This window comes from Nicotiana tabacum, chromosome 16, assembly GCF_000715075.1.
Source record: "Nicotiana tabacum cultivar K326 chromosome 16, ASM71507v2, whole genome shotgun sequence".
Taxonomy (NCBI): Eukaryota; Viridiplantae; Streptophyta; class Magnoliopsida; order Solanales; family Solanaceae; genus Nicotiana; species Nicotiana tabacum.
This window is the reverse complement of record NC_134095.1, coordinates 12,910,918-12,983,006: the sequence shown is the minus strand read 5'-3', so window position 1 is coordinate 12,983,006 and position 72,089 is coordinate 12,910,918. Positions and strand designations below refer to the sequence as shown.

General features: G+C 37.5%; 2 protein-coding genes across 4 annotated transcripts; both read left to right on the top strand.

Annotated features, from left to right (window-relative positions):
* The first annotated feature begins 14,027 nt into the window (after positions 1 to 14,027).
* On the top strand, positions 14,028 to 20,861 carry LOC107768864 (putative E3 ubiquitin-protein ligase RHG1A). Of its 3 annotated transcripts, none has more exons than XM_016588031.2 (7): positions 14,028 to 14,197; positions 14,675 to 14,718; positions 16,048 to 17,901; positions 18,626 to 18,676; positions 19,996 to 20,094; positions 20,174 to 20,317; positions 20,428 to 20,861. In XM_016588031.2, the coding sequence occupies exons 3-7, from the start codon at positions 16,132 to 16,134 to the stop codon at positions 20,557 to 20,559; spliced, it is 2,196 nt and encodes a 731-aa protein (XP_016443517.2). In that variant the 5' UTR covers positions 14,028 to 14,197; positions 14,675 to 14,718; positions 16,048 to 16,131; the 3' UTR covers positions 20,560 to 20,861. The 3 variants fall into 3 exon arrangements, with proteins under 3 accessions (XP_016443517.2, XP_016443524.2, XP_016443512.2); XM_016588038.2 differs by having other exon boundaries at positions 14,186 to 14,559; XM_016588026.2 differs by lacking the exon at positions 14,028 to 14,197 and adding an exon at positions 14,334 to 14,442.
* A 10,719-nt stretch (positions 20,862 to 31,580) lies between these two features.
* On the top strand, positions 31,581 to 42,556 carry LOC107768850 (putative serine/threonine-protein kinase At1g01540). The gene is made up of 13 exons (XM_075231984.1): positions 31,581 to 32,052; positions 32,149 to 32,241; positions 32,335 to 32,400; positions 32,491 to 32,556; positions 37,220 to 37,513; positions 37,586 to 37,666; positions 39,360 to 40,039; positions 40,485 to 40,589; positions 40,737 to 40,859; positions 40,962 to 41,132; positions 41,225 to 41,354; positions 41,455 to 41,664; positions 42,078 to 42,556. Exons 1-13 carry the CDS (start codon positions 31,708 to 31,710, stop codon positions 42,243 to 42,245), a joined length of 2,532 nt encoding a protein of 843 aa, XP_075088085.1. The 5' UTR covers positions 31,581 to 31,707; the 3' UTR covers positions 42,246 to 42,556.
* The last annotated feature ends 29,533 nt before the right edge of the window (positions 42,557 to 72,089 follow it).

The following is a 72,089-nucleotide window of genomic DNA, read 5'->3' as shown; positions in this document are numbered from 1 at the left end:
CCCAGCAGACCCCTATATTCAGCACCACCACCTGCTCGGGGTGCTCTGGCATGCCCCTATTTCAGCGTCATGCTAGAGAGTTCTTATCGCCCGCCAGCTATTTAGGGTTCCTCCAGTGGGTATTCAGGTCCCAAGGGTTCTTCTGGTTCCTATTTCAGTGCTATGCCAGAGAGTTTATACCGTCCACCGGCTATCCAGGCTTCTTCCACTGGGTCTATAGGCTATCAGGGTCAGCCATCAGGGTAGCAGGTCGCCGCAACGCGTGGTTGTTTTGAGTGCGGAGACCTTGGTCATATAAGGAGATATTGCACCAGGCTTTGGGGCAAGGCAGTACAGCAGGATCAGCGGCCTATGATTTCAGCATCGGTTGCCCATCCATCTAGAGGTGGAGGGCAGACTGGTAGAGGTCGTCCTAGAGGTGGAGGCCAAACAGGGAGAGGTCGGCCAGCCACTGTTCAGTCAGGTGGAGGCCAGCCAACCGGCGCTCCAGGCAGATTCTATGCTCTTCCAGCTGGGCTAGATGCATTGGCCTCAGATGCCATCATCACAGGTATTATTTCCGTCAGCGTTAGAGATGCTTCGGTATTATTTGATCTAGGGTCTACCTATTCATATGTATCATCTCTATTTGCTCGATTCCTGGTCATTTCTCCTGAGCCTTTGGGCACTCTTGTTAATGTATCCACTCCTGTGGGCAATTCTGTGCTTGTGGATCGGATCTACCGGTCCTGTATGATCGCATTATTTGGTTTCAAGACTAGAGCGGATCTCATGTTGCTCGATATGATCGACTTTGAGATTATCCTGGGCATGGATTGGTTATCTCCATATCACGCCGTCCTATATTGCCATGCCAAGACTATTACATTAGCAATGCCAGGGTTGCCAAGATTGAAGTGGAAGGGTTCCACAGTTGATATATCTAGTCGGGTTATCTCTTTCTTGAAGGCTCGGCATATGGTCGAGAAGGGGTGTTTGGCTTATCTAACTTATGTTTGGGATGCCACTACTGAGTCTCTGAGGATTGATTCAGTTCCAGTAGTTCGGGAGTTCGTTGATGTGTTTCCTTCTGATCTTCCGGGCATGCCACCGGATCGCGATATTAATTTCTGTATTGATTTAGCTCCAGGCACCCAGCCTATATCTATCCCACCGTATTGTATGGCTCCGAAAGAGCTGAAGGAGTTGAAGGAGCAGCTTGAGGAGTTGTTAGCAAAGGGGTTTGCTAGACCTAGTGTATCACCTTGGGGTGCACTAGTGTTATTTGTGAAGAAGAATGATGGGACTATGCGGATGTGCATTGATTACCGCCAGTTGAACAAAGTCACCACCAAGAACAAGTATCTGTTGCCTCGTATCGATGATTTGTTTGACCAGTTGCAGGGTGCTATGGTGTTCTCTAAGATCGACTTGAGGTCAGGATATCATCAGCTGAAGATTTGGGACTCGGATGTTCCGAAGACTGCATTCCGGACTAGATATGGCCATTATGAGTTTTTGGTGATGTCCTTTGGCTTGACTAATGTCCCAGCAGCACTTATGGACTTGATGAACACGATGTTCAGACCTTATATTGATTCCTTTGTCATCATCTTCATTGACGACATCTTGATATACTCACGTAGCCTGGGGGAGCATGAGCAACATTTGAGAGTAGTGCTTCAGACCTTGCAAATGCAGGAGCTATATGCTAAGTTCTTCAAATATGAGTTTTGGATAGAATCAGTGGCATTCTTGGGGCATGTTGCGTCAGGAGAGGGTATTATGGTGGATCCCAAGAAGATTGAGGTAGTTCAGAGTTGGCCACGTCCTACTTCCATGACCGAGATCAGGAGTTCCCTGGGGTTAGCAGGCTATTACAGACGATTCGTGCAGGGCTTTTCATCTATTGCATCACCTCTGACTAGATTGACCCAGAAGGGTGCTCCTTTCCGTTGGTCCGATGATTGTGAGGAGAGCTTTCAGAAGCTCAAGACAACTTTGACTACGGCACCAGTTCTTGTATTGCCTTCCGGTTTAGGGACGTATATGGTATATTGCAATGCTTCACGTGTTGGATTGGGATGTGTATTAATGTAGGAGGGGCGAGTTATTGCATATGCGTCGTGTCAGTTGAAGATTCATGAGAAGAATTATCATGTGCACAATCTGGAGTTGGCCGCGATTGTTCATGCTCTTAAGATATAGAGGCATTATTTGTATGGGGTGTCATGTTAGGTTTATACTGATCATCGCAGCTTACAGTATTTGTTCAAGCAGAGGGATCTTAATTTGAGGTAGTTCAAGTGGCTTGAGTTACTGAAGGATTATGACATCACCATTCTTTATCATCCGGGTAAAGCAAATGTGGTCGCGGATGCCTTAAGCAGGAAAGCAGAGAGTATGGGTAGCTTGGCATTCATTCCAGCAGAGGAGAGGCCACTAGCTTTGGACATCCAGTCCTTGGCTAACAGACTTGTGAGGTTGGATATTTCAGAGCCTAGCCGAGTTTTTGTGTGTGTTGTTGCTTAGTCTTCATTATTGAGGTAGATCAAGGCCCAGCAGTTCGATGATCCACATTTGGCAGTTCTTAGAGAGACAGTACTACAAGGAGGTTCCAAGGAGTTTCTACTGGCGAGGATGGTATTTTGCGACTTCAGGGTCGTCTATGTGTTCCTAATTTTGATGGCCTGAGGGAGAGGATCCTAGATGAGGCACACAGTTCGCAATATTCTATTCACCCGGGTGCTACGAAGATGTATCGTGACTTGAGGCAGGATTATTGGTGGCAGAGGATGAAAAAAAGGCATAGTGGAGTATGTGGTAAGGTGTTCGAATTGCCAGTAGGTCAAGTATGAGCACCAGAGGCCGGGTGTCCTACTTCAGTAGATGCCCATACCAGAGTGGAAATGGGAGCGCATTATTATGGATTTCATGGTTGGGTTGCCCTGGACTTTGCGGAAGTTTGATGCAGTGTGGGTCATTGTTGACAGATTGACTAAGTTGGCCCACTTTATTCTAGTGGCGACTATTTATACTTCAGAGAGGTATGCTCAGATTTACATTCGGGAGATAGTCAGGTTGCACGGTATGCCTGTTTCCATCATATCAGACAGAGGCCCTCAGTTCACTTCCCATTTTTGGAGAGCTGTTCAGAGTGAATTGGGGACCCGTGTGGAGCTTAGCACAACATTCCACCCTCAGACAATGGGCAGTCGGAGCAGACAATTCAGATCTTGGAGGACATGCTTAGAGCATGTGTGATTGATTTTGGAGGACAGTGGGATCAGTTCTTACCCTTAGCAGAGTTTGCTTACAACAATAGCTATCAGTCCAGCATAGAGATGGCTTCATTCGAGGCTTTATATGGTCGACGATGTCGTTCTTTTATCGGGTGGTTTGAGCCTGGTGAGGCTAAGTTATATGGTACAGACTTGGTGCAAGGTGCCTTGGACAAGGTAAAGTTGATTCAGGAGAGGCTTCGCACAACTCAGTCCAGACAGAAGGGTTACGCGGATCAGAAGGCGCGTGATGTATCATTCATGGTTGGCGAGAAGGTCCTCTTGAAAGTCTCGCCAATGAAAGGTATTATGAGGTTCGGGAAGAAGGGCAAGTTGAGCCCAAGATTCACTGGCCCCTTTGAGGTGTTGAGGCGAGTTGGAGAGGTTGCTTACAAGCTTGTTTTACCCCCCAATTTATCGGGAGTTCATCCAATTTTCCACGTGTCCATGCTTTGGAGGTATCATGCCGACTTGTCCCATATGTTAGACTTCAGTACTATTAAGCTATATGAGAGTTTGGGTTATGAGGAGGAGCCAATTGCCATTGTTGATAGACAGGATCGCCAGTTAAGATTCAAGAGAATTTCAACGAGGAAGGTCCAGTGGAGGGGCCAACCAGTCGAGGAGACGACCTGGGAGTCCGTGGAGGACGTGCAGAGCAGATACCCACATTTATTCAGCACCTCAGGTACTTTTCTATGTCCGTTCGAGGACGAACATTTGTTTAAGAGGTGGAGAATGTAACAACTCGACTGGTCGTTTTGCTTTTTAGAACCCCATTCCCTTAAATAAAACTTCTCGCACTTGCTTAAAATAATTTATGACCTGCGGGGATGGTTGGTTCGGGATTTGGAAGAGTTTGGATTGAAATAGGCTTATTTGATTCCTTAAGATTTTTTTTAAAAGGCTAAGTATGACTTTGGTCAACATTTTTAGCAAACGAGCGTATGCCCGGAGTAGAATTCCGAGGTCCCTAGCCCGAGTAATGAATTTTTATTAGAAATTATTAAACTGAAATTCTAAGGATTTAAGGAAACTAAATAATGATTAATCACGTTGGTATCGGGCTAGTATATTGGTTTTGGAGCCTGGTACAGGTCCAATATACAATTTAAGACTTGCCCGCAAAATTTGGTGTCAATCCGAGTAGTATAAGTATGTTTCGGCACGTTAGAAGTGAATTTAAGAACTTGAAGTTTATAAGTTTGAATCAATTGGTTTTAGGGGGTAATTCTTATATTTAGCGTTGTTTTGGGCGTTCCGAGGGTTCGAGCGAGTCCGTCTCATGATTTCAGACTTGCCGGTATATTCGGGTGGGTCCCGGGAGCCCCGAGCATCAATCGGACAAGGCTCGAGTGAAGTTGGAAAATTTGGGAAGAGTTGAAGCTTCAGGTTGCTGTCATAACCGCACCTGCGGTTGGTCAGCTGCAGGTGCGAGACCGCAGAAGCGGTCCACCTCTCGCAGATGCGGCCAAGCCAGGCCAGGCCCAAAGCCGCAGAAGCGGCTGTCTTTCCGCAGAAGTGGAGCCGCAAATGCGGCTTGCATCTCGCAGATGCAACCAGCGGCCCAGTTGAGATTCTGCAGAAGTGGGGCCCTTTCTGCAGATGCGGTGGTCGCAGGTGCGGCCCAGAACCGCGGATGCGGAAATCACTGAAGCAGTGAGCTTCATTTAATATGGGCTCCAACCATTTTTGCCCTTTTTGCACTCATGTATGGGCCATTTTGGAGCTCTTGAGAGGAGATTTTCACCTAGCATCTTGAGGTAAGCTCATCCCCCTTATTTCTAAGTTTAATACTTGAGTTTTGGGTAGATTAACACTTAAAGATTTGGAAAAATCAAGGGATTAGAGCAAAACCTAGGGTTTTGATAAAACGTAGAATTTACCACAAAATTGGTTATGAAATGAAGTAGAAACCATATATTATTGATCCTTAGGTTATAAAGAACAACTTTCTTTGAAAAATTTCGGAATCCGGGCACGTGGCCCCAGGGTCGGATTTTAGGAAACTTGTGTTTAAGGTTGTGAAATTGCTTAAATAGTTAGAATACAATCTTGTGAGCTTGTATTGACTAGTTCCTACCTCATTTAACTAGTTTTGGATCGTTCGGCTCTAAATTGAGGGTTTGGGCTCGTTCTTGGTATTGGAAGTATACTTTGGAGCGAGGTAAGTCTCCTTTCTAACCTTGTAAGAGGGAATTGTCCCCATAGGTATAATAATTTGCAACTAAATGCGGGGGGCTACGTACGCACTAGGTGACGAGAGTCCGTGCGTAGCTACTATTATGTTAATTGTCCGAGTAGTTTAGGACCCGTAGCATGCCATATTTGCGAATGTCTATATATTTTCTTGCTAATGTGGTCACTTAGGATATAATAGAGAATTGAACATAAGTGAACGTATATACTTGTTGAACACTTGTATGAAATTATTTGAATATAATTGCGTCTTCATGTGTTTTCCTGATAAAAATTGATATTTGTGGATTGGGCCGATCGCCTCGGTAGAACTAGATATATCTATGGTTCGCGCCATTCGACCCTCTGGCAGTGCACAGTTTATTTTCTGTTGGATCGGACCGTCGACCTCGGCATTATGTGCGCATGATATCTATGTGAAATATTATTCATGACATGCTTTGTTAAGTGTTTGGAATGTAAATGGCTAACTGAAATATTGTTAAAGACATGACTTATTACTTCTTGTTACAAACTGTTGATTATTTGTGACCTCCATGCTTAACATAATACTTTATTATATTATTTGACCCTAGTAAGTATCAAGTCGACCTCTTGTCTCTACTTCTTCGAGATTAGACGGGATACTTACTGGGTACATATTGTTTATGTACTCATACTACACTTCTGTACTTAATTGTACAGGGTCTGAGGCAGGTACATCTGGCTATCAATCTAGTGCGCGTCCCTGATTTATAGTCCGAGACTTCCACGGTGAGTTGCTCCCTTCCTGTGCTGTTCAGTAGCTTGATGGAGTCTTTCTTCACTTTTGCTGTCTATTCTATTTCGGACAGTTGGATAGATTTATTCTTTTGTATATTCTACTAGTTAACCACTACTTGTGACACCAGGTCTTGGCACACACGTTAGTAGACTATTCTTTTGGGAATTTTATAATTATTTTTGGTACATTACTGGTCATTACTTGTTTTAACTTTAACTTAAAAATTTGTTGCACTTATTTTGATAAAAGTAAAATGAGAACTTATTTATATTTCCGCATTTGACTTGTCCGACAATGGTGTTGGGCGTCATCATGACCTATAATGGAACTGGGCCGTGACACCCCCTTTTATATGGGATAGTTAATCCTACAATTTTAGTATACAATTTATCCCAGAATTAGCTAATACTTAACGAAATAAGGAATAAATGCAATCAGACCTCTTTATAACAACATCTCTATATAACAGTCATTTACTATAAAAGCCAAAAAAATTCGGAATCAATTTTGTATATTATATTTTACCTCTATACAATAACTTTTTACCTATAACAGCAACATCCATCTTTATAGCAGTACACTATTTGTAAAATTACCCCTTTATAACATCCATATAAAATCTCTAAGATTACCAATAACAAGCCTAAAAATGATCAAATATTTTAAAATTTGAATGCATCACGTATGAAAAGAAAAATATTTTGTTACTTCCATAATTAAAGATTTTATTAAATTCTACTAAAAATATGCTTGTATATTTTAATTTCATTGCACGGAAATTAAATTTTTGCATATTTAATTATAAATTAATTAATAGTATATTAACTTTATTTAATAATGTATTTAATTAGTAAAATATGCATATCTTTTGAGATTTTAAATTTTAATAATTTTTTTAATGTTTTTTTATGTAAGATTAAAAGTGAAAACAAATATCTTTGGATAATATTGTTCTATAAAAGCTTAATCATATCAAAATATCAAATGTTATTATAGGTGTATAACGATCATTCACTAAAAGTTAAAAGATCATCAAAATGAATAATATTTTTATAAAGAAATTTAATTGTACAATCTCAAATTCTATTCCAAAATTATTATCCTTATCCTGTGTACTAAACAATTCCTGAGTATCTATTACAAGCGTGGTGCGTCATAGTTGTTGAGTTTGAATTGATCTTAAATCCCTAAATAGTTAGTGACCTAGGCCTAGCCAAGCAAATTTTGGCTACTATCGTGAATCGTGATCTATACACACACAAACAGATTTTACTTAAATTTGGATGGTAATGATTTTCACATGCAAAATCCTCTTCTTTGTCCGTTATCTTCAGAATGTTATATGATTGCCTCTTTATATATGCTATAAGTAAAATAATAATATAGTACAAATATTTCTCAAGAGGTAACTTGGCTGCACAACTTTATTTTAAAATGAATTTTTGCAAATAAATTAAAAAGCATATTCAAACGACACCATAAATAACTTTCATCATTATTACTTTGTAGTATTTTTTTTATTGTTTCCCTATTGAGATGGAGGCTCCTACCTAAGAATGGATTATAGTGAAGCTAGAGGGTTGGGACTAGGTAAAAAAAAATAAAAAGATGCCCACATCAACTAGTTTCAACTTTTAAATAGTTTCAATTAATTAGAAGAAAAAGAATCGGTACTCGGTTTTTCCTCTGCCAACCATACCTGACCTCACATAGCATGGAAAACTTCAATAATAATAATAATGACGGATTTGTAGCTTATGGGAATCATTATCTTCTTTTGTTAATTATAAGTATTCCAACCAGCCATTACGCAATGGTTGTTCAAGTAGACCATATGGGAAAAGATTGGATGCTTGTTCTCCATCATCTAAACCATCAAATCCAAATTCTCCTATTTTTTTTTCATCATAAAAAACAATGCCAGAAGCCAAATTACAACCATTTAAAAAATCGAGAAAAATATAATAATTAAATATAGGTCCACTTAATAGTAGATGCCATGTCTACGGTGCTCACAGGCAGCAATTAAAAAGTTGTTTGGACCATTTAACACTAGCAATATTACCGCTTTATTAGACATTTCCCCTCTCTTTCTTTTATTCACACTACTTTTTATCTTTTCTCCCCCCTTCCCAAATTATGATTATTGAGAATTACGTATGATGATCATTGTATTATTCGTAGGTATCAGATATATGGTTCATGTATTAAAATTTTAACATATGAGTATAATTTAACTATGTCTGTGATTTTTAATCGAATGAAGTTTCTATCCCATAAAAGCTCAGTTCATTAGAGCGAAAGATTAAAAATCTTTATATCAACAAAACCGAAGAATACAGATGAAAACTGAAATGCTGCTGAAAAAGTAGGCAAAAAATTGTGAGTACTTGACGTGATATAATTTTCTTTTATTATCATGCGTAAAAAACTATTGCATAATTGATTCTAAGGTTTATTAATGTGAAACAAGACACATCAGCCAGCTACCTTGGAAATAATGCGGAATTTATCATTGAAATCAGAAAAATACCATCTTGTAGACGTTATTTTTACCAAACTAAGAGTCCGTTTGGCCATGAATTTTTTTACTTTTTTCTGAATTTTTTTTAATTTTTTTTCTTTTCGAAATTAGTGTTTGACCATAAAATTTTTAATTTTCACTTGAAGATAAATTTTAAAATTTTTCGAAAATTTGAAAACTCCAAAAAACTGTTTTTCATAATTTTCACTCAAATCACTCACAAAAATTCAAAAACAACCCATAATTTTTTTCATGTCCAAACACAACTCTATTTTTCAAATTTCATTTCGCACATGGTGTTTATTGACCTAGAAAAAACATATGACAAGATCCCCAAGGAAGTTCTTTGGAGATGCCTGGAGGTGAAAGGTGTTCCGATTGCTTATATTAGTGTGATTAAGGAACTAAGACTCGGTATAGGACAACGGGGGGTCACTCGAAACATTTTTCGGTTGTTATGATTTTATACCAAGGATCTGCGCTCAACCCGTTTTTATTTGCCCCGGCGATAGACGCACTAATACACCATATTTAAAGGGAGGTGCCATGGTGTATGTTATTCGCTAATGATAGTTCTGATCGATAAGAAGCGAGGCGGCATTAACGAGAGGTTGGAGGTTTTAAGACAGACCCTTAAGTCTAAAGGTTTCGAGTTGAGCATGACTAAGATAGAATGCGTGGAGTGCAAGTTCGGCGGCGTATCAGGAGAAGAGGACATGGACATGAGACTTGACTCTCAAGTCATCCCCCAAAAATGAGCTTCAAGTACCTAGGGTCGATTATCCAAGGGGAATGGGGAGATTGACGAGGATGTTACGCACCGTGTAGGGGTGGGTGGTTGAAATGGAGGCTAGCATCTAGTGTTTTGTGTGACAGGAAGACGTCTCCAAAACTTAAAGGTAAGTTCTATGGAGCGGTGGTTAGACCGGCCATGATATATGGTGCAGAGTGTTGGCCAATCAAGAATTCTCATATCCAGAAGATAAAAGTTGCAGAAATGAGGATGTTGAGATGGATATGCGGGCATACTAGGCTGGATAAGATTAAGAATGAAGATATCCGGGTGAAGGTGGACGTAGCTTCCATGGAAGATAAGATGCGGGAAGCTAGGCTTAGATGGTTTGGGCACGTGATGAGGAGAAGCTTGAATGCCTCGGCGAGGATGTGTGAACGACTGACCTTGATGGGTACGAGAAAAGGTAGAGGACGACCAAATAAATATTGGGGAGAGGTGATCATGCAGGACATGGTGCGGCTTCAGATTTCCGAGGATATTGCCCTTGATAGGAAGTTGTGGAGGTCGAGCATTAAGGTTGTAGGTTATGAGGTAAGAGGCTAGCCTGATAGTGTTTTGTCTTAGGTTGCTAGTGGCTTCAGTTGTGTCCATATTACTTTTTTAGGATTGCAAGTTAGGTCTTAGAAGGCTAGTTTAATAGTGTTTTGTCTTTAGGATGCTAGTGACTCTTGTTGTATCCATATTACTCCGTTGTGTTTGAAGTACTGTGCCATTGTTATCGCTTATTGTTATTACTTTTATGTCTATTTTTTGGTTATTACGTTGTTGGTGTTATCTTTCTAGTTCCCCTTGCTATTACTGCTCTATTGTCTTTTTTCATCTTCTTAAGTCGATGGTCTATCAGAAACATCCTCTCCACTCCTACGGAGTAAGGGTAAGGTATACGTACACACTACGCTCCCCAGACCCCACTTGTGGAATTTCACAGAGTAGTAGTAGTAGTTGTTGTTGTTGTTGTTTTTGTTGTTGTTGTAGTATTTTCATTTAAAAAACAATTCTCTTTTTTTTTTGTTGAAATTTTACAATTCTTATGTCCAAACGTCCACTAAGTAATATAATTTTAAGAGTCATAAATTAATTGATACTCCCCCGTTTTAATTTAAATGACACATTTTTCTTATTAGTATGTTCCTAAAAGAATGATACATTTAATATATTTAGAAATAATTTAATTTTAAACTTTTTCATTTTACTCATTTTATCTCTAATTTAACTTTAAAGTAGAGGTGTTGAATGCTCTTAGGTTGTAAATTTGTTATTTTGTTTGGTTATGGTAAATACTTCGTAGGTTTTACCGGAACTTTAAAGTAGTGAAATTTATGTCAACGCAAACCACCCAAGTAAGTAAACAACATTTGAAAAGAGGGAAGCTAATCGATATAATTGACGGAAATTACCAAGTTTTTGATCATTAAATGGATAATAATCAGCATCAAGCACAGTTGCCAAAACTATAATACTCGTCCCCCCGGAAAAAAAAAACTCGTGAATGCCTCAGGCCAACAACTAACGAGGGCACAAGTAATTTCCATTTTCTGGGAATTCCAAGGGAAATAAATGGTAAAGTATCAGTCACCACCCAAAATTTAAAATGGGAAATAAAAATTGGTCTATAATAGATTAATAGTACATGAGATATTTTGGTATCGAAAATGTATTAGAGCCATAATGCAATTGGTAAGTACATTTCTACTTTCGCTGTAGGACCCACTCATTAAGCATATGTGTTTTTTTTCTTTATACTTTTGTACCCAGTTATACATTGAGTATAATTTTTTCAATGAACAAGTGTCAGCTACCGAAAACGCCGAATACGTGTGGCTCCGCCATTAAACATAACCGGATGAAGAATTCATTTGCCATATTTTACATAACATCAACACCATTTAAGAATTAAATTGCTTTGTGTACTTAAGAAAGTTTCAAATAATTTTGAATTCTCTGACTTATAGTAAATTTTTAATGAATTTCTAAATCTGAAAATATTATTTCAAAAAGTTAAGAAAATTTACACTAAAATTATAAGTGGGCGTTCGGATATAAGAATTGTAAAATTTCGGAAAAAAAGTGGGAAATAAAATTCAAGTAAAAATAGTATTTAAAAATTAGAGCTGCGTTTGGACATGCTTATAAAACTTTGGTTGTTTTTGAATTTTTGTGAGTGATGTGAAGTGAAATTTTCAAAAAATAATTTTTTGGAGTTTTTTAAATTTTTGAAAAAAATCTGAAATTCATCTTCAAATGAAAACAAAAAATTGCACGGCAAAACATTAATTTATTTATCTATACTATATTAAAGGCACAAATACCCTTAGTGAAATGTCATTCACCTTTTTACCCTTTAAAATATATATTTTACATTGGATAATTGTAAAATCAAAAAACTTTCCTAATATTTAGGAGTACTAAATCAAAGATATTTTTTTAAATACTAACTATTGTTAGAAAAAATAGAAATTATTAATTTGTGATAAATAATTAATTATAATAATTAATTTATTGAAGCATCTAAATTACCGTAATTTATATTCCCGTTAAATAATTGGAAAAGAACTTTAATTTTTTTGGTAAAAAAATAAACTAATATTATTGCTAAGAACATGTATATAATTTGAGGTTACAAAATATAAATTAGTTAAAAAATTCATCTTGTAGCTGATCAAATATTTTTATAATCCATCGCTAATTCTGTCACTGAATATGATTAGCGATGAATATTTATTATTTAGCCACGTAAATGGTCCTTCACTATTATTTTTTCTTTTTTGTTGTTGACATGTCTATAATAAGTACCTAGATGATCATTTTGATACAAAATTAAAATTGAAAAGGTGATACATGATAGAACAGTGATCTTTCAAGATTATCTTGGTCGTTTTCATGCTTAGCTAGACCATTCGCTACTTTTTGACTAAATAAGATCAATATTAGTCATTTTCAAGAGCTTATATTTTTTTATAATTTTATACACATCGATATTTTGTATACTCGTATCGCACGTATCCTAAAATCAATTTCTAAAAGAAAAAAGAACTATTTTCTTATGGCCAAATGGAAAGCTAGGTGTGTTAACTGCGTGTTCCGAATGAGACAGAGGAAGTGATAGCATGAACATAAACAAGTTTGAATTAAAGAGCATTATATGAGAAATTGAATATCTATAACCAATACCGAAATCCGAAATGGGCAATTCAAATTAAAGAAAATACTCCAAGTACAGCTTGACCAAATTTACGAGATATAATGAAAATTTTGAGAGAAGCCACAATGTAAAAATTAAATTCCCAATACTACTAATTTCTAACTGATGGATCTTCTTCTTTTTATTTTTTATTTATTTATGCTGAAACTAATTACGTTTCAAATTAAATATTCTTCCAAATTTATACTGCTGTCCAGATATTATTCCTCCTACACTTTCATTTCAAATAACTTTCTACTATGTAATTACAAAATAATCAATTAATCTAAAAAATTAACTATATAACAAATTTTGACTTTTTTAATGATTCAAATCTTGATTTGTAGTAGAGTAATACTTTTTAACGGTTTTAAATGTTTTAATATAGTTTTAAAATTACAACAATTAATATCTAATTTTTTTACTGAAATTATGTGTTTTACTCTCGTGTTTCAGTTCCATCCGTTCATTTTGAGATAGAGGGAATAATAACATGAAGAGAGAGGGAAATGAGTTTGACTATAAGAACATGAAATTAAAAGTCCATTATTAATTCTCAAAAATAGAATAAGAAAATTTTTAAAAATGTGAAATTTTTTCAACTACATCTTGGTCACAATTAAGAGAAATAATGATTATTCAAAATCTGAAATAAAGTCTTAGAAATCAAATTCAAATAATAGGATTTCCTACATCTATTAGAACTTTTATTTTTTTCTACAATTAATACTTAAGCTAAGTAATTATCCTCATTTATATTTTAGATATTATTTTTGTGCATTCGTTGTCTGTATTAACAGTAATGACAATTCAAAATTTGAAAATGTCATATTTGGAATCAAATTCAGATAATAAGATTTCATATAACAACATACTTTTTTCAAAATTAGCTAAAAATATTTAAATTAATTAATTTTCCTAATTATATTAATGTATAGATATTATTCCTATATAACCTGTCAGCGTACAGTAATAACGAAAATTCAAAATTTGAAAAAAATATCATATTAGAGTTCAAATTCGGATGATCGAATTTTTCAAATTTTCCTACAAAAAAACATTTGAATTAAATTATATTCCCAATTTACATTTCTCTCTAGATATTATTCCTTGAGTAAAATAAAAGACATAATAGGAAAAAAAATGGTACTAGTAATATTCCAAGTGTTAAGAGGAAAATGATTCCAACTTCCACGTGTAAACCAAAGAAAGTGAAAAATCAATGTAAAGATAAGGAAAAAAATACGTATGACCGAAAATACACAGAAAATCCGGGGGAAGACGTTAAATATATAAAAAAGAGAAGAGTACAAAGACAGGCATGTGATTAGAAAGAGGGACAGGTGCTTTGGCGTGAAGATGAAAACGAGAGAGACAGTGTGAGAAGAAGAGAGAAACTTAACTTTAATTTTCCATCCAAAGAATAGTACTAGTAGAGACTACTTTTACTCTATTTTTTCTTGCCTTGAAACAGGTGAATTTTCAAAGTTAGACATCTTATCATTTACTGTACTTAGTATTTTTTTTTTAAAGCCATTTGGTAAGCAGTATCAGACAACAACTCATTTCTTTACCTCTGTTTATTTCTTTTCTTTTCCCCTTCCATTTCATTTAATTCTCTGTTTGGAAACTGATTGATTTTTGGGGTCATAAATCTTTTTTATTAAAGGGTGTGTTTTTTGTGTTAAAGATTACTGTTCCCTTTCTTTAGTCTACCAGGTCAGGCCACCTCTCTTTTCATTTCTCTTTTTTCTCTCTCTCTCTCATTCTTGTTTTCCCATTTCATCTTTGATGTTTCCTCTCTTCTTCTTTTCTTCATTCAGTTCTTGTTAAGAGGTGATTCTTTTTGTATGTTTTTCTTGTTTTGATTGTTCTTTTATCTGGGTTTTTCTATAGAAAGGTAAAAGATTTATCAACCATTTTTTATCTAACGTTTCTTTTGGATTTTCAGGTGGTAACCTTAGATCTGTTGCTTCATCTGGTGCAGTTTTGCAGGTAAAATTCTTATACTTTTTCCTCAGTCAGCCGATCTTTTTTGTTTTGGTTGCTTTCTCTTTGGGTTTTTCTTTCTTTGTTTCAAGCTTTTGGTTTTCTCATGCTGATTCTGGGTTTATCTGCAAATACTTTTTTATTTATTTATGTTATATGTTTCAATGGACATTTTTCTCCCTTGGTTTTGCTGTATAAAAGGTTCGATTTTTTCTTGTTTGACTGTATGCATTTAATGCTTCAAAGGCTTCTCTTTTTTCCCAGGAAATTAAGCTGAAAAACAAAGTTATTACCTTTACTATATATATATATATATAATTTTTTTTTGGCTGTGTATGCTTCTACATTGAGCTGATTTAGAGGGGATGAGTTAACCACCTTCTTCTATTGAAGAATACAACTTTTTTCTGATGTTTGATAATTATTACTAGTAAAGATCTGTTTTTAATGGTTTTAGAGAGATTACTTCTTTTTTGATCAAGGATATTGGATTTTCTGAAGTTTGCAGATGTATTTAGTTTTGAGTCCGTGATTATTGGTTAGTACATATGTTTAATTTTAACTCGAAATGTTTTTGGATTAGGGGAGGCCCTACTTTTTCCTAGTGTAATGCTGGTTTCTAGTTGATGGTTGCTTCATTTTGTCCTTGCTTCAATTTAAAGGCTGCTATTTTCCAGACTTTTATATAATGGTATTTGGTATGTGAAGTAGTTGTGGTATCAAGCTCTTCAAATTTTTGTTGATGAGAATTTTCTGTGATTATGCTTTTCTTAGCCGAGGGTCTATTGGAAACAACCTCTCCACCTTCTCAAGGTAGGGGTATGGTCTGCATACACACTACATGTTGTTGTTGTTCAGAATTTTCTTGTTGCCTCAGTCTAATTGAAATCAACTACATTCATTGTATGGCAAAGTTTAGGTTTGTGTTCAACACAATTATCTATTCCTTGTTTTCTACTCTTTGTGATGTTTAAGGTGATATTGTTCATTGCATAAAGTCTTGTTTTTGGTACCCATGTATCGCTTATAAAATCTCGTTGCTATGCAACTTAGAAAGATATCTCAGGGAGGATGAGATATGTTTTAACTTGTGGCATCAACTAGATTAGGTCATATATCAATGCGGTGGTTAAGGCTTGTCTATGAGATCATCACCAAATTAATGTTTCTTTCATAAAAACGTGTTCTTTCCCACCTTATTCCTTACCTAATATATCAGAATATGCGAACAGGAATTTTGATTCTCACGTCCTACTAATGTACTGCCTTAATTTACCTGCTTTACTCAGATTAAGGAGTGGTTATGTCAAAATTATGTTTTTGAATTTGTTTCAGGTCTGCTTAGCTGTAGTTTGAGGCCCTGCTTGCACTACTACAATCTCAAATTCTTTTGGAGATTGTGAATTGAGTATAGACCTAATGCAAGGGCAACGGAGTACCATCGGTTCCCTGCCAGAAACTTTGAGTTTCAATCATGGTTCAACATCGAGTGATGGCAGTATAGATCAACAGATTTGTTGGAATAATTTGCGGAATCCTGCACAAAGTCGGCTACCAGATTATATGGTACCTTCTAATGAGACAAACATACAATTTCTTAGTCCTGTAAACCAAGAAAGACAGAATATAATTAGCTGGAATTTAGGAGAATCCAGCTCCTCCGGTACACAAAATAATGTTAGTCGGAGCGAACGTAAAACAGATCATGGATGGTCATCTGCAATTAGTGCCGGTCCTGGGCCTTCTCACCTCTCTGCTGAACAGCAATATGTGTCTACCAACATTCTTTCATTGAGTGATGTTGAAGTAAATTTGAACAACCAGATAGCTAACCACACTTTGTTTTCTCAAGGCTCTACTTCTAGCACTGTTCCTCATGATCTAAATAGAAGTTCTGGACTTGAGGGGAATGATGACGATGAAGATGAAGATGATGATGATGACTGCCAAGTGATGGAGTGCACCCCAGCATTCACATCTAATGCACCAGGAAAAGAACGGATGTCAACCGCGAATACTTCTTCCAACCCTTTTGCTGGGCCTTCTGCTACTAGTGGATTTCTGATGGATGAAATTGATGGCAGGCCAGGCTGTTCATTGGATGGTCGAAGAATGGCTTGTAAGAGAAAAGCACTTGAAGGACATCTAGGGCAATCTTCAGGAAGCGGAAGTTCAAATTATCTTCCATGCGCAGAAAACAGCTTATGGCGTTCACTACCTACTCCAAATAATATGACTATAGGTGCGAGTATCCCTCCACCAACAGAAAGTAGCAGAAACATCAATTTGTCGGAGCAGGTGAATCCAAGACTTGGGCTCACCGTGGGTGGAGCTACTACGGAAAGTCCTGTTGCATTGCCTGCTTCAAGAAGTGCAGAAAGTTTCAGAAGAAATTTCAGGCTGAGGATCAATGGCTCTCATCAGCAAGCTTCTATTCCTACTAATCTGTTTCGTACTGCGGGTAATGATGGAAATGTTAGCATGCCATCTGAACGGGATTCATCGAGGCTGCTTCGTAATGAATCCTTGGATTTGAGGTCTGTGTCTGCTGCAGATAATGGAATTCCTCGAGGCCAGCCTGTAGCGGTGCAGGTTCCGTCTCTGCGGCGAAGTGCACAGAGGTGGGATTTATCATCAAGCTCAAGAGCTGGCAGTTCATCAAGTTTTTCTGTTTTTGGGGAGAGAGATTCTGCAGCATATGAAGAACCAAGCTCAAGAAGTGTTCCCAGGAACATTTCACAGCATCCAATGTTCATACCCGCTACTGACTTGAGAAATTTGAACCAAAATCCTGCCAACTGGAGTTTGACTGGAGGAAATATTGCTGTTGCTGGAAATGTTGCATCTACTTCTCGAGGTAGTCCCAGCTCAGGAGCTCCTTCCGCTTCCCCTAGTTGGGTGCAACACAGAAATCCTTCTCAACATCCCAGGAGACTCTCAGAATATGTTCGTAGATCTTTGTTGTCTTCAGCTGGCAGTGAACCTGGAGGTCAGAATGGTAACACCCCACCACCTTTGGGTTCTGCTGCCTCACAGGAGATGGCACTTTCTGGTCGTCATGGGCATCGTCCGTCAAGTTCAAGGTCGGCCTTGATGTTGGAGAGACAACTCGATGGCGCTGTTGGAGTTCCATATTCTTGGAGGTCTTTGGCTGCTGCCAGTGAAGGAAGGAGCAGGCTTGTTTCCGAGGTATGATATTGATTTTTTATTGGTTCAGTATTATGTTATATCTCGCTTGTGAATGAGTTACTGGGTAAAAGCAATGCGGACTTCAATCATTGTCAGGTCATAGTATTTTCTTTCCCTTCAGCCCTCGTACACTGAACATTAAGGGTTTCCCTGATTCACTGAACATTAGGGGTCATAATACTATTATTATGGCAAATCTTTTGCTCGCAGCTTGTTTCTGAACCTCGAATTTTGTTTTCGTAAATTCAGAGTTACCTTAGTTCCAGCTGACACATTGGTCTTGTAGCCTTCTTGACAGTGAATAATATACCTTAGTTCTAGTGCTTCTTTTAGCAAAATCCACTGTGCACTTAGCATTTGTCAGCGTAAACTTCTTTTGACCTCTACGATTATTAATCTTCTTGTGGAAAAAGAGCAGAAAGCCTTTGTTGTGGCAAATGTGCGTTTAAAGTTAAGGGTCATTTCCTGAACAAAGTATCATTTTCAAATCTCGCTAAATTTAGGACATGCAAAAATTTCCAGAAAGGGAAAGAGCACTATAGGTGTACTTATTATTGGCTGAGGAACTAAAGGTGTATTTTATTTGTTGCTTATTTTTTATTAATGTTAGCTTGAGCTCTATATAACTTAGTAGTAAAAGCACAAGAGTGAGGAGTTTTTCATTCTAAGTAATTCTTCCTTTCATTTTCAATTACTTACAGCTATTTCGTTTACCTTTCAACAGATTCGCAATGTATTGGATCTTATGCGCAGGGGAGAGGCCTTAAGATTCGAGGTTAGAATTCTTGAAGCCATTTGAATAGATTGATTATTTTAAAGGTTCCTCGAAGCCATTTGAATAGGTTGATTAGTTCATCAGGTTCCAAATTTCTCAGTCAACTGGCTAATTTGCTTTTGCATCATTGATATGTTTTTCTAGATTTCCTTTATAACCTAGTGTGGTGAGGCATGTGCAAAGTCACGGCGTTGTTACAAATTGATAAAATTTTCTTCAGTTTTCCTATATTACCTTGGGGTATGATGGTGGCTAAGCAATGCCGGTACAAAGACAGAACATGGATTTTGGCCCCCATGGCTAAACATTCTCTAAACAGCCAAAATTCCGTATTTTTTGCTTAAGCTTTTCCACACTATTTGGCCTTTTCTTCTTGTATTCAAGGGGAAACATGGACCTGAATTGACATGATATACTAAAAGGCTCTTTATAAAAAAAATTGATAGACTAGAGGGCTAAAACTGAAATATATTGTTGGCTAACTCTCTTTTCTTGTAATACTTTTGACACTGGCTTTATGTTCGATATTGGAATAATTGTTACAGATGCCTTTGTATTCCATGTCTATACTAAGACGTATTACACTAATTCTAGGGCTGTAGTGTTTTAATTGCTGTAGGTTTCCTTTAATACGTTTATTTTATGTTATTTAGTCCTTATAGAAAACCTAAATTATAGCTCCTATTAATTAGAAAATAAAGGAAAATCAGATTTTGTCAAAGAATTGCAGAGATCTGGAGCTCTCTTTCTCAACGAGGTCCAAGGTTTCATGCTCCCTAAATGAGTTTGAATGATTAATCGAAAATAGGGCATTCGAGAATCAAGAACAAAGGGAAGGGAACGATAATTAACTTGGATTTCCCAGTCAATTGCCCTGTTGTGCGATCTGTTTCCCATAATCTCAACACATATTCAGCCTGTAGTGAAGCTTGTACACTTCTTCTTGGATCCTGCATTAGGAAGAACGAGGTGTTTAAAATGAACAAGACGCAAATCATCTTTACTGCTGTTACTGGAACTTCGATAATAATATTGTTCTCTATTTTGCTATCCAACTTCTTCCTCTTTGTGTCCTTTCTCTCATCCTTTATTCCTATTGTTTGTGGGGCGTTTATTTAGTTATTTATTTTTGTATATGGAGGGTGGGGAGCATGATTTGACTAGTGAGCCTATGTTCCTGAGGGGACATGGAGAGGATAGGATGATAACCTACAGTATCGATATGCTTTTATATTTCTTAGCTTTCTCAGTAAGAAGTTGAGTTGATAGATTAGCTTTTCAGATCACATCTTCTGAAATTAAATGTCTTTGTATTCCAGGATGTTATGATCCTCGATCAGTCGGTCTTCTTCGGAATGGCGGATATTCATGATCGCCATCGGGATATGCGGCTTGATGTTGATAACATGTCATATGAGGTAAGTAGGGGAAAATAAGGACATTTCATTTCTACGGAAAGACATACTACTTAATTGTCCACATTCATTATACTTACAGGAATTACTTGCACTGGAGGAGCGCATTGGGAACGTCTGCACTGGGCTTAGTGAAGAAACCATTTTGAATCGTCTGAAGCAACGCAAGTATGTATGCATTAAAACAGAAGAACCCGTGGATGCTGAGCCATGCTGTGTTTGTCAGGTATCAACTTAATATTCTACTACAATTTTAGTTCGTCCTATTTGGGTAGCTTTCTTCGTTTAGATTGAACCTTGGAGCGAGGAGTTTTAATGGGTTTATTAAAATTTCAGGAAGAATATAAGGATGGTGAGGATCTTGGGAAACTGGATTGCGGCCATGATTTTCATACCGGCTGCATTAAACAGTGGCTCATGCAGAAGAATTTGTGCCCGATTTGCAAAACAACAGGGCTGAAAACCTGAGGAAAGCGTTGAGCAGTTTTCTTGTGTCAAAAAGTTGGATGTATCGGTTGGGCTATCGAAGGTTGGCACACTAAGTGGGTCTCCTCCTTTGGTCCAGGATTTATTTGAGAAAGATCTGTGTATTTTTCTCAATAATTTTATTGTGATCTCCGTTTGGAGGAGTTATTTTAGAGCTAGAAACACTAGCAACGTTAGGGATTCATTAGGCAAGAGTTACATTATTTGGTTACTCCATTTGGAGATTTACATTCAACCTTTCCAATTTATTGATACCTTTAAATATACTTGGTTCATTTTCTGCCTCTTCTTATGTTATATCTCCTAAATGCATTAAATTACACCTCTGAATGGTTGGCATAAACCTCATATGGAGAGAAGTCCTATATGTGTTGCTGGTGAAAGATCTAGCTAGCTTTGGACATACATTTGATTGAATTTTGAAAAGAGTTTTTGAAATTGTTAGAAAAATAGTTTTTGAAAATTGAAGTTGTGGGATTACATTGGGTCTGTTGTTGTTGTCATAAGTTGTGATTGGACAAACATTTTATTTGAAGAAAAGTTGAAGTTGTGTTTGAGTTATTTTTTTCAAAACATGATGATATTTTTAATTTTTTTTTTGAAAAAATGATTATGGCCAAACGGAGCCTAATCTGCCTTGACAGGTCCTGGTCAATGCTATAATAGTTCATGTCTTAATTGATGTCCTTTTCAGCCTGAGCCATGAACCAAACCACCTTAAAGAAGGAAAAGAGAAAAGGTCTACTGTTATGCTTATGTTTTTAACAACATATCACATATGGCTTATAGGAACAATAATAATATCATTAGCTTATCAAACCAATTTTTGTAACTCTTTTTTGGCAATTAATTGAACTCATTTCATTTCAAAGACACGACGAACAAAGGTAAACTGTATATTTTTAGATTGGCATTACCCCGACATCTAAGAAACGAATATGTCCAACAGGACTTTAAATTAAATTACTTAAAAGGCGAGCTTGTTGGCCACAGTGCGCAACTAGCACAGTAGTTGGGCCAGTAGGAAGAAAAGTATAGAGAGACGTAACGTATTCGTTTGTTCGCATTACATAATTGATCCTAATTTAATAAGTGGTAAAATAAGTATACAATTGATATTAGTATAGATATGAAAATAAATATTAGGGTAGATGGCGAGCAGAACAAGCATTTGATTATGGCCACTTGTTGGAAAACAGATCATAACTAAAGATAAATTAATTGGTGACAAAGAAAGTTGACAAAGCCCCTTCACTTGAATTTGCCAAACCAACACTTAACTATGTCGACTGCCTAAATCCATAATTATACCTAAATAGACCACAGACTATAGAACCCTCGCACCAAGTCCTAACCAACCTCATTTGACAAGGAAAAAGAAGACGACAAAAACTCGAATATTAACAATAATATAAAATAAACAAATAGAAGAAGCAAAGACACCGACCTCGGGAATGGAACTTGGTTGTTAAATAAATTAATTTTTCAGTTGCTATTGGCATCCAAATGGATAAGGTTATCACAAGAAAGATGGACTGATTCATTCAATAGAATCATATTCAATTTTGGGTTGCTGGCTAAAATCCAAAGGGATCATCATTCTGGCAGAAAATCAACATGGATCTTTTGTAACTTTTCTCCAACCACTTCTTACCACAATCTTGATATCTAAAACAATCACTTTTATACGCACAAAGAAGAGTGGACTCACTAGTTGCTGCTTAACAAATTCTCTAATTTCAATCAGCATTTTGCAATCCACACGGAATTGAATAAGTTACATAAAAAAGATGATAGGCAACCAGTGAATCACCCCATCATTAATCAAACTTTTCGAGTTTTAATCTTGAAAATAAAGTACTTCTCGATAGAGAGTGCTTTACCCCAAGTGTTGTGATATTTTCAAAAAAGTAGATAAATGTTCATTCATGTGGCAAGATGCATACAAGTAAAGTGGACAAATGTCCATCCACGTAGCAAGATGCATGCAAGTTTTGACAATCATACTTGACAAATGATTAGAAAAGCCTTAAGTTTTTTGCCTATAAAAGGGTCTTCCTTTCCGCCAATTTAAAAACAGCAGAAACATCATTTCTTTCCTTTCCTTTCACGCCTTTCTTCATCCTTTGTTGTTCAATATTAAATATTAGTTATTTCCTTTCTTATTTACTTTTTCTACTAACTAGCTGGGTTTGTAATTTAATATTTTACTGATTCCTGTATCCTCCCTAATAGAGATAGACTTGTTTAATCCTGGAGAGACATTTCACACTGTTGAAAGAGTTTCTTAGGACAGTGCCTAGCACGACTCAAGTCCATCCGTGTATCCGCTTACAAATAATATTGAAGCAGTGTTATTATTGAATTTCTTGCTCTCAATTACTACAATCTAAGAAACTATGGCAAACAACACTGATGCTGAAAATACTACTGATACTACCAATACTGGTGCTACCTCCGATGCCCCAGTTCCAGTTGCACTATCATATGCCAGGCCATTTCCAGATGTGTCGAATATCAAAATTTTCGCCAATGAAAATTTCAAGCGTTGGCAAGAACATATTTTCTCACTGCTTGATGTCCATGGTTGCACATGCATTGCTGCATCCACAACCTAGTGCAGACGCTGACAATAAAATAGTAAAATCATGGCAACATTCCAACAAGGTATGCCGTCATACCATATTGTAAACTATTTCTAATGAACTGTTTGGCGTTATTGCAGCTATAAAGAAGCAAAAGCTATATGGTAAGCCTTAATTAAAAAATTCACTGCTGAAGATGCTACAAAACAAAAATTTGTAGTAGAAATTTTTTATCAGTGGCAGATGAGAGATGATAAAGAGATGAACGTACAAATCAACGAATTTCAAAAATTGTTGGAAGACTTGAAGGCCAAGGGGATGTCATTCCAAAAAAGTTTGTTGCTGGAGTGCTGATTGAGAAGCTGTCTGTCTCATGAAGTGACTACAAAAATAACTTAAAGCACAAACAGAAAAATTTTACCATTTAGGAAATTGTGACCCACATCCTAATTGAAGATTTCAACAAAAACGAATATGCCAAAGCTACGATGACAGCCCTTAAAGCAAATTTAGTGCAAAGCAGCAACAACAACAACAAAAGGTACGAGAATAAGTCTAAGTTACAAGCCTAAAAATCCTAACTTTAAAAGAAAAAAATGCTCCTGTTTTGTTTGTGGAAAACCATGTCATCATGCCTCATAGTGCAGGTATAGAGCAGGAAATGACAAAGGAAAAACTAATACTCCTAAGGCTAACTTAGCTGAAGGAGGTGATATTATTGCAACTGCCATTTCTCAAGTAAACATTGTAGCACACGCAAAAGAATGGGTGATAGACTATGGGGCTACTCGGCACATTTGTGCAAATCGAGAAGCATTTTCCTCTTATACTCCTGTAGAGGATGATAGAGAAGTTGTCTACCTTGGAGACTCAAGTACTACCAAAGTATTGGATAAGGGTAAAGTTCTCCTGAAACTCACATCGGAAAAAACTTTAGCCCTTGTGGATGGGTGCAGGTGCGAAGGAGCACCGCAGAAGCGGATGAGCAGAAGCGAGAAAGAGTCCGCAGGTGCGGATTGGCCATTTTTGCTCATTTCTCCATTTTTTGGCGATTTTTGGAGCTTCTTGAGAGGGGCTATTATGAGTTAAATACATTGATTATGTAGTGAGAATTTGGGGTTTGAGGAAAAAACCTAGAAAATTGATATTTTTGGATTTTGACCACGAAATTTGACATGGAATTGGGAATAAAATGTATATTGAGTTCGTAATGTTATGGGTAATCTTTATCTTCGAAAAATTATGAAATCCGGACACGTGGGCCCGATGGAGACTTTGTCAACTTTTCGAACGGAGTTGGGAATTTATCTAAATTGAATTGTTGTGAGTATTAGAGCATGCATTTATGGATTTTCTCATTTATTGACTGGTCTTGGGAGCGTTGGGTATTGATTTGAGTTGATTGAATGGCTTGGGAGCCGATTATGGAACTTCAAATCGATGTAAGTCTCCTTTCTAACCTTGTAAGGGAGAATTTCCCCATAGGTAAAATAATTGAATATGTGCTTCTATTTGTGGGGGCTATGTACGCACGAGGTGACAAGAGTCCGTGCTTAGCTGCTATTATGCTTAAGTGCGGGTAGTCTAGGACCCAACCGTATGCTTTACTTGCCATACTTGTAACTTTATTGATAATTTAAAAAGGCCTAAATCACATCGAACTTGGTAAATAAATTTCTAAAGAGCTAAACATCACTTTCTTGACTGTTAAAAGAGAAATTGTCATTTCCTTGGATGATTGTCTCCTGATGAATTCTTGATTGATTGTATGTATGTGTTTATCTTTGTGGAACGGGCCGAACGCCTCGACAGATTAAATAGATGCATCTATGATTCGTGCCATTCGACCATCTGGTAGTGCACAGTTTAAATATTTATTGGATCGGGCCGTACGATCTCGACATGATTTGTGCATACTTGTATTGCTTGCCTTGAAGTTTATAAATAATGATATTGCCTCCCTGGTCTGAGGTAAATTAATAAATAATGAAATATGAATTTGGAAATCTCTTATAATTAAAAGGATTGTTTACTTGCTTCATGATTTCCTTGAGTTTACTACCATTTTTAATAAATCCACGACTTATTATATTATTGGACTACTAGTAAGTGTCGAAATCGATCTTTCGTTACTACTTCTTCGAGATTAGACTAGATACTTACTGGGTATATGTTGTTTTCATACTCATACTACACTTGCTGTGCATTTTTGTTACACAGGCACACGTATGTCTACTGGCCCCGTTGGGCGCAGCAGCATGGTTGATACTGAGACTTAGGTGAGCTACATCTCTCACGACGACCCGCAGCCAGTAGAGTCTCCTTTAGAGTATTGTATTTTTTTCCCCGTCCAATTTGTATTCCGGACAGTTATTGTTTTACATTTTATTTCCTAAAAATTGCCCATGCACTTGTGACACCGGGTTCTGTGATGTATATGGAATTATTCCGTATTTAAAATTTGTTAGAGACATTATTATTTACTCGGTAAAGTTCATTATTTATTGTTTAATGTAAAGAAAAGAAATAATTTCAAAAATACTAAAATGAGAATTTAGTTAACTTCTTGGTGTTGGCTTGCCTGACAGTGGTGTCCGGCGCCATCACGGCCCTTAATGGATTTTGGGTCGTGACAGAAATGATTTTCAAACTTTTCTTGTCGATAATGAACCATCAAATTATTTTGAAGCTATATCTTCTTCAGATACTAATTATTGGAAAGAGACAATAAAAGTTGAAATTGATTATATTAAGAAAAATAATACATGGATTTTAACTGATTTACCTCCTGGTGCAAAGCCTATTGGATGTAAATGGATTTTCAAAAGAAATTTAATCCTGATGAATCTTTAGATAAACATAAAGCTCGATTAGTAGCAAAAGGATTTTCTCAAAAATAAAATATAGATTATTTTGATACATTTGCACCAGTGACTAGAATTTCTTCTCTTCGAGTTTTAATTGCCTTAGCTTCAATTCGTAAACTTTTTATCCACCAAATGAATGTCAAAACTGCTTTTCTAAATGGTGATTTAGAAGAAGAAATTTATATGGTTCAACCTGAAGGTTGTGTCATTCCTGAACAAGAAAATAAAATTTATAAATTAATTAAATATCTTTATGGCCTTAAACAAGCTCCTAAGCAATGGTATGAGAAATTTGAACAAGTCTTACTGAGAAACGATTTTTCCTCAATTGAGGTGGATAAATGTGTTTATACAAAAATGGTAGACAATGATTATGTGATAATATGTCTATATGTTGATGACATGCTTATATTTGGTACAAATTTAAATATTGTACAAAATACAAAATTATTTCTGTCTGCTAATTTTGATATGAAAGATCTGGGTGAAGTAAATACAATATTGGGAGTAAAAGTTATAAGGAGTGAATATGGAATAATGTTGTCACAAGAACATTATGTTGAGAGACTTCTTAAGAAATTTGCATATTTTAATGTCACATATGTGAGCACTCCTTTTGATGCTATCTCTCAGTTGAAAAAGAATAATGATGACTCAGTTGCTCAGTCTAAATATGTGCAGATTATTGGGAGTCTGATGCATTTAATAAATTTTACAAGGCCTGATATAGCCTATGCAGTGTGTAGACTGAGTAGATATACTCATAATCCCAACAGAGAGCATTGGTCTGCATTAGCTAGACTAATGAAATATTTGAGAGGAACCATGAATTATGGTATCCTATATAGTGGATTTCCTTCTACTTTAGAAGGGTACAATGATGCAAACTGGATCTCTGATTTAGATGAGACAAAATCCACTAGTGGTTATGTATTCACCTTTGGTGGTGGTACAATATCGTGGAAATCAGCTAAACATACGATCATTGCTAGATCGACTATGGAATCAGAGTTTGTAGCTCTGGAGTTAGCTGATTCTGAGGCTGAGTGGCTAAGAAACTTCTTAGCTAATATCCTTTTAATAAAGGACGTATTGCCTCCTGTGTCTATGCATTGTGATTGTCAAGCGATAATAGATGTTGCAAAGAATAAATCTTATAATTGTAAAAGTAAAGACATGATGCCATAAAACAGTTGTTGAGAGATAGAATAATTTCCATTGATTATGTGAAGTCAGAGATAAATTTGGCCGATCCTCTGACTAAACCTGTGGGAAGAAAATTAATTCTTCAAACCTCAAAAGAGATGGGGTTAATGCTGATATGATGTCAATAGAGATGGTAACCCAACCTATGTGATTGGAGATCCCATGAAGTAGGTTCATATGAGTAATAACAAGTTGATATTGACACTGAAACACTAAAAGAGAGTGCTTGACTGCAACTAGTTGAGAGGTTGAGTTATAACTCTTAATGAAATTCATATTCCTTATGAATTGTGTATTTAAAAGTAGTATATATTTGATGAATTCAACTATATGAGAGTAGAGTGGGGCCGCTCCTACGAGATTTTGGCCTAGTCTCTAGAGCTATCATGAATAACCAGGCACACACATGGCCTATTGGGCGCAAAACCGAGTTGAACAACAAAATTACTGGGGTCGAAATGTGATTGATAAAATCTCTGACTTACAATGAGAGTTATTTGTTCATAGAAATATTATATTTCACAAGTAATTATGTGAGTTAAACTTTATTGATCTATGTTTGGTTCATAGTCCAAAAGACACTAAACCTATTACATTTGGACCATACAAATCCAGCAAATCTTACTCCTTTTTTTATGAATTTTTTGAAAATATGTGGGGGAACTGTTGTGATATTTCCAAAAAAAGTGGACAAATGTCCATCCATGTGGCAAGATGCATGCAAGTCTTGACAATCATACTTGACAAATGACAAGAAACTTGACAAATGGCAAGAAAAGCTTTAAGTTTTTTGCCTATAAAAAGGGTCTTCCCTTCAGCTAATTTAAAAACAGCAGAAACATCATTTCTTTCCTTTCCTTTCATGCCTCTCTTCTTCCTCTGTTGTCCAATATTAAATATTAGTTGTTTCCTTTCTTATTTATTTTTACTACTAACTAGTTGGATTTGTAATTTAATAATTTCTGATTCTTGTATCTTCCCTAATAGAGGTAGGCTTGTTTAATCCTGGAGAGAGGTTTCACACTGCTAAAATGGTTTCTTAGGAAAGTGCCTAGCACAATCAAGTCCATCCATGTATCCGCTTACAAATAATATTGAAGCAGTGTTATTATTGAAATTCTTGCTCTCAATTACTACAAGTGTGCCATAGTGGATATACACAATGTGGATCCGAAATAGTAGAGCTACTGTGTTTTACTGCCAGTAGCAGATGTAGGATTTCTATTAAACGGGTTCAAAAAATATAGTCAAGAAATTAAAAGATAAATGCATAGCATTGATATTTAATTGTCAATTCCCTAATCTTTAACTCCCTCAGTCTTGGAGAGCCAAATGCATAGTTGTAGAGAAGATGCCACCAGTAATTCATTCTCATATGGTTTGCTGGAAGAAACCTACGAGTGGATATGTCAAATTAAATGTGGATGGCTGCAGTAAAGGCAATCCAGGCTTAGCTGGAAGAGGTGGGATTATCAGAGACCATCATGGTGAATTAGTGAAGGCATTTTCTGATTTCTATGGCATTTGCAGTAATAATTTTGCCGAGGTAAAGGCATTTTTACAAGGCATCGAGATGTGTTGCCATCATGGTTTGAAAAATATTGTTATGGAGTCAGATTCAGTTTTAATTATCAATATAATTAATAGGAAAATAAAGGCACATTGACATATCAGACATGTACTTGAACATATTTGGAAATTGACTCGAACTGGAGATTTTCAGTTTAGGCATATTTTCAGGAAAGGTAACAAGATTGCATATCAATTGGCAAACCGGCGAGAAAACACAAAAGCTCATGGTATCTTCAATCAAGCTGTTTCCCTTTCTAGAAAGGTTAGAGCTTTTTTGAAGTTTGATCAAGAGGGAATACCTAATTTCACGTTTAGAGTGAAAAGGAATATGTTTGTAGTTAATGATATCACCACTTGATACTATGATTAGACATATAGTATTTGGGACATATCTGTATTTGTTGTCATCTATTGAGAATATATAGATGTATCAAGTAGTAGAGAGGAGTCCATCAGACTTCTATCAATTTCTTACACACAAGAGCACATTAAAGTGGTGGCTACCAATCTACAATATGTAATTGAGCCTAAAGTGTATGTCCTTCTCCGTGTAATCAAAGTTTTTGAAATATACAGGTTGGAGTTGATAACTATGGATTTTAGCCTATCTTATGCTCTTTTTTGCTTAGGTTTTGGATAAAAAATATGTAAAAGTATTTTTGAAAACTGATTTAATGCGCTTGTCTGCAGGGTTTAGTCAAAATAAGGCAAGAAAGCCATAATCAACTCATGAAGAAGTTAAATTCGCACAACTTCAAAGCTTAGACTGAAGCACTGACCGTGAGGGAAAAGAGGGGCCGCATAAGGACCACCACTGAAGCGGCCACAATTATGCGGTCCGCGAAAATGAGATTCAGAGAAGATATTTTAGGTACAATAGTGACCGCTGACCGCGATGAAAAAAACGCGATTGCTGAATACCTAACGCGGCCGTGGCGGTATTTCCGCTGAGAGCGTTGATGGAAGTTCAAAGACTCTGCAAGTTGAGCTTGACTGAGGAGCGCGGTCCGCATCCAAATTATGCGACCGCCGTTGATGCTAACGCGGAGGCGGTGACTTCTACACTGTCCGCGAACCAAGTCCAAACCAAGCAAAAAATTGAAGAAACACGGTCCGTGCTTGTTTTTGCGTAGCCGTGAAAGTCCATTCGCTGAGGCATCCAGTATTTCGCTGACACCGGAACCTCCATAGGGGTATTTTTGTCCAGTAATTTTAGGTGTGTATAAATAGATCTTTTTCACATTTTTAGGTTATCTTTTGTATCAGTGAGCTCGTGAACAACCGTACTTTACCATTTAGAGTAATTTTAGAGTAGCTTTAGCTTATATTCTTTGATTTTGTTCTTGTAATCAACTTTTATGGCTTATATTTCATCTCCATCTTTGATTTCTACCTTGATTATGAGTAGCTAAACCCATTAGCTAGGGTTGAGATCCAATCCTAGTATGGGTATTTAATGGATCTTGAATTTTAGGGCTTAATTGTTTGTGGGTTAGTGATATTTAGCTTGATTCATGCTTTAATTGTAGAATTGGTGGTTGCAAACACTGATTCGTGCCTTTATGGCTTAGACTCTTCTTGAGAAAGAGAGACTAAGTCTAGAAAAATTAGGCTAACAAGGAATTGAAGTGCATTCAAGAGATTGATAGCCACAATTAAAGGATTAAAGCTAGAGATAGTAATACCTGACTTGAGCCAATATCATTTGTATTGCATGAACACCCATTTGGACTTGAGAAAGCCAAATTGGGCAAAGTCACTCAAACTACCGAGAGGTATAGAGTGAGTACTTATGTATGATGGTTATATCACGACCCCAATCATAACAAGCTTGCCCTGAATTCTTGATACCCGTTAGATACCCACCTAGGTAGAAGTCACTACTCTAGTACTTTTTATCAATTGAGAAAACTCATACAAAAATATTGTACTTAGATTATTTTCAGCAATCAATAGCATTAAACGTAGAATAAAAACAAATCCAAGCATGGTTAGAAGTGCAATTAAAAGCAGCACACATAGCTAGATTAGATAGAAACCCAACTCTCAACCAATATTAACTCCCTGTGGATATCGATCCCGACCTTTCGGGTAAAAGCTACATCGACCACTCCTCACCATTATATAGTGGTGCAGGGTTGGAGCTGATCAGGAGTCCGGCCTAACTCCACCATTGAGATGGTGGACTTTGTTTTTTTTTTAAATGTGACTTGTGAAAATTGAACCGACGCCTCTTGACCACTGAGCTATGCTTTTGGTTATGTCAAGAAGATTCAAAATATAATATATAGAGATACAAATTGAATTTTACCTTATATGTATAGTGTAATTTTCTGGCGACGGGGATGAACCTCCTTCGGCCCCTAAATTTGCCCCTGTATATTGCATGATTAAACAAAAAAAAAAATCAACTTATATTGATTGTAAAATAGTTCTTTATATTGCTAGAGGGAGGTATAGAAATGAAATTGATAATTTTGAACCATCTCCTTATAATTTCTATGATTTCATGCTCTTTTATTCTCGTCTCTCTATTACTCATCATCTTCTTAAAATCCAAATTCCAAACTAAACATAAAGAAACAAGAAATAAATAAATAAGGGACTTAAGTGATATAAATGAAACCTTTGGGTTTCAATTGTTTATTCTCATAATCGAAGGAGGTGATGTGTAATTTAATAATCTATCAGGTGATAAAATAACATTACTCATTTTTCAAAACAAAGCAAATTACGTAATTAAGGCGGGAGAACATGAACTAATCTCCCAGTCACGCTATTAAGAGGAGTGTGTGTCCTCCCCATAGTCAAACTTCGTGCAAACTGAAAAAACCCAAACCCAAAGCAACACGCATATTACACTTCTGCAAATGATCACTTTGTGATGGTGGTTACTGTCAATGGCGGATCCGTACAGAACGAGCCCTCATCCTCACGCTTCTTCTTCACCTCTCGAATCCGAAGACATGTCTTCTTTCTTCCTCAATTTTCTTCAAAATTCATCTGCTTCCACGTCAGCGGCTGCGGCTGGGTTCTATCACCGATCGGTGCCGGAAACGGCGGCTGATTCATCATCTAACCTCAATTTCTCCGATCCCGGCCGATTTTATGCGGCGGAGTTTAAAGAAGGCGTTGAGAATGTGTTTGCTTCAGCTGGCCTCGGGGATTCTGACGCCATGGATTCAGCTAATAGGAGAGAGTTTCTAGAAGATGACAAGGTCGATAACTTAGGTTTTAGTAGCGAGGTGAGTTTTTTGTTTCATTTTCCTTTTTATTATTATTTTTTTAAAAATGATTCAAGTTGAGTCCGCAATTATACTGTGCTTTTACGATCTATTTAGGAATGCGATGGACTTGACATGCCAGCTAATCAGAATCATTCACGTTCCTCCAAGAGGAGTAGATCTGCTGAAGTTCATAACTTATCCGAAAAGGTTTGCTTCTATTTTGAATTTTGAATTTGCAAATTTTCTGTTTAAATTACATGATTTGTTAATTATTATTATACATGATTAAATTTGTGACAGAGGAGGAGGAGTAGGATCAATGAGAAACTGAAAGCACTGCAGACTCTAATCCCAAATTCTAACAAAGTATTTCTTCAATACCTCAGCCTTTGAGAATTATCTGTGTATTGTTTTTTCTTTCTTTTGTCTCATGTTTGAGCTTTATTAATATCACAGACAGACAAGGCATCTATGCTTGATGAAGCCATTGAGTATCTGAAGCAACTTCAACTGCAAGTTCAGGTTTCAGTTCTGGCCTTTTCCCTTTGACTATTTCTAGCTGCTTGTAGTCTGCTAGATCTTGTGTTTATGTTTTCAAACATGTGAAACGAACATTTAGGTAGGCTTATGGTAATGATTGCTCAGCAGGAGTAGGTACTAAGGTGTGTGTTTTATGTTAAAACAAGTCACGTATTGTAATCCATTTGGTCAAGCACATAACACTGAAGAAATATGGAGTGCTTATTTTCTGAAGAGCATCTTCTTTGGAAGCTTCAATTTAACGCCATCTATCTATTTTTTTATATCTGCCTAAAACATGCTCAATTTGTTGTAATAGAAGTTTTTTTTTCTTTCTTTCTGAAGTAAACTCTTTGAATTAGATTGGAGGTTAGTGTTTTTTGTTTGATTTAGATCACATTTCTTGGTGGCTGTTGGTTCACGAAGGTCTTTGCTTGCCAGTGATATTTTTGTAGATGCATGACATCAACTTGAAAGAAGAATGTTAATATCAACACAGAAACTCCTATGTGCTTTACTGACTTATTTGAGAACAATTGGACCCTCCTTTGAACTATGTGAATTGTATCATCTAAAAATTTAAGTACGACTCAATAGCTTTATGCCCCTATAGTTGTTGTAATTTTGGATATCACCCTTGTTCTTGTACAACGGAACCATCGTACTCCACCTCTAGTCTTTGCTTGCCAGTGATATTATTGTAGATGCATGACAACAACTTGAAGGAAGAATGTTAATATTAACACAGAAACTCCTATGTGCTTTACTGACTTATTTGAGAACAATTGGACCCTCCTTTGAACTATGTGAATTGTATCATCTAAAAATTTAAGTGTGACTCAATAGCTTTATGCCCCTATAGTTGTTGTAATTTTGGATATCACTCTTGTTCTTGTACAACGGAACCATCGTACTCCATCTCCAGTCTTTGCTTGCCAGTGATATTATTGTAGATGCATGACATCAACTTGAAGGAAGAATGTTAATATCAACACAGAAACTCCTATGTGCTTTACTGACTTAATTTGAGAACAATTGGACCCTCCTTTGAACTATGTGAATTGTATCATCTAAAAATTTAAGTGCGACTCAATAGCTTTGTGCCCCTGTAGTTGTTGTAATTTTGGATATCACCCTTGTTCTTGTACAACGGAACCATCGTACTCCACCTCCATTCTTCGGGCATCTTCTTTGTCTTAAAAATAACAGTAAACAACTCAGTAAGCCACTTCAAGCCTGCTCGGCCCACTTCTAAAAATTTCACTGTAATTTTGTCTGGTCTCATCGCTCTGTCCCCGCTCATCTTACGCATCGCACTCTCCACTTCCTCTATCTTAATATGCCTACAATATCCAAAATCATGCAGACTCTTGGAGCGCTCCAACTCACCTAGCACAATGCTTCTATCCCCCTCCTCCTTCAACAATTTATGGAAGTATGTCTGTCATCTTCGTCTTATATGTGCCTTGTCCATCAATACGTTGCCGTCCTCGTCTTTAATGCACTTCACTTGGTCTAAGTCACGGGCCTTCATCTCCCTCAATTTGGTCAAGCGGTATAGCTTTTTGTCCCCGCGTTTGCCCCCCGAGTTCCTCGTACAGACATCTTAACGCCGCAGTCTTAGCTGCCGTAACTGCTAATTTCGCCTCTTCCTTTGCCTTCTTATAACACTCCTGATATTTCCTTTTCTCCTCCTCGTCTGTACTCTCCACTAGCTTCAAATAAGCCGTTTTTTTGGCTTCCACTTTACCTCGAACCTCTACATTCCATCACCAGTCCCCTTTCTGACCCCCCAGCCCCAGAATAACCCTTCGTGACCGCTAAGACCTCTATAGCAGCTTCCCTAATGGAATTTGCTGTCATGGTCCATATACTAGTCTCGTTCCCCTAATCCTGCGGGCCCTCATAGCCATCAACCTCTCCCCTAACTCCCGAGCTTTGTCCTTAGTCAAGTTACCTCACTTGATCTTAGGTTGCCTGCACACCACCCTCTTCCTCCTGCTCCTCATGATCTCCAGGTCCATTACTAGGAGCTTATGCTGGGTTGTGAAGTACTCACTAGGGATGACTTTGCAATCAGTGCATAAACCTTTATCACATTTCCTTCAAAGAAGGTAATCAATTTGAGTCTTCGCCACCAAACTTCGGAAGGTGACCAGGTGCTCCTCCTTTTTTGGAAAACTCGAGTTAACTCTCACCAAATCAAAAGCCCTAGAGAAATCCAACAGTGAGGTACCTCCGTCGTTCCTATCCCCAAAACTGAACCCACCATGCACATCATCAACTCCTAGCATTAGCCCCAATATGGCCATTGAAATTCCCTCCAATGAACACTTGTATTTATTTAAAGTAGTCTTATACATGAATCAAAAGCAAAAGGCATAAGTAATACTTTGATGAATTTTGTATTCTATCCCTTTTTGGAAGATTTTGTGTCTTAGGTGTGATTAGTCTTGTATCATTGAAAGTTTTCCATCAAAGTCACGACTCTGCTCTTGCTAGTATCATTGTCTCCTCTCTCGGCCTGGTTAGATGAAAGATACAGGGACAGTGGAGCTTTGAAAAATCAAATCAAAACAGGAAAAAGGAAAAGAAAAATAAGAAGAACATGGGACCAAGTGTTATAGAAGCTGTACAAGCTATGTTTACCGATCTCAGTTCCCAACATTTGATTCTGAACTCGTAACACACAGGGATGTTGGTGTAGTGGTTCGACTCATTGCTAGTACATTACGGAAAATTAGTGGGACAAGCTAAGAGAAAGTATATTGGTTTGGACGACCTTTCATTATGTTTCTTACTATTGGGAGTATCATGACTTAAAGTAGGTTAGAGGAAAAGGGATTGAATTGAGAAGTGAAAATGAAGAAAAACCTATCTTATATTTAAGAATTGTTTTGTATATAGTTCGACAGGTGTGTTGACGTTTCACCTCTAAGTTCACTAGTTTCTTGTTACTCCTTTAGCTAGAATGGATCCATATTTAATTGCTTTTTATTGAGGCTCATGCTATTTGTCAGTTCTCTATCTTGCAATAAGCATTGGTTTCGCTTCAACATTTTCATCCCTGGGGTAGGAAAATCTCAAGAAGAAGAAATAAATGGTGAGGCCGTGAGTAGGGGTGTGCATTCGATTTTGACCCTTATCGATTATCGATTTGTACATATGCTTATCGTTATCATTTCAATAAGGTTTCGATTTTTTCGATTCGATTTATCGATTTTTGGGGCTTATCGATTCGGTTATCGATTACACCAATAAGAAAATTTGCGGGATTCCACGGAAAGTATATCGCTATAAAACACCTAACTAATATGGACAAAAAGAAGCTAAAATAAGACGAACACCGTTTATAACATAAAAATAGTGTCAACAAACACATGCAACGAAATTAAAGTAAGGGATCAAATGTATGGCACCAACACTCCAACGGTATATAAAAAAAAATACATCATCACAACTAATTCTGTTTTCCATTAATTTGAACTTCATTCCCTTGAGTTTTAAATATGATCATTCCTTAAATGTGGTAGAGGAAATAATAGGGTTAGGAACTTAGGGTAAAGGGAAGGGTATTATAGAATAAGGGTAAAAAAATAATAATAATATTTTTTTGTCTTTTTAGTATATCTTATCGGTTTATCGATAAACCGATAACCGAAGAGGACAAAATCGAAATCGAAACTGATAACTCGATAAGAAAAATTTCAAAATCGATAAACCGATAAACCGATAACAAATAATCGATTCGATTATTGATAAACCGATTCGAATGCACACCCCTAGCCGTGAGGGCTTCAAGGTGCATCTTTCTTGTTCCATTGAGGGCTTCCATATATAGAACATTCACCAATGGAAGTAAGATATAACATAGGGTAAAGATGGAGAAGAAGATGTGGTTGGGCAGCGCAATATGCCCCATCCTTGAAATCTAGACAATTAATGAAATTATCTTGTTGTCTTATCCATATTGTGGTTTCTTTCAGTTTCCCCCGTATAATATGAATTACTAAACCTTTTGCTGAATGGATGATTTCAGTTACGAAATCTCCTGAAATATGAATGGATGCAAGTTTCCTGGTGTGCTCTTTGCTAATTTGAAGAGTTAGCTCTTCCTATTATGATTGATTTATGAAAATGGTAATCTTTTGGTATAATTATCAAATACTTTGGCGTTTTTCACCAGTTAGTAGACAGGGGTACTTGTGATGAACATGAGGTGTTTGCATATATTGTGGCTCTAGAAATTGAGAGGGGGGAAAAGATCTTTTTATTACTTTTACTTCCATATAACTTGCTTAGTAAATGAAAATAGTTCACTGATATAACTTTTATGTGGTCAACAACACACGAAGATTTAATCTAGTAAATAAAAAGTACAAGTACATAAGAAGTATAGTAGTTCTTTAAAACTCAAAAAGAATACTCCTCATTGTGCCATCAATCTCAAAGATCAAATGTTTAAACTTTCTTTCTGGGACAGCTGATATTTGATGGTGATAACAACGAAGTCACAAGTTATGACTAGTATCATCAAGTGACTTTCCGAGGTCTAACCGCCTGCTGATTACAATGAAGTCACTACTACTATATCATATCTGTCATTATATCTCTTTAAAATCTGCATAATAGAACCTTTGTTTGTCTCCTCACTTTGACTTTTCAGATGCTTACCTTGAGGAACGGATTGAGTTTATACCCGGGATATGTCCCTGGGTCTTTGCAGTCAATGCAACTTCCATCTGGTAATGAATTTGATGGGAGAAGTTTTATGCTGAGTGCAAATGGAGGAGCCACACTTCCTGGGAATCGAGAAATGCAGCAGACTGCATTTGAAATTTCCAATCAGAATCTGTCAGGCAAACCAACAATAACGTCACATAATGCAGAAAACTCACTAGCTTTAGAAACTACGATTCAGAATCATTATGGACTTCTTAACCATTTAGCATCTTCTAAGGTAAGCAGCCTGCAGTATTTCATTCAGATCCTGTAAGTCAGAAGCTAAAGCAATTTTTATTTATATATTCAGGACATATGCCGGGGCGATACACTATCAAGATTGCATTTAGATATGAGTTGCTCCGGGAACAATTCCTCTTCAGGGGTGTCTTCTTGACCAAAATCTATAAAGATCAAGTACTCGAGGAGTTGGTGTAGATGGAATTAACTGGTGATACTGTGAAACTCCAATTGTTTTTACATCTCATTAAGTTAAAATATTTGCCTAATGGTCGCTGAGATATCCTTAATTGTATGCTCAATGAGCATAAACGGAACTGTGCTTTTGCAACTGCTGAAACTTGAATTTGACAAGATAACTAGTGTTGACAAAATAACCTTTCAAGCTTTTTAGATGCTTGTAGTGTTGGACGTTTCAAGTTCTTCCACTATCATACTTGAAAATGAAAATATACTACTGTTTTAGATGCGTGCTCTTTCTTTGCAATTTCAGAATCTCAAATGCAGCATGTTTGTTATCCAAAGGTTTTTTTAGTATGCAATCCGGACAAATTTTAGTTGAATCTAAAAATATACCTTCGCAAATTACAGTACAGTGCAGATATTCTGGTTTATTATCTTTATAATGTAATTATGAATTGCCTTTGTGACAACTCAGCAAATGGAGTCGAATGAGTTATGCTTACAGTGAGGGTACCACTTTCACAGTGGAAGTTTCACTGTGACGGACATGTCATTATTAGTGTCAATGTATTACTGTTTACAGAGTACATGCAATTGTAAGGACTGAAACTAGGTGTAAACTCTTTTATAGTAAGGTCTATTTCCCTTTTTGAACTTTTCTCCTAATGGAATCCGCTACAAGAATTAATTTCCCCCCAATATAAGCAGCAGATGTAGCATCTTCTTTGTACTAGTATAGATATAGAAACAAGAGTAAAGTAAATAAAGGTCCACTAACAATAACGAATATAAAGAGAAACTCCAAATATCAGAAAAGGAGAAGCATACGGTGAACTAACTAGATCACCAACTCCACGACATTCTTCTTTAATCATTTCTTAACTCTTAATTAACAAAAAAGAAACTAAAAGTGACACAATTATTATCAAAAGGAAGAAAAAAATAAACGGAGAAAAGGGTGTGGGGATGCATTGGGTATCAAGCTCAATTAAAATGAAGCTAAAGTAAATCCACCAACAATTTTTAAGCGAAATTCTTGATGACCCTTATCTAACCAAACAAATAAAAAGTATAAAAAAAAAAATTAAATCAATACCGGAGGAAATGATCTCATATTATTCGTCATAATTCAAATAGAGAAAAATAACGCTACAAATTTACTAATCTTCTATTTGATTTTCTGTGTAAAGGGTCACCAAATTATTTGTAATGGGCTGTAAATTTGATAAAGATCATCATACCCTTCAATAAAAATCAATAAATAAATGGCACCAACTAGACTATATGGTTACGTCCATAAATATTTTCATACGTATATAAAACGTTTCTTACGAATGCCACAATAAAGTAAAATAATCAAACACGAGTGGGGCAATTTCTCCATTTCTAGAAGTCCCATCATTACAGCTTCCCCCACCCCCAATGGTGAATGGTCCCAACACTCGAAGAAAGAAATACCTCCCAACTTAGCTCCAAATATGATCTCCCTCTCTAACAAGCCACTGTTGTCTTTACTACTAGTATTAAACACTAGAATCCATAGTCCCCAGCATAGTGCCACATGCATTATTTCACTACCGTATCTTATTATTACTACTAATATGCTTCTTTGTCTTTCTCCTACAACGGGTCTCTTCTTTGTTAATGTCTTCTAATATTAGTTAACTCCAATTCTCCTCAGTAGGAGGGGAAAGAAAAAAGAGAAGATGTCTGGGTTTCTGAACAATGAACTCTCAAAAAGAACCTCAATCTTTGGTCTACGTTTATGGGTCATTTTGGGTATTTGCGTTGGAGCTGCAATTGTGTTAGTTCTCTTCCTTATCTCTCTCTGGTTCACTACAAAACGTAACAATAAAAAAACTACTCTTTCAGTTTCAGCTAAGAAAAACAAAAACCCCAATATTCCTAAGGTATCCAAAGAAATTCAAGAAATCCGAATCGACCCATCACGGACTCTACCCGAAAGCCCGAAATTACTTCCAGCTCCGGTTCCGGACCCATTACCCGAACCCGAGGAAGAAACACAGAATTCAAGTGGTCATCACAGAATCCATATTGAGATCGGAAAGGGTCATAAGATTGCCTATCCGGAGCGGGTCGGGTTAGGTGGCGGGTCAAGTCATGGTAGTGGAGAAGTACGTTCTGTTGAGCAGGCTATTATTGCTGTGCCTGAGGTTTCACATTTGGGGTGGGGTCATTGGTATACACTGAGAGAGCTTGAGATTGCTACTAATTTCTTTGCTGATGAAAATGTGATTGGTGAAGGTGGGTATGGAATTGTTTACCGTGGAGTTATGGAAGATAACAGTAATGTTGCTGTTAAGAATTTGCTCAATAACAGGTGTACTTTTCAAAGTTCTTTCCTTTTTGTTGCATATTGTCCAAATATGTTTATATTTCTTGGCCTTGCATGTTTAGTTGCATGTCATTTATGTTTAAATGTATGCTCTATCATGGTAATGTGGCATAACTGTCTGAAATGAGGTATCTTTATGGTTTCTGGGTCTTAATTATTTAAATAATAGTTATAGATTTATGGGTAACTATAGAAGGATTTAAGTTATATACACTGACACTGTAAAGATTTTTTTGCACTATCTGTAATAGATGGTTAGTTACAATTTTCGTCAAATTACCAATTAATATTTATCAAGAGATTTACATGATAAGTGACCTGATTGTTTCACACTGACAGTGCATAGAACTTAAACCCCAGTACTAGTTTATGGAAAATCTGTTCCTTTTGCTCTGTCTTTAGGTTTTGATGTATGTGGTTTTCTTTTCAGGGGACAAGCAGAGAGGGAGTTTAAGGTTGAGGTTGAAGCAATTGGTCGAGTTCGGCATAAGAATTTGGTGAGGTTACTCGGTTACTGTGCTGAGGGAGCTCACAGGTAATTTCAGTTTCAGTTATCTGCAGCTTAATTCAGTCTGTTATAGCATTATATGGTGGTTGCCTTTAAGGTGATCTTGACCTATCAACTGACTCCGGTTTTGAGCTTGAGAGGAGATTACTCAATATGTCAATTTGCTATTCTTAGGATGCTTGTGTATGAGTATGTGGACAATGGGAACTTAGAACAGTGGATCCATGGAGATGTAGGGCCGTGCAGTCCTCTTACATGGGAAATTAGAATGAATATCATTCTTGGAACAGCTAAAGGGTATACAACAGCTAATGTTTTTGTTAACTTCTTGTTCTTGAGTATTAATTGTTTTTCTATATTGTGTTAAAAGGAGTACCTAAATATTGGTGAGGCTTACAGGTTAACCTATCTGCATGAGGGCCTCGAACCCAAGGTTGTTCACCGTGACATTAAATCAAGCAATATTTTGCTCGATAAGCAATGGAATCCCAAAGTGTCAGACTTTGGCTTAGCAAAGCTTTTGGGCGCTGAAAAGAGCTACATTACTACTCGGGTTATGGGAACATTTGGGTTAGTGCTTGACATTCCAAACTACACTGTTTTGTTGCTAATGTTAAGTTACTCATGGAAAATAAATTGCCAAATGGCCCCTTTTTTATCAGTTACGTTGCTCCGGAATATGCTAGCACTGGCATGTTGAATGAGAGAAGTGATGTGTATAGTTTTGGAATTCTTATTATGGAGATCATTAGTGGAAGGAATCCAGTGGATTATAGCCGTCCTCCTGGAGAGGTTTGTCTCATCTCATTAATGTTAGTTTCTTGTTTCAGGAAACCTCTTTAATATTTGCTCCAGTTTTGTTCTGACTCTGTGTAATGGATCTGACTCACAGGTAACTCTGGTTGATTGGCTTAAAATAATGGTTTCAAACCGGAATGCGGAAGGTGTTTTGGATCCCAAGTTGCCGGAGAAGCCTTCTTCAAGAGCACTGAAACGTGTCCTTTTGGTAGCATTACGCTGTGTCGACCCCAATGCTCAGAAGAGGCCAAAAATGGGACATGTGATACACATGCTTGAAGCTGATGATTTTCCCTTCCGTGATGTAAGCTGTAGTTTTCCTTCACACCCTTAAATTAAATGTCACGTTTTCATGAACACGGGAGTCGACAGCTAAGAATGCCTCTTTTGGTAACTAAAATGAAGTCTACTACAGAATAATGCCTCTAAACAAGCATTCAATGCTGGACCTTGCATTATATTTTGCAAGAATTATGCTTGTTACACCACAAATCAAATCTCATTAATGAACCTCCTTCCGTATTCTAGTACCAATGACATGGACTGTTTTAAATCTGTTTTATGTGATGTCTTTTTTAGTACAGTATGGGCCAACACTTTTTTTTAAGCATAGTGCCGGTGTTAGCTAGTACATGGATCATCACATCAGTTTTCAATCAATATTGTTAGTTGATATTTCATTTTCCCTTCCTCTGAATAGCTGTTGAATTGATACAGGAGCGACGAGCTTCGAGGGAACATGGTCGTTTATATCGTGATGGCGTGAAAGAGAGGGTAATGGACAAGCGTGTAATTGAATCGGGTGATAGCAGTGGATACGAAAGTAGTGTGCACACCAACCGGTCTTTCTTGAGGAAGCAAGAAACTGATGATGAGCACCAGTAGCCGCACCACGAGTATTAGGAGGTCAATTCCAACCCCGTTTGTTTCTGCCACTTATTTTGGAGATAGTACATGTAAATATCATTCACTTCCCTTCTGCAGTTGGGTTAAATCAGCAGTCACGGACTCGCGGTAGGTTTTGTAGCATAGCTCTTGTTATTAGTGTATGTAATTGCCTTCAATTTTGTTATGAGCATAGCTGTTCCAATCTGTGAGTGCTTAGTTTTTTATTTGCTATGTGTGTTGGTTTGAGGAGTTTGCCCAAATGAAAGGACATGATTGGATAGTATTGCGACAAACAGTTATTCTGTGCACTCATTGTACAATATTTTATGGCGTGAAATAGGTGAGAATCATGAGGTTTCAGGTTCAAATCTCAGCGGAGGCAAAAGACACTAGGTGGTTTTTTTCCATCACTCCAAGCCTTGGTGGATAAAGTTACCTGATCTTGTTGCTGGTGGGAGGTGGCATGTATCCTGTGGAATTAGTCGAGGTGCACGTAAGCTGGCCCGGACACCACGGTCATTAAAAAAGAAGAAGTTAAGATGACCTATAACAATAGGTAAATGTTAAGATATACTGATATTGTAAAATTGTCCGTGTATATAAGTTAGATGCACCACCAAATACCAATATAATTATCTCCTTTTAAGTTCCTTCTAACATTGAGGTCAAAAGAGATTAGTGAATTGAACTTACTCAAAAAAAATATAAAAAAATAGTGACTTTAGGATAAAGTAGTAGTAGTAAAACTATTGTGTGTCTTGCCTTTTATGGATTTTACCTGGACTAGAAAAGCAAAGGTACATTTTTTTTGGGACCGAAGTTAGATGGGGTCCTTTTCTTGGGGGCACGTAATGTCACCGACAGAAAGCTACATTTCAGAAATGGAGGATTCTTGAGCAATTAACAACTGAAATTAGTCAAAATGCTTGACCATGATAATGTCTGAAGTTGATTTTTCCTTAATCAGACAACGTTAATGCAAAATTCTTTTGGGGTAATTTGGATTCTGAGGTGGGGTCTGATTGAAATGTTTCGTGGGGGGGGGGGGGGTTGTCACCTGTCCCTACGAGCAATAAAGTCTAGAGTATGCTACAAAAGAAAGGAAATGAGGTAGGTGTCCTTTGAACTTGGCAGCTACTAGAGATAATTTTTTTGACAGCTAAAGATTGGGATTTTGGACCCACGCATTTTATTATGTTTTCTGGTTTTGTCATAATGTGAAAAAAAAATCGTTTTAGAGCAAGTCTTTAGGTGGTTATTTGTTTTCAACTATAATTTTTGGTGTAATAGTAATACATGACAACATTAAGGGCGCCTCTAACCAAACTATATTACGACTTTTACGAGCCTGTTTTCTCTTGACCTTTTGACATTTCTGTATTGGGGTGGTGGTGGTGGTGGTTGGTATAATTACCGGAGAGTTTCGCGTTAGGAGAAATTTTAAAGACAATTTAGAAATGTGCCAGAAAGACGATATTTTCAACTAGAAAAATATTGTTTTCGCACGGATACTCTCTCTCTAATAAAACTTTCGTAAATAAAAATATCTAAAAATGTGAGTGATGGCCGTAATCAAAGAAAAAATTGTTTGACATTCTACCTACGCCATACAAAATTTTCTCTTCCCTCTCTCTCCTGAAACAACACATGTATGGAGTGTTTGGTACGAAGGAAAATATTTTTCGGAAAATGTTTTTCAATTTTTTGGTTGGTTTAAATGTTTTGGAAAACATTTTCCTTATGAACTCATTTTCCTCCAATTGGAGGAAAATGTTTTCCTTATCAAGAGAAAGTGAAAATATTTTCCAAAACTCCTTCTCAACCTTTCCCACCCTCACCAACCCACCCTACCCCTCTCTCCAAAAAAGACTTTTTATTTTAAATTCTAGTTTTTCCGCTACCACCCACCCTACTACCCCTCCATCCCATCCATCCCATCCATCCCACACCCCTTGCAATTTTTTTTTTACCTTAAGAAGTCATTTTCCTTAATTTGCGTACCAACACTGGAAAATGAATAAAATTACTACTTATTTTCTAAGAAAACATTTTTTTGGAAAATATTTTCCACGGAAAACATTTTCTTGGAAACCAAACACACCAGTAATGTGAATCATTTTCTGCTTTTGTTCCCTCTTTTCACTTATCCTTCTTTCCCAAAGGAAGTTACAAATTGCATAGTAGAAGAGAAGGTATCATTGCCAGAATATATGAAGTATGAACTAAGGTGCTTAACAGTTAATAAGCGTCCAAATCTTAGTTAACTAGACACACGAGTCTTTAGAACGTTCCGGTGAGAGATTCGTAGACTATGAATCAGTGGCCAAAACAAATTTTTATGCTAAAATTGAAAAAGAGACTACTCCTCATTATCTTACTAGCATATGCTTGAAGTTTTACGGGGAAATTTCAAGAGCTTGTAATTATGTAGGAACATCACTATCTTGGAAATAACAAAATGGAACCGGGCAAGAAAGTTAACAATGATTAGGCATATGTAAATAAAGTAAAACAAAATGGTCTAATCCAACTTAAGAATAAACCCCAAAAGCTAAAGTCGTCCGAGGTTGCCGATTCTTGAAATTAGATTTCAAAGCAGAACAATGCGCAATCTTGACACCACTCACATATCTGAATTCCTTGGTCTCAATCCTGAGTCCGGACTATGGCCAGCTTCTGATTATTATTTGAGCAAATAAATGCTAAACTAATTATTGATAATAAAGAAGGTAAATTTTAGCCAAACATAATTAATTTCAGATCTAAGCATATTAAGTGCGAAATAACCAAGAGTAGAAATGTATAAGTTTTATTAATATGATAATCATACACCAAACACGAGAGATGAACTTACATCCAGAGCAGAGATACATCATAAACGAGGGAGCCAAGAAGGGGAAGAGAAGTAACGGTTGATAAACGAGGGATTCCTCTTGTTTCCTCTGCTGTGGTTGCTCTCCTTTGTAAGAACCCCCCTTTCTCTGAGCTCTCTCTGCCCATATATATAGTTCCTTTCCTTTTTTATCCAATGGTCTTTGACCGGCGTGCTTTCTTACGACTGTACCTTTTGTCGTTGCTCAAACACAATGCTTGTTCTATGATGTACGCTTTCGACGATTTGACCCCGACGATGGCCGATGTGCTTTTTGCTATCTCGTCCCCTGGGCATGATTATAGCTTGGTCGACCCCTTATCGTTCCTCTTGGGGACGACCTCTACCGTCAGATTTTAACCCATACAGTTAGTCCCTCTATCCGTCGAGGTCTTCACTTAGCGGGCTCTGTCGATTTGAAAGTTAGGAGAAATCTGAATGTTTACACCTTGAGCGAGGCCTTTAGGTCGAGGTGATGGCGTGACGCTTCAATGATACCATTGAACCGTTACGTCCGTTTGGAGTCGAACCGTTACATCGATTCAATACATCATGAATAGCCACTGTCATTAAGGCGCACGTTTCTTATGAATCATATCGTTTCTTGTGCCCTATCAGTTTTGATTGGCGGCTCTTGGGTTTTCCGCTCAGGACATTTATGTTCCTATAAATAGGGAGAAAACACCATTCTATTGCCACACTTTTCGACTTATCAAAGGAGTTTTGCAAGCCTTTACCTTCTTCAATACTTCAAATTTCTGCGTTCATTCTCCTATTAGACATAAATTGACGCCACCATTTTCTCTCTCACCCTTTTTCTTACTCATTTATTTCAGCTAATCGAGACAAATGGCTGGTACTTCTTCCCACACTTACAGACCCGTCGAAGCTCCGGTGCCGGAAAATGACGCACCTATTCTCGGAGAAGGAGCGAAGGCGGCAGAAGATGAGGGGTTCCAACAACGACTGAAATACTGCCCCGTCCGGGAAAATTATGGAATGATTTTAACAGCCCCGCCGGAGAAGAGCCAGAACTTGCGTCATCTACCATGGATAAAGCAACGATTGTGGCGCTCAAGACCAAGTGGGGAATTCTGAATCATATTGAAATGATTCCGGCGACGATAATGGACATTCTGCATCTGCACCGCCCAGAGTACTGCACATTCTACGCGTACCCTTTTGTTATTGGGTATACGCTTCCGCTTCCCTCCCAAGTGATCGACTTATGCTGCTACTACGAGGTGTGCCCGGCTCAGCTTTCACCGTACGTGTACAAACTCTTCCTCATGCTGCTCAAGTACGCAGAGCTGGCCAATTGAAAGGTCACTTTGGGGCATATGCTTAATATTTTTGCTCCCCAACTTATTCAAGGCTCAATGATCCACATGCGTCACCGAGGGACAAATAGATTGGTGGTGAAGATGGACGACAAGGCTAATCGTCATTTCTGGGAGGGTTATTTCTTTGTACGGACCAAGCACCTTGTGGCGGACCTAGCAGGGCTTCCCGAGACGTGGAACTTCGCCCATAAGTTTTCTTTTGTTTAATTTACGACTTCCCTTGAGGCGGTGGTCGACCGTTCCTCTTTAGGTGGTATTGCTAATTCGTTTTCCGCGTTCGCAACCGAGAGATTGCCTCCCCCGCTCGTTGATGACATCAACGAATAGATTAATGCTATTCTTTCCCATACGGTGGGAGCCCGTGAGTGGGCGTCCTTCTATGAGAGATACGGGCGTAATCCACTCACTGGTAAGTCGTCCCATTGCAATTTCCTTGTTCTTTGTCTTGTAATTTGATCTCGTTGCTTACATGAACTTTTTTCTCGTTTAACAGGGAGAGTGTGAAGGGTGAGGGCTCCTCCACTCGCGTTCCATCAACGGGCGCCTTCTGCCCGGCCCGCACCGAGGTTCGCTGCCCAGCCTACATCAAGAGCTGCTCAATATACTCCTATGGGCGGGGCCGTGTGCATGGTAATTATTCCTCACGTTGAGACTCCGGCTCCTTCTGCCTGCTCAATGGGTGAATCTTACCGTGCTGGCGATGGGGAGGGTCCGTCGAAGAAGCGGCGAGTAGAGTCTGAAGTGGCTCCTTCAGCCGCAGTGCCTTCGGGGGGTGACCTTCCCTTGACAGTGTTTGAAATTGGCGGTGATGCTAACCCAGCGGCAGAGGCAAACTAGATGGACGAGGACAACCCGAATACAGAGGCTTCGGCTGTTGTGATTGATCAACAGGCTATGACAACGGGAAGTCGGGGCCCCGAGGCCGCTGTTGCCGCTTTGGGCAGGCCTTCATCTTCCGTACCGAATCGAGCTTCTTCTTTGACCGCAGAGAGGGGAAAGGGTGTCATGGTCGACGACTACGAGTCTGACTCTGACCTCGACCCTGATGATGTCAAGATATTTGAGGAGGGCTTTACCCGTACTGTGGTAAGAGCAGGAGGTACCTTCCATATACTTGAGATTTTGTCGGAGCTTAACCTTCTGCGGGACACGGAAGGCTTGGTATCGCAGTTTGACCTTTTATGCTATGCCGCAGAGTGTGAGGCTCTTCGGGACGTCAATGACGTCGAATTGATGCATGAAGTGGCTACTATGGGCCTGAGGGTAAGTTTCTCCTCTTTGTTTCTTTTTTGTGTTCCTTCTGTTTTTGGCGGCATTGGCCTTTACTGACTCTTTTTTTTGGCTCAGTCTTACATGATGGAGATTGAAAGTGCTCGCAGGGTCGACACTCGGGCCAAGATTTTTCTGATGATTTTGGAAAAGTATCGGCGCTACCGCAACAAGTGCCGTGAGATGCATGAGCGGCTCAGGGTGAGCGCCAGTAATAAATCTCTTGAGGAGGAGATGGAGAAAAAGGATCAGGAGCTGATGCAGTCCATTGTTAGGAACAGTGAGCTCGAGGAGCTACTTCGTGTAAAGGACAAGGAACTCGAGTTGGGAAAGGGGGTCGCCGTAGAGTGTGAGCATCTTCAGGCGAAGGTGCTGTCGTTGCAGTTCGAGCTTGATCAAAATGCCGTCAAGGTTGAGGCTTTGAGTGTGGAGTGGATGGGGAAATTAGCCGAGCTGGAGAGAAAAGTGTCCGAGTTGGAGAGTGCCGAGAGTGCTTGGGCATCGACTTGAGCAAGGGCGACGACGTTGGAGGAACTATCGATGTCCTTCAATCCGAGCAAGAATCCGAGAGGGCAACGACCACGCTAAGGGATGCGATTCTCAAAGAGCGCATTGGCGAAATTGACCGGGAAGCTTCAAACTTGGGAGATCGGGTCGCTGTACTTGAGGTCGAAAAGGCACAATTGTTGGCGCAAGTTGAATCTGCCTCTGCTGCTGTGCCTCGCCACTTGCACGAGCTCTGGGTTCATGCCAAGGCCCAACGGAACATATACAAGAGTTTGTGAAAGGCGGAAAATATTTCTGAGGCCGCTTATGAAGGAGCCCAGACGAAGGCACGCGAGGCTCGTGTCAATTGCGGCTACGATCTTGCGACACCAGAGGCCGACATGGATGCTGATGCTGAGGAGAAATTTCCTAGAGATAATGATGGGGAGGATGACTGTGATGATGCCGAGTGCAAAGTTACTACCTTAGTCTATGTTTTTTTTTGTTTTGCTTTGTTCTTTTTTTTGTACTAGGCCGGTTTTGGCCGTGTATAAGGTGCGGCCGTTGCGCAAGTGTATAAATAAAAAGGTTGTTTCATCGTTGTACGTCCTTTGTATTTCTCTCCCTTCCCCTTGCTTTACAATTTTTGCTTTGGCATAGACCTCTGGATTTGCATATATGGGCGAGATTGACTTTTGATTTGTCGCTTTAGGCGGAATCATCTTTGATTCAAACGAGGTTGAATTCGGATTCGTCATTTTGGACGAAGTTAGTTTCGACTTGAATCATTCGAGGTAGATTGAACTCAGTTGTTGATTTAGGCGAAGTCGACCTTTTCATATGTATTCGAGCGAGGTCAAACCTAGGACTTGGAACGTAATCAATTTCTAACTTATTTGGACAAGTTCGAGAAACAAAAAACAATAAGTTTTTGTTTGACGACGACCGATCCCGCAAAGGCGTTATTGCGAGTAAGACTGGAATGTTAATCCATGTAATTCGAGCGAGGTCGAGTTTTTCTTTAGGTGATGGCCCTTGGCTGTAGGGGTGTTATTTCGAGTTAAGGTCGAAATATTAACCCGTTGTGATTCGAGCAAGGTCGAATTCTTCTTTTGGCGATGGCCCTTGGACGTAGGGGTGTTATTTTGAGTTAAGGTCGAAATATTAACCCGTTGTGATTCGAGCAAGGTCGAATTCTTCTTTTGGCGATGGCCCTTGGCCGTAGGGGTGTTATTTCGAGTTAAGGTCGAAATATTAACCCTTTGTGATTCGAGCGAGGTCAAAATTTTCTTTTGGTGATGGCCCTTGGCCGTAGAGGTGTTATTTTGAGTTAAGGTCGAAATATTAACCCGTTGTGATTCGAGTAAGGTCGAATTCTTCTTTTGGATATAGCCCTTGGCCGTAGGGGCGTTATTTCGAGTTAAGGTCGAAATATTAACCTGTTGTGATTCGAACGAGGTCGAATTCTTCTTTTGACGATGACCCTTGGCCGTAGGGGCGTTATTTCGAGTTAAGGTCGAAATATTAACCCGTTGTGATTCGAGCACAGTCAAATTCTTCTTTTGGCGATGGCCCTTGGCCGTAGGGGTGTTATTTCGAGTTAAGGTCGAAATATTAACCCGTTGTGATTCGAGCGAGGTCGAATTTTTCTTTAGGCGATGGCCCTTGGCCGTAGGGGTGTTATTTCAAGTTAAGGTCAAAATATTAACCCGTTGTGATTTGAGCAAGGTCAAATTCTTCTTTTGGAGATTGTCGTTGGCCGTACGGGTGTTATTTCGAGTTAAGGTCAAAATATTAACCCGTTGTGATTCGAGCGAGGTCGAATTTTTCTTTTAGCGATGGCCCTTGGCCATAGGGGTGTTATTTCGAGTTAAGGTCAAAATGTTAACCCGTTATTGTAAGCACGTGATTTTTGCCCTATATGAGAATTACTCCCAAAAAATTCAAAAAATAAAATAATTTTTCTTGGTGTGCAATTTTTGTGATATTTTGTATAACTATTTGTATGTTTGTATATGCATGTTTATTTGTTAAATTAATAAAAAAATACAAAAATAGGCATCTTTTGCATTTTTAGCATTTAATGTCCAAATGAACAATTTTATGCTTAATTATTACTTAATTGTGCGTTAATTGTTATTGGAAGTTAATTTGCGCTTTTATAACTTAATTTAGTTCTTAATAATAATTTAAGTACTTTTATAATTTAGTTTTAGAAAAATAAAAGAAGAAAAGAGAACAAAAATACAAAGAAAAATCGGATTGGGCCACTTCTTCAATTTCAAACCACAGGCCCAAATAATTGCCCAACTTTCCCCATGACCCGGTCCGTTTCAAACCGGGTCGACCCGGTCCGCTCCATTAACCCAACACCCCATCTTCATTTTTGTCCAACACAAAACAAAACCAAAAAAATAAAAAATAAAAGGTGAATTATCACTATTAATAGTTTTATTTTTTGTTTTTTTTATATATAAAAAAATCCGAAAATATTTTATTTTATTTTTTTATTTTTATTTTTAAAAAATATATATATAATAATTTCGGGAATGATTTTAAAAAAAAAGTAAAAGAATGTAGAAAATTTAAAAAAAAAAAAGTTTTAAAAAAAAATTTAAAAGTAAAAGAAGGTTGGAATTAAAAAATAAATATAAAGGTATCTGAAAATTTAAAAAAATTTAAAGTAATTGAAAGTAACATTTTTAAAAGAAAAAGAAAAGATAGTGGTTTGTTTTTTTAAAGAAAAGTTAAATAAAGTGAGATTCTCTTTTAAAAAAAATAAAAAGTGGGATTTTAAATAAGATAAAGTAATTAAAGTTGGAATTTTAAAAATAAAAGTAAATAAAGGTGGGATTTCTTTTTCTAAAAAAAATAAAAGCAATTTGTAAGTGGGATTTCTTTTAATTTTGCTATAAATAGAAGAGAAAATTTAGGAAGAAGGGGTGGAAAAAAGAGGAAAAACTAGATAGAGAGAAGAAAAAAAGAGGGGGCGGAGTGAGAAGTATACACTCGATATACATTCTGGATACACTGAATATACAGGGGCAGAATTCATTTTGGAGAGTTTTGAAGTTGAAAAAGAATAGTTACTGTTTCATTGCCTCGCTTAGTATCTGAAATAGTCAGAACCTTCCTGCCTTTTACTTCTTCTCTATACTTGGAGTCGTTTATAGTCTCCTGGGTTTTCTGCTATTCCTACTGTTACTGGTCTATTCCTGTGTTGCTGGACTGTCGTTGCTGTGCTGCATTGTTACTACTGTTGCTGCTTCTCATCTTCATCTTCTCTTGTTTTCCAATACCAGGTACACGAATGTAATACTAGTTATTGCAAGCTAAAAATGTGGAAGCATGAATACATATGAAGAATCGAATTTTGAAGTTTTAATTTCGCTTTTTCTCTGTTCCTTTTATTGATTGTATTTAGGCTATTTTATGTATTATTGAATAATAATTGGAATAAGAGAAAATAACATAAGTTAGTCTTTAATGAATCGGCTTGGCAAAACGGGTTAATTCACTAGCTACGAAGGTTCTAAGATTATCAACAGTAGGTTAATCGTGAACAAGTACTTAAACTTAGCTAAGACATGAATTTGAACTAAATTTCGTGAATTAGGTATTAAGGCATGATTTGAGTTCAAACAAAATTAGAAGAACGTTTAAGTCTAATAAACTTTCTATTAAGCTTTAGTAATTATGGTTAAATCCAGTTTCAAATGGTTGTGAATAATTAATTCCAATAGTTTTATTTTTATATATAACAATGCGAGCTTCAATCTAACTATATTTGATTCTTTTGAATATTAGTTGTCGAATTTTTATTTTATTTATAATTTCGAAATTTTTTAGTAAAATTCTTGTTCATCAATATTTGTATTAATATAGCAATTAGTATGCCATGCTTTCTTAAAAAAAAAAGAAGCTCGTAATTAATTAGGATTTTCTTTATTTATTTTAGAGACTAATTTTAATAGAAAAGGTGTAGTCGCTTTAGGATTTGTCCATTTAAAATAAATGAGATGAGCCTCGCCTAGTAAAATGTATAGATTGCGGGGCCCTCACAAATGTATGTGTTAATTACTTAGAACTCGGGATCGGCCGCTTAGCGAACTTCACGGCCTTTTCTCAAAATAACCCTGCGCTAGTCGCTTTAGGCGCGTATTTAATAATGTTATCTCCTTAAACTCGGGTGCACATTTATGTGACCCAAATCCAAATCTCAACCGAGTCGAGATATGCCAAACAACTACGGGTGCATTGATGTAACGTGGTTCGAGATATGTTTCCACGACGTTGCAATTCTCGTAAAATAATAACAATAAGTAAGAAATCGGTAAAAAGATAAAATTTTGCACATAAGTTCATATTTGTATAAAATCAGATAATCAAGCCGAATATAATAGTTGAGCGACCGTGCTAGAACCACGGAACTCGGGAATGCCTAACATCTTCTCCCGGGTTAACAGAATTCCTTATCCGGATTTCTGGTACGCAGATTGTAATATGAAGTCATTCTTTTCCTCGATTCGGGATTAAAATTGGTGACTTGGGACACCCTAAATCTCTCAAGTGGCGACTCTGAAATAAATAAACAAATCCCGTTTCGATTGTCCTTTAATTGGAAAAAAAAAAACTCCCTTGCACCCTCGCGGGTGCGGAAAAAGGAGGTGCGACAGCTCTGGCGACTCCGCTGGGGAAGAGACCCAGAACCACTGGTTCAGGGTTCAAGAATTCGAGCTTAAAATAACTGTTATAGTTGGCTTTATTTATTATCTGATTTTTACATGATATATGCTTAATGTGCTAAATGATGCTTTTACCGCTTTAATATTATCTGAATTGTGTATATAAAACTGCTACGAAACCCTTCTTCTTTCTGAGTCTTCTAAATTTATGGTGTACACGTGCGCGTGGCCCACCTTTCTGTTAGAAGTCATACCAAATAAGACGAAGTTGGGACAAGTAACTAGGCCGGGCAGACTTTCGTGCTCCCGGTACGTTGCCCCCATTTCGGCTCAAGCTGTCCACTTGGGTAAGCCAGGGTTAGAACAATATGCCTCAGGTTTTTCACTTAGAATAACTCAGCTACATGCCGGATCCCTAGTAGGAACGTTTGTTTGCATCACGTGCATTTGACTTTGGAGGCTCAACATAGGGGTTGGGTCTGTCTAGGACAGGTGTACCAAAAATGAAAATGACCATCCTGATGCATCTTACTTGCTCCTACTTGCGCATTTATTTGATTCGGACTTGTGTGTTGACTGTCTTTTGAATATCAAGAACAATATTTTGAAATGAAAAAAGAAATAGCGGTTAGGGAATTGATTGTTTATTTTTGAAAAAAAAAAAAAACTCAATGCCTTAATATTGTCAAACCTCTATCGAAATTTCGAGAAAATGAAAAAAAATGTTTTATTAGTTTGTTTTACTAAAAACAAAGAAAAAAAAGTCGTTGTTCTGTCTTATTTTTTTTTTAAAAAAAATATATAAAAAATATATAAAAAGGAAAATAGTTTGTCTTCCCCTGAAAATGACAATGAAAAAGAGTCTTACTTTTAAAATAGTTTTATTTATTTGTTTCTGAAAAATTCAAAATGAAAATGAAAAGAGTCGTGCTTTGAAAGTGGTTTTGTTATTTGTTGCTGAAAAAGAAAAAAAATCCTGTTTTAAAATAGTTCGGTTAATTAGCCCGAACTACGCGGGTTTGATTCTCACCGGATGTGAGATACGTAGGCAACCCTCATCGGGTCCAACCCCCTTTTTGCTAAAATAAGCCAAAAACCAATAAATAAATAAAGACGTGTCAAAATTTTAATTTTGTCATAAATAAGTCGGGCAGTGTCCAGCCTCCCCTTTTGCTAAAAAATAGCCAAAAAAAAATATGTCAAATTTTAATTTTGTCATAAAGAAGTCGGGTGACGCTGTTTTATCAAGGCATAGCCGAATGTTCCCGAAAGGGACGCCGGAAGGCTGACTTTGCATAAACAGCCACAATTGGGTCATTTTTTAAAAATTTGGTCCAGTTGACCCACGCAGCCTTAAAAAATCTTCGTCCCCAAGGCGTTGAAGGGCCGTGTTGCAACACCTGGTTTTTATTGTAATTTGAAAAAAAAAACAAAGAGTCAGCGGTCAGGTGAATACCGTTTGAATTTTGTCATAATAAGCCGAGCCAGCTTCGGCCGCGTCTTAAACCGTTCTTGCCGAAATAGCCTCAGAGTATCTTTCAGTTGTCGAAAGGCTATTTTCGTAAAAGAATGGACAAGTGTGTAAAGTGTCATAAAATAATCCTCTCCGGCCTCAAAATTTGGAAGGGTCCACATTTGCAAAAATAACCGTTTGGTTGCATTTGTCAAATGGAGAAAGGAAGCTGGCCGTTTGTTTTGGAGTTTGTAAAACTTTTGATTATAATATGTGGGTCGTTTGATTTTCAAGTTTGCAGGTCATTTTTAAACCTTTGAAAAACAATATGAAAATTGAAAAAAAAAATGATTAGTATTGCTTATCTTTTACTTGTGCGAACTACGCAAGGTCTGATTCATGCGGGGGCATGATACGTAGGCAATCTCTATAAGATTCGACCACCACAATAAAATATATATAAGAAAATAGAATAAAATAAAAGTGAATAAAATTTTCAAGAAAGCTGGGACGACACAAGCAGTCGAGCAAATGCATAATAGAAAGGGGATATTTGTCTAGGAGCGTTGCATCTCAACGTGTAATTATATATGTGTTAAATTCTCAAAACTGACAAGTTTGTTCATTTTCAGAATTCAAGCAGTTAGTTTCTTTAAAGAGTATACTGGCATATTATCATTATCACATGAGATCAAAAGGACCAATACCCGAAAGTATGTCTATCCCAGATGTTGACACAGGTATTGAGCTAGAGGAGATGGATGTCGGGAAAATGAAAGAAAAGGTGTTTAAACTCAAGAAGCAAATGGTTGAGATGTACCAAGCCTGGTCTACAGGACAGCTACCCCCATCTTACCCAACTAACCCTGCTCCATAAATGACCCAAACTCAGGATAATATTACCACTGAATTATCCCCAAATTTCCCCATTTACCAACACTACCGAGGAACCACCTCTCAGACACCACAGTCTCCACCTCTGAAACCAGTTTCATACTTTCCTCCACCTGTGACTCCTGTTTTCGTAGCACCTCCCCCGGCTACATTCCACAAATCTCCTAGTGAGCCTACATTCCAGGCCCAGGACACCCAATATTACCCCCCGGAGCCCACCCTCAAAGCCTCCGAAATCCATTCAACTACTCCTCGTTTTGACCTCCCAACCGAAAGTGACAAGCCAGCCAAAAATGCTGAACAAGAAGAGATGTTCAGGAAGGTCAAAAGTCTAGAACAATATTTCCGAGACATGCGAGGGTTAGGTGGGCAAGTCAGTGTAGCATACAAGGATTTGTGCTTGTTCCCAAATGTACAATTACTAGTTGGCTTCAAGATGCCTAAATTTGACCTATACAATGGGCACGACGACCCAGTAGCCCACTTAAGGGGTTTCTGCAGCAAGATGCGAGGAGCTGGGGGAAAAGACAAATTATTGATGGCTTACTTCAGTCAAAGTTTAAGCGGATCAACTTTGGAGTGGTATATACGCCAGGACCATGGGAGATGGTACACCTGGGATGACCTAGTACAGGCATTCACACACCATTTCCAATACAATCTGGAAATCATCCCAGATCGACTATCTTTGACAAAATTTGAGAAGAAACACAATGAAAGTTTCAGAGAGTATGACTTCCGGTGGAGAGAACAGGCAGCAAGAGTGGATCCTCCTATGAAGGAGAGTGAAATGGTAGACTACTTCCTCCAAGCCTTGGAACCAACTTACTATGCCCATTTGGTTTCAGCGGTAGGGAAATCATTCAACGAGGTAGTGAAGATGGGAGGTATGGTGGAAGAAGGCCTCAAGACAAATAAAATTATGAGCTATTCAGCAATTAAGGCTGCTACTCAAGCTATTCAAGGCGGGGTAGGAGAAATCGGAAGAAAGAAGAGAGAGGAAGCAGCGGTAGTTGATTCAGGAATTTGGTCGGGACCCAGAGGTTCACCGCCTTACTATAATCAACAACGACCTCGCCAATCAACTTACCACCACAATTCATCCCAACACTACTATCACCCTTCGGAGCCTCATTCTTCCATTAACCAAGCCCAAACATACACTCAGCCTCCGGTTCGCTCACAATGGCGCGCGCCGGCTCCCCAGAACACACATACACCACTGCAAAACACCTATTCACCACCAAGAGCCTACAAGAACCCTCCAGGGGCAGGTTTCCGGGGAAATCAGGCTTTCAGAAATGAAAGAATACAAAGAACATTCACTGAGTTGGGGGAAACCTATACTGTCGTGTTCCACAAATTAAGGCAGTTAGGCTTGTTGAGTCCTGTTGAGCCCAGATTGCCAAATCCCCTTCCCAAAAATATGGACCACTCGGTAAGCTGTGAGTATTGTTCGGGGGCTCCCGGACATGATACCGAGAAATGTTGGAAGTTGAAACATGCAGTACAGAATCTTATTGACACCAACAAGATTGAGGTTCAGACACCAGAGGCACCCAACATCAATCAGAACCCGTTGCCGGCACACCTTGAAACCCATATGATTGAGCTAATGCACGAAGGAGGGAAGCTAAAGAAACCCTCACAAACAGTGATGATGATCCGTGTCGGTTCAAAAGAAATGTTAACCAGTGGGAAAGCGGTGGTATAGTTGGAAAAGGTGGATGACAAGCCAGTTATGGTGTTGGGAAAAGGGTCCAACAAGGCATATGTGCAGTTTGTAGGGTTGAAAGCAAAAATCAACAATTGAATGGCTACTCCTCTTCCTATACGAAGGGAGTCTTGGTAGTGGGCTCTGATTTTCTTTTTTTGTTGTCTGGATTATTCCAGGGTTGTAATCCAGATCTTTCTTGTGCTCGCCAAAGTGTGAAACCTTGCTATCCCGTATTTTAATAAAGTGAAAGTTTTTTTTCCTCATTCCTTATTTTGTTTTAATTTTTCTTCTTATTTTTCTCTTCTGAACAGTTCTCTTTCTACTGGTTCTAATGACATGGCATGCACGACGGATCTTCAACCTAGTCTAAAAAAATCAATCTGATTTCGAACTTATAGTACAAGATTGTGATGATAAGTCGGAATACGATAAGGATGAAGCCTTCGAAGAAATTAACAGAGAGTTGAGCCGATTTGAAAAAATGAGCCCAACTCAAATGACACGGAAGCCGTCAATATAGGGGATGCGGATGACATCAGGGAAGCTAAGATAAGCATCCACATGGAACCAAACATCAGGGAAGAACTAATCAAAGCACTTACTGAATTCAAAACATTTTGCATGGTCATACGATGACATGCCGGTCTTAATCACCAATCTAGTGGTTCAAAAATTGCCCACTGATCCGGCATTACCCCCCGTCCAGCAAAATTGAGGAAGTTCAAAACCAACGTGAGTGGGAAGATTAAGGAAGAAGTGACCAAACAGCTGAATACTAAGGTTATTCGGGCCGCTCGATATCCTGATTGGTGGGCTAATGTGGTGCCAATGAAAAAAAAGAAGAAGAAGAAGACGGAAAATCCGAGGTGTGTGTTGATTATCGCAATCTAAACAGAGCAAGCCCGATGACGCTTTATGATCAACAGATATCGAAGGGAAATGCGTCGACATGACTATCAATTCTGACGCAGTTAAGAGATATTATGATTTCTTGTAATTATAATTGTTGTTTGTTTGTACTTAGCATTTATCAGAGAATGAAATGACGGAGACAATTCTTTCTTCTATCCAAACACTTTGACCTTTGCTTCCCTTTTGAGCCTTATTTACTCTTTCATACCCCTCTTTTGGAATCAGTAATGAAAACGAAAAAAAAGTAATGATAATAAGAACAAAAGAAAAGTCAAAAAAAAAAACAAAGGAATGGGAACTACGTTTGACCTGATTCCTCAAAGAAGGATACGTAGGCGCCTCACGGCTCGGTCATAGTGTAACATAGTGTGCATAAGGTAACATAGTGTGACAAAATAAAAATCCCCGAGCAAGAAAAACTGGGGCAGAAGTTGGCGCTTGTAATTTTGTCAAGAAAGTTTGATTCCAAGAGTTGTACTATTTTACCCCTAAAAATTATTTTTGAACTTTGGATACCCCCTTCTACTTTCAGCCATACACAAAAACCCCTATTGATGTCCAAAAAAGACCTCCCGATCAGTATATGAGAAGTGCTAAGTCAATTCAAATGGAAGTCGGGAATAACACTCTGATCCCCAGCAAAGAAGAAGATCATAAGCTGAAAATGAATTGATAGCCAAAAGAATCCCCAACAGAGAGAGTCATATCGGCAGCACTCCAATCCTCAGCTGAAAAATAAAATAAAATGAGAAAGTCTTATCGGTGAAAACCTTCAGAGGCACCATAAGGCGACAGGAGTTGAGAGAAATGAGAGAGTCTTATTAGTGAAAACCCCTCGAAGGGCACTATGAGGCGACAAGACAAGATTGGCGGGAAGGATCCGCATTTGGCAAAGAGTTGAGTGCATGTTTATCCCCAGCAACATGAGGCCGTCTGGAAGGTTGATTGATACAAATAGACTGGGTTGATTAATCCGGAATGCGCGACATGATCGTTGGAATCGGTTATATCATTCAGATAAGTTCTTTTCTTTCCTTTTCCCTAGCATTTGTTCAGAAAGACTTCTTCTTTTTCTATTTTTTGAAATTCTTCACTTTTTCATTTCTTGGTTTAAAGATTTTACCTCCCCAACAGTTTGTTTTTGAAAAGGATTTTCAGAGTTTACTACCAGTTGCCAAATTGATGCAAAGCAAAAGGCGAATACAATAGGCCAAAGATAAGGCGATAAAGTAAAAAGAAGTTGGTCGCAAACACAGAGTAGGGAAGGAAGAAAAGGAAAATTCATCCCCAGCAAGTTTTGATAGCGTAATGAAGCACAGAGCGGGGAAGAGGGAAAGGGAAAAACCATCCCCAGCAGGAGTGGCACGACCACTCACCATGTGTTAAAACTAACAAATTTTCTTTGATTTGAAGCAGGAAAAGGAAATCTTGTTAATGGCGAAAAAACATGCCACAAGGAAAAGCACCAACACTGGGGCAGAAAATTTTCTGCCATTTGTCGAAAATTTTCTCGAAGGAACGAGGAAATCAATTCAAGTTTTAAGAGATAGCAAGACAACACGATTCTAAGAAAGACAGTCGGAGGTAAGCCAATTCCAAATTTTTGAAGATGGGTTCATCCGCCCTCAAATAGGGTATTCTGGGTTCATCCGCCCTCGAATAGGGTATTCTGGGTTCATCCGCCCTCGAATAGGATATTATGGGTTCATCCGCCCTCGAATAGGATATTATGGGTTCATCCGCCCTCGAATAGGATATTCTGGGTTCATCCGCCCTCGAATAGGATATTCCGGGTTCATCCGCCCTCGAATAGGATATTCCGGGTTCATCCGCCCTCGAATAGGATATTCCGGGTTCATCCGCCCTCGAATAGGATATTCCGGGTTCATCCGCCCTCGAATAGGATATTCCGGGTTCATCCGCCCTCGAATAGGATATTCCGGGTTCATCCGCCCTCGAATAGGATATTCCGGGTTCATCCGCCCTCGAATAGGATATTCCGGGTTCATCCGCCCTCGAATAGGATATTCCGGGTTCATCCGCCCTCGAATAGGATATTCCGGGTTCATCCGCCCTCGAATAGGATATTCCGGGTTCATCCGCCCTCGAATAGGATATTCCGGGTTCATCCGCCCTCGAATAGGATATTCCGGGTTCATCCGCCCTCGAATAGGATATTCCGGGTTCATCCGCCCTCGAATAGGATATTCCGGGTTCATCCGCCCTCGAATAGGATATTCCGGGTTCATCCGCCCTCGAATAGGATATTCCGGGTTCATCCGCCCTCGAATAGGATATTCCGGGTTCATCCGCCCTCGAATAGGATATTCCGGGTTCATCCGCCCTCGAATAGGATATTCCGGGTTCATCCGCCCTCGAATAGGATATTCCGGGTTCATCCGCCCTCGAATAGGATATTCCGGGTTCATCCGCCCTCGAATAGGATATTCCGGGTTCATCCGCCCTCGAATAGGATATTCCGGGGTTCATCCGCCCTCGAATAGGATATTTTGGGTTCATCCGACCTCGAATAGGATATTTTGGGTTCATCCGCCCTCGAATAGGATATTTTGGGTTCATCCGCCCTCGAATAGGATATTTTGGGTTCATCCGCCCTCGAATAGGATATTTTGGGTTCATCCGCCCTCGAATAGGATATTTTTGGGTCATCCGCCCTCGAATAGGATATTTGGGGTTCATCCGCCCTCGAATAGGATATTTTTGGGTCATCCGCCCTCGAATAGGATTTTTTTTCCCAAAGTTGTTGTTGATGCCAGGCGCCCACTTGTATAACGAGAGGAATACTTTTCAGTCATCACATTTCATGCCAGGCGCCGACCTGTATAACGAGAGGAATACATTCAGTCTTTACATTTCAAGCGTTGAAGTTGGGAGCCCGCCCAGATAACAGAGGCATACATTTCACATTAATTTTCAAGTATTGAAGTTGGGAGCCCGCCCATACAACAGAGGCACACATTTCAAGATCAAGTCAGAGGACAATAAAACGGAGGGTTACAACAGGAATCCCTAGCAGGAAACAATAAAAATCCCCAGCACCGGGAAGCAAAAGGATGAAACAAGAGGTCCCAGCACAAACTCAAGTGCATTTGTCAAAAGGAAGAAAAGCATCTGAAGAAAAGCACCGGAGGAAACACAAGCTGACAAGAAAGCAAGGCAACAAGAACAAATTTTAGTCTAGCCTAGCTTCTTGCTTTCTTTTAAACACGGTGTAACAAGGAGATCGGTAAGCAGTGATAATAGCATGCAACAGTAGTAACATTGCAGTCTCACGGTAGTCCCAGCTACCAAAACTTCCCGAACTACATTGACCTGATTCCTGTTTAGCCCAGGATATGTAGGAAACCTTTGAAGCAAAGGTTCGGTCAAATCTTTTTAAAAAAAAAAAATAAAAAAAATGCTTCACACTGAGTACTCGGATGGGCAAAAATCGCTCGCTTTATCTTTGCACGAAAACCCTTCGTGTCTTCGGGCAAAGAGGGGCAGCTGTAAGCACGTGATTTTTGCCCTATATGAGAATTACTCCCAAAAAATTCAAAAAATAAAATAATTTTTCTTGGTGTGCAATTTTTGTGATATTTTGTGTAACTATTTGTATGTTTGTCTATGCATGTTTATTTGTTAAATTAATAAAAAAATACAAAAATAGGCATCTTTTTGCATTTTTAGCATTTAATGTCCAAATGAACAATTTTATGCTTAATTATTACTTAATTGTGCGTTAATTGTTATTGGAAGTTAATTTGCGCTTTTATAACTTAATTTAGTTCTTAATAATAATTTAAGTACTTTTATAATTTAGTTTTAGAAAAATAAAAGAAGAAAAGAGAACAAAAATACAAAGAAAAATCGGATTGGGCCACTTCTTCAATTTCAAACCACAGGCCCAAATAATTGCCCAACTTTGCCCATGACGCGGTCCGTTTCAAACCGGGTCGACCCGGTCCGCTCCATTAACCCAACACCCCATCTTAGTTTTTGTCCAACACAAAACAAAACAAAAAAAATAAAAAATAAAAGGTGAATTATCACTATTAATAGTTTTATTTTTTGTATTTTATATATATAAAAAAAATCCGAAAATATTTTATTTTATTTTTTTATTTTTATTTTTTTTAAAAAAAACATATATAATAATTTCGGGAATGATTTTAAAAAAAAAAGTAAAAGAATGTAGAAAATTTAAAAAAAAAATAAAAAGTTTTAAAAAAAATTTAAAAGTAAAAGAAGGTTGGAATTAAAAAATAAATATAAAGGTATCTGAAAATTTAAAAAAATTTAAAGTAATTGAAAGTAACATTTTTAAAAGAAAAAGAAAAGATAGTGGTTTGTTTTTTTAAAGAAAAGTTAAATAAAGTGAGATTCTCTTTTAAAAAAAATAAAAAGTGGGATTTTAAATAAGATAAAGTAATTAAAGTTGGAATTTTAAAAATAAAAGTAAATAAATGTGCGATTTCTTTTTCTAAAAAAATAAAAGCAATTTGTAAGTGGGATTTCTTTTAATTAAAAAAATAATAAAATAATAAAAAAAATCTGAAAATTTCGAAAATTTTGCTATAAATAGAAGAGAAAATTTAGGAAGAAGGTGTGGAAAAAAAGAGGAAAAACTAGATAGAGAGAAGAAAAAAGAGGGGGCGGAGTGAGAAGTATACACCCGATATACATTCTGGATACACTGAATATACAGGGGCAGAATTCATTTTGGAGAGTTTTGAAGTTGAAAAAGAATAGTTACTGTTTCATTGCCTCGCTTAGTATCTGAAATAGTCAGAACCTTCCTGCCTTTTACTTCTTCTCTATACTTGGAGTCGTTTATAGTCTCCTGGGTTTTCTGCTATTCCTACTGTTACTGGTCTATTCCTGTGTTGCTGGACTGTCGTTGTTGTGCTGCATTGTTACTACTGTTGCTGCTTCTCATCTTCATCTTCTCTTGTTTTCCAATACCAGGTACACGAATGTAATACTAGTTATTGCAAGCTAAAAATGTGGAAGCATGAATACATATGAAGAATCGAATTTTGAAGTTTTAATTTCGCTTTTTCTCTGTTCCTTTTATTGATTGTATTTAGGCTATTTTATGTATTATTGAATAATAATTGGAATAAGAGAAAATAACATAAGTTAGTCTTTAATGAATCGGCTTGGCAAAACGGGTTAATTCACTAGCTACGAAGGTTCTAAGATTATCAACAGTAGGTTAATCGTGAACAAGTACTTAAACTTAGCTAAGACATGAATTTGAACTAAATTTCGTGAATTAGGTATTAAGGCATGATTTGAGTTCAAACAAAATTAGAAGAACGTTTAAGTCTAATAAACTTTCTATTAAGCTTTCGTAATTATGGTTAAATCCAGTTTCAAATGGTTGTGAATAATTAATTCCAATAGTTTTATTTTTATATATAACAATGCGAGCTTCAATCTAACTATATTTGATTCTTTTGAATATTAGTTGTCGAATTTTTATTTTATTTATAATTTCGAAATTTTTTAGTAAAATTCTTGTTCATCAATATTTGTATTAATATAGCAATTAGTATGCCATGCTTTCTTAAAAAAAAAAAAGCTCGTAATTAATTAGGATTTTCTTTATTTACTTTAGAGACTAATTTTAATAGAAAAGATGTAGTCGCTTTAGGATTTGTCCATTTAAAATAAATGAGATGAGCCTCGCCTGGTAAAATGTATAGATTGCGGGGCCCTCACAAATGTATGTGTTAATTACTTAGAACTCGGGATCGGCCGCTTAGCGAATTTCACGTCCTTTTCTCAAAATAACCCTGCGCTAGTCGCTTTAGGCACGTATTTAATAATGTTATCTCCTTAAACTCGGGTGCACATTTATGTGACCCAAATCCAAATTTCAACCGAGTCGAGATATGCCAAACAACTACGGGTGCATTGATGTAACGTGGTTCGAGATATGTTTCCACGACGTTGCAATTCTCGTAAAATAATAACAATAAGTAAGAAATCGGTAAAAAGATAAAATTTTGCACATAAGTTCATATTTGTATAAAATCAGATAATCAAGCCGAATATAACAGTTGAGCGACCGTGCTAGAACCACGGAACTCGGGAATGCCTAACACCTTCTCCCGGGTTAACAGAATTCCTTATCCGGATTTCTGGTACGCAGATTGTAATATGAAGTCATTCTTTTCCTCGATTCGGGATTAAAATTGGTGACTTGGGACACCCTAAATCTCTCAAGTGGCGACTCTGAAATAAGTAAACAAATCCCGTTTCGATTGTCCTTTAATTGGAAAAAAAAAAACTCCCTTGCACCCTCGCGGGTGCGGAAAAAGGAGGTGCGACAGCTCTGGCGACTCCGCTGGGGAAGAGACCCAGAACCACTGGTTCAGGGTTCAAGAATTCGAGCTTAAAATAACTGTTATAGTTGGCTTTATTTATTATCTGATTTTTACATGATATATGCTTAATGTGCTAAATGATGCTTTTACCGCTTTAATATTATCTGAATTGTGTATATAAAACTGCTACGAAACCCTTCTTCTTTCTGAGTCTTCTAAATTTATGGTGTACACGTGCGCGTGGCCCACCTTTCTGTTAGAAGTCATACCAAATAAGACGAAGTTGGGACAAGTAACTAGGCCGGGCAGACTTTCGTGCTCCCGGTACGTTGCCCCCATTTCGGCTCAAGCTGTCCACTTGGGTAAGCCAGGGTTAGAACAATATGCCTCAGGTTTTTCACTTAGAATAACTCAGCTACATGCCGGATCCCTAGTAGGAACGTTTGTTTGCATCACGTGCATTTGACTTTGGAGGCTCAACATAGGGGTTGGGTCTGTCTAGGACAGGTGTACCAAAAATGAAAATGACCATCCTGATGCATCTTACTTGCTCCTACTTGCGCATTTATTTGATTCGGACTTGTGTGTTGACTGTCTTTTGAATATCAAGAACAATATTTTGAAATGAAAAAAGAAATAGCGGTTAGGGAATTGATTGTTTATTTTTGAAAAAAAAAACTCAATGCCTAAATATTGTCAAACCTCTACCGAAATTTCGAGAAAATGAAAAAAAATGTTTTATTAGTTTGTTTTACTAAAAGCAAAGAAAAAAAGTCGTTGTTCTGTCTTATTTTTTTTAAAAAAATATATATAAAAAAATATATAAAAAGGAAAATAGTTTGTCTTCCCCTGAAAATGACAATGAGAAAGAGTCTTACTTTTAAAATAGTTTTATTTATTTGTTTCTGAAAAATTCAAAATGAAAATGAAAAGAGTCGTGCTTTGAAAGTGGTTTTGTTATTTGTTGCTGAAAAAGAAAAAAAAAATCATGTTTTAAAATAGTTTGATTAATTAGCCCGAACTACGCGGGTTTGATTCTCACCGGATGTGAAATACGTAGGCAACCCTCATCGGGTCCAACCCCCTTTTTGCTAAAATAAGCCAAAAACCAATAAATAAATAAAAACGTGTCAAAATTTTAATTTCGTCATAAATAAGTCGGGCAGTGTCCAGCCCCCCCTTTTGCTAAAAAATAGCCAAAAAAAAATATGTCAAATTTTAATTTTGTCATAAAGAAGTCGGGTGACGCTGTTTTATCAAGGCATAGCCGAATGTTCCCGAAAGGGACGCCGGAAGGCTGACTTTGCATAAACAGCCACATTTGGGTCATTTTTTAAAAATTTGGTCCAGTTGACCCACACAGCCTTAAAAAATCTTCGTCCCCAAGGTGCTGAAGGGCCGTGTTGCAACACCTGGTTTTTATTATAATTTGAAAAAAAAACAAAGAGTCAGCGGTCAGGTGAATACCGTTTGAATTTTGTCATAATAAGCCGAGCCAGCTTCGGCCGTGTCTTAAACCGTTCTTGCCGAAATAGCCTCAGAGTATCTTTCAGTTGTCGAAAGACTATTTTCGTAAAAGAATGGACAAGTGTGTAAAGTGTCATAAAATAATCCTCTCCGGCCTCAAATTTTGAAGGGGCCACATTTGCAAAAATAACCGTTTGGTTGCATTTGTCAAATGGAGAAAGGAAGCTGGCCGTTTGTTTTGGAGTTTGTAAAACTTTTGATTATAATATGTGGGTCGTTTGATTTTCAAGTTTGCAGGGCATTTTTAAACCTTTGAAACCCAATATGAAAATTGAAAAAAAAATGATTAGTATTGCTTATCTTTTACTGGTCCGAACTACGCAAGGTCTGATTCATGCGGGGACATGATACGTAGGCAATCTCTATAAGATTCGACCATCACAATAAAATATATATAAGAAAATAGAATAAAATAAAAGTGAATAAAATTTTCAAGAAAGCTGGGACGACACAAGCAGTCGAGCAAATGCATAATAGAAAGGGGATATTTGTCTAGGAGCATTGCATCTCAACGTGTAATTATATATGTGTTAAATTCTCAAAACTAACAAGTTTGTTCATTTTCAAAATTCAAGCAATTAGTTTCTTTAAAGAGTATACTGGCATATTATCATTATCACACGAGATCAAAAGGACCAATACCCGAAAGTATGTCTATCCCAGATGTTGACACAGGTATTGAGCTAGAGGAGATGGATGTCTGGAAAATGAAAGAAGAGATGTTTAAATTCAAGAAGCAAATGGCTGAGATGTACCAAGCCTGGTCTACAGGACAGCTACCCCCATCTTACCCAACTAACCCTGCTCCATCAACGACCCAAACTCAGGATAATATTACCACTGAATTATCCCCAAATTTCCCCATTTACCAACACTACCGAGGAACCACCTCTCAGACACCGGAGTCTCCACCTCCGAAACCAGTTTCATACTTTCCTCCACCTGTGACTCCTGTTTTCGTAGCACCTCCCCCGGCTACATTCCACAAATCTCCTAGTGAGGCTACATTCCAGGCCCAGGACACCCAATATTACCCCCGGAGCCCACCCTCAAAGCCTCCGAAATCCATTCAACTACTCCTCGTTTTGACCTCCCAACCGAAAGTGACAAGCCAGCCAAAAATGCTGAACAAGAAGAGATGTTCAGGAAGGTCAAAAGTCTAGAACAATATTTTCGAGACATGCGAGGGTTAGGTGGGCAAGTCAGTGTAGCATACAAGGATTTGTGCTTGTTCCCAAATGTACAATTACCAGTTGGCTTCAAGATGCCTAAATTTGACCTATACAATGGGCACGGCGACCCAGTAGCCCACTTAAGGGGTTTCTGCAGCAAGATGCGAGGAGCTGGGGGAAAAGACAAATTATTGATGGCTTACTTCAGTCAAAGTTTAAGCGGATCAGCTTTGGAGTGGTATACACGCCAGGACCATGGGAGATGGTACACCTGGGATGACCTAGCACAGGCATTCGCACACCATTTCCAATACAATCTGGAAATCATCCCAGATCGACTATCTTTGACAAAATTTGAGAAGAAACACAATGAAAGTTTCAGAGAGTATTGTAAGCACGTGATTTTTGCCCTATATGAGAATTACTCCCAAAAAATTCAAAAATAAAATGATTTTTCTTTGGTGTGCAATTTTGTGATATTTTGAATAATTATTTGTAGTTGTCTGTGCGTGTTTATTTGCTAAATTAATAAAAAAAATACAAAAATATGTCGCATTTTGCATGTAGGATTTAATTCTACAATTGATAATAATTAAATTTGTTTTACAAAAATATAAAAATTACAAAAATAGGCATCGTTTGCATTTTTAGCATTTAATGTCCAAATATACAATTTTATGCTTAATTAATACTTAATTGTGCGTTAATTGTTATTGGGAGTTAATTTGCGCTTTTATAACTTAATTTAGTTCTTAATAATAGTTTAAGTATTTTTATAATTTAGTTTTAGAAAAATAAAAGAAGAAAAGAGAGCGAAAATATAAATAAAGTCGGAATTGGGCTTTTTCTTCAATTTCAAGCCACAGGCCCAAAAAATGGCCCAATCTTCCCTACGACCCAGTCCATTTCGAACTGGGTCAACCCGGTCCATAACCCAACACCCTATTATCTTGCATTTCAAAAAATAAAACAAAGAAAAAAAAAGAATAGTAAACCCTAAAAATGCCTAAGCATCCGCCCCCCCCCCCCATTTCTCCTTCTTCTTCCTCAAAACTCCAAAGCACAACCATGGCTGCCCTCACCAACGTCGACCACCCTCCACCACGAACACCCCCTCACGTCGTCACACTCACACACACACACATACACAAACAAACGACACAACAGTCCATCGCCCCAACGTTGTTTCTCCATTGAAGCTCAAGCTCGACCATGGACTACCCGTTGCTTCTGCTTCAGCGTCCTCCTAGTTGCTGCCTCACTTCGTCTTCTTCAGCTCGAACAGCCATAGCCACTGCTTCGTCGTCCTCCACACCGTAGCCGCTCCTCCTCCACACCGTCGCCGCTGCTCCTCCACACCGTCGCCGCTGCTCCTCCTCGCGTCCGAGCTGCTGCTGCGTCCATTTCAAGCTCCGATGTCCAGCAGTAGCGGATGCTACTGCTTCAGTCCATGTCGAGCTCGCGAACCTCGATGGCCGTGGCTTCTTCATCATCAGCTGCTTCCGTTTCATCTTCTTTGTTTCGTCGACTTCGAATTGGGTGGTCGAAGATCCGAGCTCCAACCATGGATGCTGCTCGCGCTACTGCTCCTGTTTCGGCGTCAAGCTGCGTCTGCTTCAGATGCTTCACGGCTCGCGCTACTGCTACTGTTTTATCTTCTTTGTTTCGTCGACTCCGAATTAGGTGGTCGAGCTCCCGAGTTCCAGCCATGGACGCGGCGGCGCTTCACTGCTGCGTATTGTCATTGACGACTCCATGAGTCATATTTGTTGCTCACCATCGTATTCTTGTTGACGATGCAAGGCAGTCCGGTTAAAGTCTGGCAAAGTTCGAAGGTTTATCGTCGAATCGAAATCCTTCGTCGAGCTTTACATGATGAGTTGTTTGGTCGAAGTTTGTCGAAACAGTCCGTACATATTTCGTGTCGATCCGGTTAGTAGATTTTGAGTTTTATTTTTTCCGTGTTTCGTTTTGATATTTCTCGAATCTAAAATCGGTAGATATTTGAGTTTTGGTTTTGTTCATGTTCATATGTTTTGTTGAATTAATTTTCAGATTTCAAATGGAAATTTAATTAGTGGTTTTTCATGTTTGTTTTATGGTTTAGGTAATAATTTGTTAGTTTGATTGTTTGTTAGATTCAAATTGAAATTTAATTGATTATTTCTTCAATTTGTTTCATGTTGTTATATATTTTCCAGAAATTATTAATGTTGGTTTAATCATTTAATTTGTCATGTTTGTTGTTTTAAAATAGACTCATTCATGTTCATACTTTGTTTGATTGTTCTTGAATCCAAAATTTGTATAGTTTGATTTCTTGTTTATCACTTATGATTATTTTTTTTAAATTTGTCTCATAATCTTGTTTAAGTTTAATATAAGAATTGTTTGTTGTAATGTTGTTAGAGTTGATTTTAAGTTCAATATGATTGAATTTAGAAATCTTCATACTTTGTTTGTTGTTGGTGTTGAATCCGAAAATAGGATTGTTTGTTGCTAAAATATTGTTCAATCAAATTTTAGTTGTTCTTGGTTGTTTAATTTGTGTTCATGTGATTTGTTGTTGAAATGTTGTTAAAATCATGTTCATATGATATTGTTGTTATGATGTTCATCCGTGTTCATATTGTTGTTTGAACATTGTTAGAAATTGATCATATTGTCTATATTTTGGTTAAGTTTGATTAATTGATGTGTTATAGCTGATGGGTAGTTTGGTAAATTTGTAATACGTTCAGGGGTAGTTTGGTAATTTCAGTAAGGTCGGAAGGGGTAGTTTAGGAATTGTACATTTTGTAATTATTTATTTGAAGCATGGGGGACAAATTGAAATGGGGTGGGTTGTGATATGATTATTTAATATAAAGGGGGGACAAGATTTAATTTAAAGGGGAATCTTGCATTATTTTATGTTAGGCATGGGGGACAAAATATAATGGGGTAGTGTGATATATTTATTTAATGTAATGGGGATGAGTGGGAAGATAATGGGTTTGGTAGAGAAAGGGATTGATTTTAATTGATTAAAGGGTGGGGATTATATATAGAGAGGTCTGAAAAATCAAAAATGGGGAGACAGAGAGAAAAAAAAAAGAGATTAGAGAAAAAAAGGAGCTGAACATTTATTCCGAAAAAACATTGAAACTCTCAAGAAAAGAAAAACATACAAAGAAAAAATAACAAAAAAAAGTTGAAAATTAGAAGAGAAAGTAGTACACACCTGATAAATATTCTGGTATACAGGTGTAGAAATTAAGGGTTGAAGATTAAAAAGCCTTTCAAAAATCTGAAAATTTCCCTTGGTTTCCGTCCGCTATTTTCGGCATTCTTGGATTTTATTTTGAATTTTTCAAAGCTGTCACTAGGATTTTCGTTGGCTGGTTATTGCTGGTTATTGTTGCTGTTGCTGTGTTACGTATTACGTTGCTGACTTTTTTCTTCTTATATTGACAATATCAGGTACACAACTGTAATTTTGGCATTTTTGTAAGCTGAAATGAAGAATGGAGTGTTAAATTTTTAATTTAGTTTAATTTAAATTTTTTTTTGTATTGTATTTAGGTTATTCATGTATTATTATTCTGTAAATCACTGTCATTTGGCATAACTAGGCATATTATAGCGACATATTAAATAACGCCTTAACCATATTATTAGGAAATATATTTAAGCCTGATTATTAATTAAAACTGTTTAATAAAAAAAAATAGAAGAAATAACGTAAAAATGGCGTTATTGAATCAGTTTGGCAAAAATTAACTAAGTTCTTTATTCATAAGGTTTTTCGTCAATGATAAGTTAATCAGAATCATGTAGTCAATTTCAGTTATAACATGAATTAGTTTGCGAACAAGTATTAGGACATGATGAATTAAAACAAGTATTAGGACATGATAAATTGTTTAAATTTTTTAGAAATATGATTTAGTAATCAAGTTTTTATTTTTCTTTCTTTCAATTTTCAGTATTTGTAAATAATTAGTTTCAATAAGCTTAAGTCTTACTAACAATTTGAATTTTAATCCAACTATGGGATAATTAGTTTTTTATTTTTTTTATTTTTTTTACTTTTCGATAATTCCATGTTGTATTTATGATTATAATTTTATTACTTTCTGTTAATATTTGTTTTTCTCTTCTATTTAATATGTCATTTTCAAGAATGTAGATATTGATTTTATATTTATAAACAAACTTAGTAATAATAAAAAGGTAGTCATTAAAGGATATTCTTAAAATAATGAAGGATTTCGCTAAAAATAAATAGATGTAAATAATACAAAAATTTACAGGATTCTCCAATCTCATTTATTTATTTAATTTTTTTTAAAAAAAATTACTTAGAATTTGGGATGGATTGTTTAGTGAATTTCACTTCCTTCCCCAAAGATAATGACGCGCTAGACTCTTTAGGCGCGATTTAATCAATTTTACCTTCTTAAACTCGGATGCGCATTTCATGCGACCCAAATCTAAATCCTAAAACATTGAATAAAAATGTGTTCCGGATTGCGGGTGCATTTCATGTGACGTAATCCAAAGACATGTTTTAAACGATGTTCACAATTTTTTTAAAATAATAATAATAATAATAATAAAGTGGTAAAAAGTTAAATTTGCACATTGGTTCATAATTGTATTTAAAATCAGATAAATAAGCCGAATATGACAGTTGAGCGACCGTGCTAGAACCACGGAACTCGGGAATGCCTAACACCTTCTCCCGGGTTAACAGAATTCCTTATCCGGATTTCTGTTACGCAGATTGTAATATGGAGTCATTCTTTTCCTCGACCCGGGATTAAAATTGGTGACTTGGGACATCCTAAATCTCTCAAGTGGCGACTCTGAAATAAATAAACAAATCCCGTTTCGATTGTCCTTTAATTGGAAAAAAACTCCCTTGCACCCTCGCGGGTGCGGAAAAAGGAGGTGCGACAGTCGGGAACTCTGGATCGTTTTCCTCAAAATCTTCTTGATGTTCTTGGACGTAGGGGTGTTATTTCAAGTTAAGGTCGAAATATTAACCCGTTGTTTCGTTGTTAGATTTTGGAGAATCACAGGCCACCATATTGTCTATGTATACGTCGGAGTGGATCCTGGCGCACTCGATTTTGTTTTTTTCTAGAGAATTTTGGGCATTCCCTAGGGGAGTCCCAGTTTTGTTTAACTT

Coding starts and splice junctions, on each gene's coding strand:
- LOC107768864 (XM_016588031.2), top strand. CDS start 16,132: ATGCAAGGGCAACGGAGTACCATCGGTTCCCTGCCAGAAACTTTGAGT. Junction 18,677..19,995: donor GAGAGGCCTTAAGATTCGAG/GTTAGAATTCTT, acceptor TTTGTATTCCAG/GATGTTATGATCCTCGATCA. Junction 20,318..20,427: donor AGCCATGCTGTGTTTGTCAG/GTATCAACTTAA, acceptor TTAAAATTTCAG/GAAGAATATAAGGATGGTGA.
- LOC107768850 (XM_075231984.1), top strand. CDS start 31,708: ATGGCGGATCCGTACAGAACGAGCCCTCATCCTCACGCTTCTTCTTCA. Junction 40,590..40,736: donor TGTGCTGAGGGAGCTCACAG/GTAATTTCAGTT, acceptor TGCTATTCTTAG/GATGCTTGTGTATGAGTATG. Junction 40,860..40,961: donor ATTCTTGGAACAGCTAAAGG/GTATACAACAGC, acceptor TGAGGCTTACAG/GTTAACCTATCTGCATGAGG.